The sequence below is a fragment of the Amborella trichopoda genome, chromosome 3, assembly GCF_054954075.1.
Source record: "Amborella trichopoda isolate Santa Cruz 75 chromosome 3, AtrichopodaSantaCruz75HAP2 v2.0, whole genome shotgun sequence".
Classification (NCBI taxonomy): Eukaryota; Viridiplantae; Streptophyta; class Magnoliopsida; order Amborellales; family Amborellaceae; genus Amborella; species Amborella trichopoda.
In genome coordinates this window covers 18,743,401-18,815,489 of record NC_142338.1, presented here as the reverse complement: position 1 = coordinate 18,815,489, position 72,089 = coordinate 18,743,401, and the positions used below count along the sequence as shown (strand labels likewise).

Here is a 72,089-nt window from a genome sequence, read left to right as displayed (position 1 = left end):
AAAGAAGGGAGTTCGCAGGTGGTGGCTAAGGGCTGTCTGAAGGAGGAGGAGGTTGAGTGGTCGTCGCTAAAGGAGTCCTCCTATCTCGGGCTCTACCCCGGGGGCTGGCGCTTGCTTGCATGAAAGGAGGGGTTAAGAGGATGGTGCTCGAAGGGAACTTCTTTGAGTACCACGTAGCGAGCGGCTTTAAAAAAGTCGGGAGGATGGCAGATGCCTGTTTCCCATTCATGTCGACAACATCCCTGGACCTGCATGTGTGTGCATGATCCATAGTGGTGTTTGGGTCGGTTCTAGGTCCGACCCCTCGTGAATGCGGGGCCTGAGTTATGGCAATACCCTCCCGTTTAGTTTAGGAGGCCTAAGGGCCTCTAGTATGCAGGTCTATTTGTTCGTGAGACTTTCAATTGTCTCGAAAGTGTGTGCTCATTTGGTCGCAGCCTTTAGGCTGTCCAGAGCTACAGAGATAACATGTATGAGATGGGTGGTCTTAGGACCACATGTGTTGTGTCTGGGTCGGAAGAAACCCGAAGTAGTTGAGAAGAGCGAGGTGGGCTTTTACTTGCCCCCGACTCGTCACAGTGACGGTTATATCATCAGCGATAACGTATGTGTAGGTATGCACGGCGATTGGCGGACCGCACGGTTGGCGTAGAAACTGCCAGAGTGTGGTGTGTGCAGGGACGTGCCAGCCCTAGCGACGTCCTTGTGCGATGCAGGTGGGGTTACTTTTTGGTTACCCGCATAGCCGATGGCCTTGTTATGACCCATCGAGTGAAGAGGAGTAGTGGCGCAAGGGCCATGTTGAAGTTTGTGACTGACGGGATTCCCACCAAGGACATGGTGCTTATGCAAATGGCTGGCGGAAGCGCCATGCATGCAATTGACATCAAGGGATTTCCCTTTGATGTCGAAGGAGGAGGGGCGAGGGGCTTGAGTGCCTGTACCCCGATCTTTCCTAAGTAGGGCTAAGAAAGCAGGGCCAGCCAGGCAGCTTGAATAGGGTGTGGGGGAGGTACCATCAGATGATCCGCCCGCCACAGGTAAAGTCACAAATATAGGGATGTAGAAATCCTCAATCTAGACAAAGGAGGGATAACAGGATCCCATTGATATTTTAGAGAGAAAAGGAGAGGAGGTTGGTACCTGAAAACAGTTCGAGCCAACGATAGGGTGACGTGTCCCCAATGGAGTCGTTAGTTGGTCAGGGCCTGTTCTTCACACCAATCCTCGCGCGGGTGGGTGTGGCATGCCCGGAGGGTGGAAGACCCTCTCTCAAACAACCGCGGGGATCCAGGCATGCTGGGAACTTGTGGGTGCATGGGCGCGCGGGCTCTCTTGTGCGCAGATAAGAACCAACAATAAGTGAGATTTTTACAGCGGGTGAAGTGCGTTTGTGCCCTTGCTTCACCACTTAGGGTTTGTGGGACACGCCCGAGCGATTCACCCTCATAGAACAATCACGAAGCCCTCCGGCTATCTGCCAGCGCGATTTAGACGAGGACTCTCTTAAGATCAAAAGGTCTCTCCTCTCTCTCTCTCCCTCTCTCTCTCTCTCTCTCTAATGTAACTGCAATGGGGCTCGATTATCTCCCTCTTGGAGGGGGATTGGTTGGCTGGCTTAGGACGGTGCAAGAGAAACCAAGGATTGAAACTCGCGGGCGTGCTCGTGACGTCGCATCCCTGGCAGGCGCAGGTTGCTACCTGGGGCAGATGATGCGTAGAAGAGAAGAGAGAGAGAGCGGGCATAGGATGTGACTCGACTTGAGAGAGAAAGAGAATGTGTCTGCACGGGCGGAGATGTTTTCTCGCTCTGGTAAGGATGGGACCACGCACTCAAAGGTATTTTCTCTCTTTGGAAAATTATTCTCTCTCCTCTTGGCGGGATTAAGGGTTCAGAAACAAAAGATGAGTGAAAACAAGCGTTATGCCTTTGTTTTTTGCAATGAAGAATGCTCAATAATCTGCCCTTTTACAAGTGACTTAAGCTTGCTTATATAGAGGATTCACCAAACAGAGGTGAACGCTCAAACACAAAGGTTAATTATAATTAAAGGAGTTAAAATAAAATCCCAAAATTAGGTGCAATGACCAAAATGCCCCTAAGACCTTTTATGCTAATGATGAAACCATTCCTGCATGAGGGTCCTCCCGCCATTGCTAGATCTTAAAATCTTTTTCGTGGACTTGTAGCAATGGTTCAGCTGGTTTGTTGTTGTTATCCCCAGTGTTGTTCGATTCTAAGCATTTTGATGCCTTTTAGTCGTGCTGAGGCAGCCTTTTCCCACATGGTGGAAGTCCGACCAAATTTGTGAACTTTGGTCGCTAATACCCTTTGACCTATAATACTCTAAGTCTTCGTTTTTCTTGCATGTGAAAGAGGAGACTGTCACAGTCGTTTTGCAACAAGTTTGGTCTGTTTTGGTCTTCATTTGCAGCATTTCCTAATTTGGGAGGTCACCGGGAAAAGGGATTATAGCGACCGAACGGGTTTGCTTTTCCAGCAAGCTGGAGATTTGTACTTATCGGGCCTTGGCTCAGGTACAATAGTTATACCAATTTGCAACTCTTCGCGAGGTTGTTGCATTGAACTCGTCCTCGCGATGATCCCATGCGTGGATTTCCAGCTATGCTTCACGAGTTTTGAGATCTCTTCTTCTTGATTTTTTCGGTTTTGTGGTTACCTTCTTTCTAGAAGGGTGTAAGGCGTGATCTAGAACATGTCAAAGTCTGAACTTTTTATGGGTCTAGGTGAAGGTATTGTTGGTTCTTTGAAATCCATCTCGAGATTCGATGTTGCAGTCTCCGTGTTTGGGGACTGGTTCAATGAAGCACACCACGATAGTATAAAACCTACCAGTTTTGAGGTTGTATGGGCATAGATCCCTCTGGAGTGGTTCGATTGAGCCCAAATTTGGTCCTTGAGGGCTTTTCAACATTCTAAGAGCGATGACAGTGGTCTAGTATTGTTTTGAAGCCACTGGCATAGGGCTATAGTTGTAACATCTCTCTTTGGCAGGATAGCATTCCTCCTAGGTTGCTTGGTCCGAGACTTATTTGTGGCACAACTTTGGTCTGTCAGTATTTTGAGTACCAGCAGGAGCAAGTTGTTACCAGCTCTCTCCTAATTCGTGTGGGAGATGTAAGTACGTCACAAATGATGTATAATAGAGAGGTGTGATGCCATCTACATGGGGTGTGACATCACGCATATGGAGTACATTAGTGATGTCACACCCTATGTGGATAACATCACACCACCTAATGACCAAAAATATCATTGCTTAAAAGATGCTCCATACACAAAACAAGGATATATAAGTCTCTAAAATTTGTTAGGACAATTATAAATACTTTATAGTGTGAGCACCCTAACATAACCCATATATATATATATATATATATATATATATATATATATATATATATATAATCCTTGAGTTAGGAGAGAAAAACCTTTACACATAGGAGAGATACCCCACTCCCATACTCTCTACATGACACCAACCTTACTCTCTACTCCCTACTCCACACTCCCTACTTCCTACTTCATATTCCCTACTCCCTACTCTCTACCCCATACTCCTTACTCCCCGATCCCCATACCTCTAGTCGCTGCTTTCTCCCTACACCCTAGCTGTCCCTCTCTCCTTACATCCTAACAGCTCCTCTCTCTCATTCTCTAACCTAGCCGTGCCTCTCTCACCTTATAGCCTAGTAGCCCCTCTCTCACCCTAGATGCCCCTCTCTCATTGCCACCCCTCTCTCACCATATCCTAGATGCCACTCTCTCATAGCCGCCCCTCTCTCCTAGGCATCCCACTCTCACACTTAGTGTCTCATACCCCTATCTATTCCTACGTAGCCCCCACTCTACAAGGAGACTTGCTCTTGGGTTAAATGTCAGGGTAAGATCCGATGATCACCCCTGACTCACCTTCGAGGTACTTAGGCGTAGTGCCTAATACCTTTTTCCAGTCTCTGATATCGCCTTCTAGGGGAGGTGACGCCGAAAGGCTCGTGGATTTTATTGAGTGGTTCCATCAAACCTTGACCATCTCACCTAAACCCATCCCTAGCTTTCAACCAAGTCTAACGTACTAAAGCTTGACTCACCATGTCTAGCCCATCATTTCAAACCCTCAACCCAACCTAGACTCATTCAAACCCTCAACCCAATCTAGACTCACCCTCAACCCAACCTAACTCATTCAAACCCTCAACTAGACCCTTTTTAACCCTCAACCAAGCTTAGCTCATTAAACCTTGATCCACTAAGCCTAACTTATCAAACCTTGACCCACTAATCTAGGCTCATCCCTAAACCAACCAAGCCTCTCATACAAGCACTCACTTTTCTCAAGCCTAAAAGACAAACTTAAAGAACCATCCAAGTGCGCACATCAAGCGTCCGTGAAGGTTGACTCCAAACCTACCTTTCTGCAGACGCTCTAAGGCACCGGGATCTATGGACAAGCTTTTCCGAGTGTATCCGACCTACCACCATGAGGTAAGCCTTACCTCGAATCATTCTTTTGTTGGTTCAAACTGCATACACCGCATTGCCCAACCCTTATCCTGGTGCGGCACATGCATACACACTCTAAAGGGGGCACGATACATGTTTTCTTCTCTCTTTCTAAATGCACAAGAAAAGGAAGAATATGTGGTTTTAAGAAAGTGGTTTTATCTCATTTTCCAAAAAGACCGAGGGCCGACCATTCACATTGCTTTGTCTTTCTGCATATTTTTATCCTATTTGTTTTTATGCAACACATAAAAGTGAAGTGTGGAAAAAGGCCATTGATGAAGAGATTGAAGCAATTGAGTGGAATGCAACATGAAGCTTACATCACTCCCAAAGGGCCACAAAGCCATTTGTGTGAAATGGATCTACAAGATAGAGAAATACTAATGAGGATATCAAAATGTGTCAAGCAAGGTTAGTTGCTAAAGGGTACAAGAAAAGACTCATAATTGACTATGATGAGGTATTTGCCCCCATCGTCTATTTGAAAACCATTAGATTAATTATTTCTCTTGTAGCCTAAAATAAATACAAAATTTTTTAAATGGATGCAAAAATTGGCATTCTTAAATGGTGTTCTTGAAGTAGATGTGTATGTGGAACAACCAAGTTGTTATGTACAAAAAAGACAAGAAACTAAAGTTTGCAAATTGAAAAAGGGTTTGAACTGATTAAAGCAAGCATCTAGGGCTTAGAATAGTGGGATTGATAAATATTTTCTTTAAAGTAAATTTTCTAGGTGCCCATATAAACATGCCTTGTACCTAAAAAAATATGAAAATAAAGATATTTTGCTTGTTTGTTTCTATATTGATAACTTGATCTATACCGGATCCAAGCATGTTTAAAGAATTAAAAGAATTCATAATTAAGAAGTTTGAGAAGACCAACATTGGATTCATGTCTTATTTACTTGGCATCAAAGTTAAACAAATTGATAATGGAATTTTTGTGTCACAAAAAATCTTGTGCAAAAGTCATTCTCAAGAACTTTTAAATGGAGTATTATAATATGGTAATTACGCATGTGGGGTGTGGTCCAAAATTAAGGAAAGAAAGTGCTGGAGAAAGGGTTGAACCTACTTTTCCCAAACGTATCATGGAAGCATATGTTACCAAACATGTACAACACCGGATATTCTCTATGGATTTGGTTTGGTTAGCTGGAACATAGACACTCCAAATACCTCTCACTTGAGAGTGACAAAAGGATTTCTACTGTATATCAAAGGAACATTTGATCATGGTTTGTTTTATTCATTTTTTAATATTTTTTATCTTGTCAGTTTTGTTGATAGTGACTCAGCCAGAGACTTGATAGTGATTGGGCCAGACACTTGGACGATAGAAAAAGCACTTCTGGGTACATCTTCCAGATGAGAAGTATAGCATTCACATGGTCATCAAAGAAGCAACCAATTGTGGTACTATCAACTTATGAGGTAGAGTACGTAACTGCCACATCAAGTACTTGTCATGCATTATGGCTACAAAATCTTCTTAAAGAGATTCTAAAACTTCAAGAGACTCTCACCAAAATCCATGTAGATAATTAGTCGATGATCACATTGGCAAAGAACATGGTGTTTCATAAAAGTAGCAAATATATTGACACACGGTTCCATTTCATTCGAGACCAAGTTAAAGAGAGAGGTTGAAATTGTTTACACAAAGACACAAGATCAACTTGCTGATTTTTTTACAAAATCCCTCGAACATGAAATGTTTGAAAAATTGAAATTTATATTAGGGATGACCAAGTTGGAAAATCAAGAAGGGAGGATTTTAGGAATAAGCTTGATTTTGGTTAAGGTTATTTTGGGCATTTAAATACAATCTAAGGAAGGGCAATTTTAGAATTATGTACTAAAATTTCTGCGGTGATCCAAGCTCACAATTCCAAGATTGAGAGAGAGGAGTCCAAAGCATGTATGGCATGCAAATCTATGCAAATCTGGATTTGGAATGCGTGAAGTCCAAAATTTTCTTGTGTTTTCTTGTAAATTCGTTGAAATGCATGAGTTATATGATTAGAGAGGGAAAACTTCACTAGAAAGGTCTAAAAAGTGTCTAGAAAGTCCTCAAAGGTTTATATATCCATGTACTATGTATTTGTACTTAAAGAGTGAAGAAATTGTGTCAATTTGGTCGCTTTTGTGTACGTAAGTACAATTTCACAAGAAAGCCTTCTTCCTCCCTACTTCCAATAATATAGCCATGCTTCTCCTCTCAAGCCATTCTCTTCTAACATCATTTTCTTCCTCGCATTGAGCATGTTTGGGCAAACCAGTACGCAGTGTGTGTCAAGGTCTAGTACCCGTGCTGCACCAAATAACACAGTATGCTTCCCACCAAACTTTTGACCCTTCTCTGGATATAACTCTGATTACACCCTGGTACATCTTCATCAAATTCATAAAGGGAGGACGAGAAATATCAAATGAAAATGCATTGACAAGCCCTTGAGCGTGTGAGATGCCTCATCATTCTCTATTAGTGTTCGGTTTTTGGTTTTCAAGCCTACAAATTGCAGGAAATTTGGACGACAATTGTTTGAGATTATCTAGCTTGATAGAAGTTTGAGTCTTAAAGATAGGACACAAGAAGTTTCGAATACAAACATATAAACTTATGGACTGAGGATTTCTTTTAAATACAAGAAATATGCCTAGAACACTTTATAATAAAGACAAGGACATAGATATAGATGGATTTCATTCTTAAATTGCACCTTGAAATCAGTTTCAAGAGTTTCCTTCCTTGGTAGTGCTCTTTAATCATGTCTTTGTTTCCCAACTGATTTGGTGGTATAAGATACTATTTTTTGGCTCCCCGGGCTTCTTCAATGTGAGATAGTTTGGTTAGTTTTCCTCACTAAAAATCCCTTCCCTTAGCATGTGCAATCTCTTTTTTTAGAGATTCCACAATTTCAGTAAATTGTTGGAATTCCATTTCCTTATCTTGCATCCGTTTGAACTCTTCCCAGGAATTCTTGGCAAGCTCCTGATCTCCAAGAATACTGTGGATGGCAGCCTAAGGTAAGACTAGCATTAGTCTCTTGATGTAAACAACTTGCAAAGTTAACAACTACGATTGCTTGGAAATAACGAAGAATCAGCCTAGTTCAGCTAGAGAGTGAAACAGTTGAAAGAAGAAATATCATTACATTAAGAAGAAAAGGAGAAGGATCACATTATGAAAAAGAAACGGAAAAATTATCAAAATGCAATTCAAGGTTTGAATTATTAGCATATTTAACATCTTGCCCATATTTGTTTATCTAATTTGGAACCACCTATCAGGAGTTTTGCATCAAGTTTCAAATTGCCTGCCAAATGACACATCAAAATGGCTTTGAAACTTATCAAAACACGTGTAAAATGTTAAATAGTTAGCTTCTACATGCAATTTGAATTACGAAGAAATAAATCTTTGTGAAATTAATGTGTGTGTTTTTGGGTTTACAGAACTCTTAAAAATAACTGTGCCTTTTCACAAAGATAACTGTGCCAACAATTGAAAGCATTATTGGCCACCCTAAATTGATAAATCAGGGGGTTCTCTTGTTGTCCAAAGAAACAAGCAAGTGGAATATGTTCATGTTTGAAGGATTAAAGACAAAAAAAAGTAAAACGACAAAAAGGAGTTGCTCAAAATTTCTAAGCAACAGAATAGTTGTTATGCTAGCACGCTCAGATTCAAGGGTAATCTAAGAAATTACCTTGTACAGTGGACGGCGGGGATCTGATATCATCTCGCCGTTAAGGCAGTCGTGGGCTAATGCTTCTTTGTATCTTCCCTTCAAAATAAATGTTATTGGAGATAATTCAAATCCAGTGCAAAATTGTAATTCTTATTAGGACCATTGATTTTAGTTTGCCTATGTCACAATCATTTTTGGCCCTTACAGTTGAGTTTGATCAGTTAGGTCCAAATAAAATTTCGAATCAAACAACATAAGGTTTCAGGTTTCACATAGGACGGCCAAGGAAAATAAAAATTTATTCTACCTTAAGAGCGTGTCCCTTGGCGTATAAATCTATATAGAGTATTGCCAACATGGGGGAGTAGTTCTATTTTTTGGGATCGAAATCAAACTTGAAATGCAGTGTCTCCAACATCCCTTGCTAACCGGTTAAATCCAACCAAAATTCCTTGGGGGGACTAGTTCTTTTTGAAAATAAATGGTTACTTTGTCTTCCGATTTTCGAAATATGTTCATACATCACTTGCTAACCGGTTAAATCCAACCAAAATTCCTTGGGGGGACTAGGTCCTTTTGAAAATAAATGGTTACTTAGTCTTCCGATTTTCGAAATATGTTCATTGGAATGGGGTGAGAAACATACTTGGTAAATAAGTAACTCAACTAAGAGCATTTCCAATTGGTAGGCCTCCTCATCTTTGCGCTCTTTGTGTAACCTTTCCCATGCTGCTTTTAGCATGCGTGATCCGTCCTCTTCTTCCCCAATCATTTCCAATCTCAACGCTTCCCTCTTGAGAGATGCAACAAACTAGAAATTAGCTTCATTATACGGAATAACTTAACCAAAACTACTAAATCATAGTGTGATATGCAATATAAAGAAAAGGGGGTAGATTAAGGACAATTTTAGTTCATGCGATGGACAGTTTATTTACTGATAGAGTTATTTTTACTTAAAGGAGTATTTTTTCAAAATAACCTACAAAACTAGTCCAGGGATTGAATGTATAAGAAAATAGAAACAAAGTTAATGAAGTGAATGAAAAGTATTGAGGGGCCTATGTATATCAAATTTCATACAGGGGTTATGTAATTTGCCATTTTGATAATGTCTAAGTAATAGTCACAACCAGTAAACAACTTGTTTTGAAGAGTAAGTCATCTTAACATGCGACTGTCATAGAGCACGGAGTATGAATTATTAAGCATAGAGAGAGAGAGAGAGAGCCTTCCATCTCGCCATGGATGGATTTCAAATTTTCATGTTTGAAAGCATTTCTAATGAAAGTTCGGGACACAACTCGAACCAAGGTTCCCCTAGGGTACTACTCCAGAATAAGAAACCGGTCAGGAGTTGATTAGTTCATTAGTTACCATATCTCTTCTGTCGTGATTTCACAATAACTACTGTCGTTTAGGGTGGACTCATTGCAGTTTGGAATGATCCTTTCTTACAAATTGCTAAAAGCTATTTCCCCAAATATGGTTCTGATTAGTGTTATTTGGTCCTTAGTGTAGTTTTAGGGATTCTCCACCCTTAGTCAGTAAGCCCTTAACATCATATAAAGAAGCGCCATCATATGCTCAAAGGCTATAACAGGGGTTTAAAAAGTGGGAGTGGGTCCTGGATTGCAATATGAAATATTAAAGGGTTCATAAATTTGGACTGGGAAGTTCAAGTCGGATGCTAGCATCGATACAATATTAAAATAAATCAAATAATGACACCGGGGAATGGGGCAAGTCTGTGGCTCCCTGGAACTGGATGGGTCACCCCATTACCCGTCCCAATCCAAACAATTATAGGATCAAATTGGGTTGTTCCAATCCATGCCTTTTCTTGTAAACACTGGTTGTACCTATTGAATGCCATTGTAGTTTTAATAATAGATAGTCATTGGTGTTGGTGACCGTGAGTGTCCCATTACTGCAAAAACATGAAAAAGACATTCTACTATGGATGTGACATACCTTTTTCAGATCTAATCTACCCTTTTAAATGCATCCGTTTGTGCATCGGAGTTCAAAGATACCTCCTCAGATTGCCTCTTTTGATCATAAGAACCATGAAGATGATTACACAGCATTGATCCCGTGCCTCAATGGAGAGCTTGAGAGTTCTCACCTCACCCCACCCCATTCTGGAAGTTCACATCTCATTATAATGCAGGTCCTGTGATCTAGGGAGATGTCATGTAGATCATATTGATTCCCATCTATGGAATCTCATCCCTCAATGTCCTTGACATTGAAGGCAATTAATGTTGTGTAAGTAGCGAACCAATCCTGCCGACATTTTATCTTTCAAACACCATATTTCGTAGCACACAAGTGTAAATGTACATCCAAATTATGTGTATATACATTATCAATTTATCATTTATTTATTCAATCAGTCAGATACCGCAGAAAACCAATTAGGGACTCTTAGGTCCTTAGCAAAAGTTTTAAACGATGACTTCATGAAAACAGTTTTAAAGAGCGACTTTTTAAAAAGGTCAGGAAAAAATCGCATAGTTTTCATAAAAACGTTTAAAACATGTTTTTTTCATAATACGATATAAATCTGGCAAAAAAATAGCATCTTTTTTAACTTATAATTGTTTTTTTTTTTTCCTGTTTTGTGTATTGCAGCAATTGCTACTTTCATGCTTTTGAAAAAAAAATATTATTTCAAATATAAAAAACCTAAAATAGAAATTTCCATCCCCACTATGTTCTTCAAAGCCACAGTTGCAGATTGAATGTATGAATTTTTTTTCCTTTTTTTTTTTAAACTTAAACAAATAGATGCAGATTTCAGTATTAATATGGAAAATCATTGAGTAAATGAAATACTGTTTATAGCAAATCATTTTGTATAGTAAATCATTGTGTAAAGAAAATCATATACATGTAGATTTATGTGATTATTTGTGATAATTGTTTTTATGAAAATACTGTTTATGGCACAAATTAGAGCTTAAAACATAGTCTTTTACTGATGAATGAGAAGCAGAGAGTGTGACTACAGGACCAAATAATCAATATTTTGCTTTTGACGATGTGATAACCAAGATAAACAATACAGTGTAAATTGTAAACTTACAAGAGCAAGCAATTCTACATATCGAATTAGTTCCCCATACCTAATCCTTCAGCTCTGCTTGGTGTTTCCCCAACAAAATAGAAAACGCACTTCCTTTTCTCTCTCTAAAAATCAGTTAAAGCCTCTTGACAAATCAGTATAGTTAGGGCTTTCTCTCAAACAATATCCCAAATCAGAGAGGAAAGCCCTCTTCAAACTATCCCAAATCAGCATCCTATCTTCCTTTTCTCTATCTAAAAATCAGTTTGGGCCTCTTCTTAAGGCTTGTGAAGCCCATGACGTCTTCTTTCTTCCTTCTTCTCTCTCAATAAACCCTGGCTATGAGCCCAGCCCTATTTTCTTCTATTCTTTCTTCCTCCTCTCTCTAAACCGTAATCTTCTTCCCTCTCTTCCTTCTTCCTCCTCTCCCTAAACCGTAAACAGGGACATGTGAAACCCAAAATTCTACGAGCCTCTTTTCAATTAGAGAAATTTATAAAACTGTAACCATATTTATAGAGTGATCATAGTCACCTAGTTAAATCCTTGTAATCAGAAAACAATTTTTGTTTTTTTTACCAGTCAAGGTTTGTTGTTTAAGTATTTAATGAATAAATTTATATAGTACATTTGTTATCATACTATAGTAAAAGTACTTAATAAATAAATTTATATAGTATATTTCTTTTTGGTATGTAATAAGTAGGTGTGATGTTTCTTAAAGTATTTAATGGGTAGATTTATATATGGTACAATTTTTTGGTATATACTTGTTAATTATGAATTTAATATTGAATGATTGCATGAGAGTCACGGGGCATCTAAATTAGTGGAATTAATTATATTAGTCTAGTAAAGTTCTTATAGGTGAATTAGCTATTGATGGCTTTGACATAATTTTTATTTTATAGAATTTCAAAATTTGTAATATTATAAATTTATCATATTTTTTACTCCGATATTTTGAGCTTAATTCAATATATTAATGATATCTTTATATGAAGTATTTTGAGGATCCGTATTTTTTATCCAATTTTTTCATCCGACTTTTTAAAATAAAAACAATTTGTTTCCGATTTTATGATGAGCCGATTTATTGACAATCCCTGACTTGCTAACTATGGTCCTAATTAAGCTCAGTTATGGGGTTTGCCACCATTCTATTAGTGGGATATTATGACAAGATTGCCTCTTCCTCTCAATGACACCTCACACATAGTGGCGTCAAATCTCTACATGCTATGTGTTATTGTAATCATAGTTAGCAAGTTGGGGAATAATAAAATATTGACATACCAAAACATCGGTAATAAATCAGTTTCATATAAAAAAGTCAGAGGAAAAAATTGGGTAAAAAATACGGATGGCTAAACAATAAGGTAAGTTATAGAATCATAAATATTTTGGTTTTGGTTAAAAAAAATGCAGTGCAAAAAAGTCTATGCCGCTTAGTGAGTTTAATACTTATGAGCATATTTTTGTCATGAAGCTTTTCTTGCTAATGTGGTTATGCATCTCATAACATAAAAAAATTATCCACAGTCATGTCATGGGGTTTCTCACTCTAATGTGGCTTTTCCTCTCATGACTAAGATATCAAAGAAAAAATATCCCATTTGGGAGTTCCTAACTTAGATATTTTTTAGTCCCATCAAATCTACATACTTTGATAATATTCATGAACTCAATTCCTTTGTTAATGGGTCTACAATTATATCTAAAGATGGCAAATAACTTACAGTCATTTCATTCTTTCCAATAATATGATAAATATAATGATAATCAATTTCAATGTGTTTACCCTTAGAACTATAAGCTCTATTTCTAATTGAAGAAATAGTAGCCTGATTATCATAAAAAATTTTAACAGGTATGTCGGCTATATCCATCTACAAATCATTTATGAAACATTTCATCGACACGGTATAAGTTGTAGCAATGCTACAAGCAATATACTCTGCTTCCATAGTATACCGAGCTACACAACTTTGTTTCTTGCTAGACTAAAAAACACATCTACCTCCAAAGAGAAATACAAATCCTGAGATTGATTTTCAATTAGTTGGGTCTCTTGCAAAGTCTGCATCAGAGTACCCAGTAACCTTTACGTTGTAAGCAGGGAAGCACAACTTGTTATTTTTAGTTTTCTGAATATATCAGAGTATCCTTTTTACGACTTTGCCAATAAGTCATCCCATGATTACTCTGAATCTACTTACAAGATCATATGCATGACTCAAATCAGGTCTTGTACACAACATGACATAATTTATGCATCTTACAGCTTGAGCATATGGAATTCTTTCCATTTCAGTTTTGTCACTATCATTTAATGGATACATTTTTCTTTAACAATTTCAAGCCTTTACAAACGGGTGTATCTATGGACTTTCAATTTTTATTTTACATCTCTTCAAAATACTTTCTAAATAATTTTCTTGAGATAAACATAGAAGTCTCGAATTTCTATCTCTTGTTATCTTAATGCCCAATACATATGAGGCTTATCACATATCTTTCATCTTAGAATGGGAACTTAGCCATGATTTGGTATGGTTAATCATATCAATATCATTACTAGCTATCAAAATATTATCTATATGCAGTGACAATATAACAGAATTGCATCTACTATTATAAACATATACACATTGTTTAACCTATTGGCTACATAACCAAATTCAGTGATTGCCTAGAAGACTATTTTAGACCATATAAAGATTTCTTAAATTTGTATACTTTGTCTTCTTGGCTTTTAATTATATATCCTTTTGGTTATATATATATATATATATATATATATATATATATATATATATATATATATATATATATTCTTTTAATTCTCCATTTAAGAAAATTGTTTTGACATCCATCTCGAATCTATATCATAATAAGCAACTAATGCTAAGATGATCTTAATAGATGAAAATTTTGACACTGAAGAATAAGTCTCTACATAATCTGCACCTTCCCTTTGGGTGAATCCTTTTGCTACCAAAACAGCTTTATATTAATTAATAGATCCATTTGCATTAAGTTTTTTCTTTAGGATCCATTTGTAGCCAATGTCTTTTCTATCTTTAAAGAGGTCAACCAACTCCCAAACTTGATTTCTTTTAATAAAATCAAGTTCATCAACCATGGCTTGAGTAAGTCATGTGAGTTAATAGCTTCTTCGTAGCTTTGAGACTCACCTATTGAATTCTCACTCATTGAAGAATAATTATCTCCATGCATAAATACATAAAAAAATTTTAATAACAATTGTACATGGGTCTCAGAAGCGGTCTCATACTTTTAAGATAGGGCACCCATCATACTTAAGTTGTAGTGTGATCCTAAAAGACTCTAATTAAATCAACTTCCATAACATAGTAGTCCTAGCTGCTTTGTCATCGACTAACTATTTGTCAAGTCGTCTTGGCTTGACCATTGGCACTAGGCTCTAAAATTTGGTAGCTTTGTATCTAGAACATAGTCCACCCTATATTGGAATACAATCCCCTCATGTAACCCGCATATTTTATGTGAATTTTCTCTTAGAAATAACTCAAATGCCTCACTAATATAAGTCTCTCTCTTTATTTTCTCTAGCTAAGGGGGGGGGAGGGGGGGGGGGGGGGGAGGGGTGGGGGCTCTCACAAAAATTATCTTTTCTCCCCATATATTAAATTTGAAGAGGTGAAACATGTTTCTCACATATCTTGATATATAGGCGTTCTAACCTAGAACCAAGTCCAAGTTTAATGCAAGCTTTCATTTCCCTTTTGCCAAGTGGAAACTGAAATGGTGTCGACAATCTATACTCATCCACAGACACTGGGAGATGAGTTGTTCTCTTCTTTCTATGCCACCTTTTTCTTAACTGGAACAATTACACATCGTGAACAACCGGGTTAATATAGATGATGGATATTGAAAATGAGTACAAAAATACTAAAGAGAAAACAATATCTATAGTTTTCTTTTCTTTTCTTTTTTAATGCATAAATCATGCTCCCATGGGAGAAAACTTACATTTCTCTCTCAGGCTAATGACCTGCTTAAGAGAAATTGTTCATTTAGATTTTCTGTAGAATCACTAAGTTGAGTATTTTCAGAAAATACCTCAACAAAAAACAATTGGACAATTTGTGCACAATACTAGGGTGTAATTCTTTCATACAGTTCAAGGATGCATATTGAAGTTCTTGTTCAGGTGGTCCCTTAGAGAGTAGGTCACAACATCATATTTTGGGCTCCTAAAAATACTCTTAGCTAGGGTATACCCAAGGTAGTAAATACATCCTTTGCTACCACATGAGCATATGTTCTTTTGAGTTTTTTATTTATTTATTGAAGTGTACAATACATATCTTGTGTCTCGAAAATGGCGAAAATACGATGTTATTGTGTTGACATGACACCTAACAAACGTCCATTTCTCTTTGTATAAATTTCCATCATTCACCTACCAAGTAATCAAAATCGTAACCCTCTAGAAAAAAATGCAGAAATTAAAGTAGAACTTTCTTGGAGTGTACCTCAGCTTGAAAGACATCCAAAGCGAATCCATTGAGGTAGCTGATGATTGCTTGCTGAATGTCGAGCCCAAGACCGTCAAGCGCTCTCATTGTAGAGAGGACAAGGCTTGGTCTCCTAGCACAAAACATGTGTATGTTCACTGCTCTCCCCATTGACACCTACACCTCCTACTCTTCTCCATGTCGTGTAAAGGATGAACTTTGTTCAAGTTCACTGCCTAGTCCTAATAGCCAACCTGGTGGCGGTGATAGTAAGCAATGGGTGGATGTTTACAATCCTAATAGCCAACCTGGTGGAGGTGTAGTAAGCAATGGGTGGAAGTTTGCAGTAGAAGGCGGTGAAGAACCAGAAGGCATTGATTGGAGTTCATTATGAAGGTCAATGATCCTTTGTAGAAGCTCCTTCAAGTAGTCTATCGCATCTATCGCATTTCCCAGAATGGAGGCTCTATCCATCTTGCTGATCTTGGGGACAACGGACCGGAGCATATAAAGCCGATCATTGAGCTTCTTCCTACGCCTCCTCTCAACCATGAGATTTTCTTCTCTTTCCCTTTTGATCTCCAACCCCAACAACTCCATTACCATTACTATTATTATTGACACCACTACCCCCCTTTTGTAAAAAGTTCACAATTCTTGTCGATCTTAACATCAGTTGGCTCATCAGAATCATACTGTAAGCCAGACCCATTAAAACTGTTAAGATTTTTGAGAGCATATATACACAAACATTGAATGGGGAGAGAAGAAGAGAAAACACAATATTTATGTGATTCAAGCCAAAGTCTTACGTCTACGGATCCAAAGTTCCAACGGGCTACATCTTCATTGATTTTTGGATGACTGTTTACATTAATAAATACCTCTATATATAAAGGACAATCACACAATTATAGGAGACAAACATGGTATGATTCTTGAAGATAGAGGCAAATGGTAAGAGGCTTTATCACCAAACTAACTTGATGACGAAGTATCTTTGACTTTGTCTCTTCTTATCTTCAAGACTCCTCCTCAAGTTGGTGCACGAACATTTAAAGCGAAGTGCCTACTTGCCAAACTGAAACTGGAACTAGAATCTTGAAACCAAAAAAATTGTCAAAAAACTTGCACTGCTCTCACGTGCTTGAATAGTCTACAAGAGCGAAGAGATGTGATCCTGATAGTCTGCAAGAGTGAAGAGATGTGATCTAGGTAGTTTGCAAGTGTAAAGAGATGTGATCCGGGACACGTATCACCAAACTTGGTCTAAAGACCACTAAAAGTGCTACAAAGGCAGGAAACGAATACTGAAGATCGGTGAAAACTTCTCCTTGAAAAATCCACTAATCATGAATGTGCTCCCCCTGACGATGTCACTACAATAATGGTATGATGAAGTCCTCTGTTACATGGCGAGACGCTAGGAGCAAAAAACGCATGAGACAATTGAAAAATACACGAATACCGGCAAGAACTGATGTTCTTGTCCATGTAGCGATTACATTAGAGATGTTGACTTCATCTCTACTCATCTCATCTCCATATCTCCTTTACTCACCCCCTCAAGTTGGGTGTGGATACGAAAAAACACCCAACTTGCAAAATACATTTTTTTTTTTGAGTGTAATGATATAAGAAAAAAATGTCAATGAAATTGGGCTTCTAGATTTTTTTTCTTTTACACTTCTAGATTTTTTTTTTTTTAAAGAGAATCCGAATTTTTAGAGATAGAGAGAGAGAGATATATATATATATAGTCAGGGTATAAACGATGATTGAGAAGGGAAAGGAACACTGCAGAAGAGGGATGATTAAAATAATGGTGAATGCGTAAACACGGTGTAAGAGAGTGAAAAAAAAGTAGAGAGAGAAACTGAGCAGGAAAAAGGTAGGCGGTGGAGTGATGGTGCCAAGTGCGAATGATAGAAACTAGAGAGAGAAACCACTGCGTGAGTCATAATGATTTTGGGATTTCTTTTTCTTTTTCTCTTTAGGGTTGCAGGCTTCACTGGAATAATCCACGTGCATCAACTGCTCCAAAACTTGCTACACCATTGAAAAGTTACGATGCTGATGTTGAAGATTTGGAATAGGGACTTTCACATGTTGTTGACAGTTTTGTTCAGAACAACACCTCCTTTGATGGCATTGGTGGTGCCACATCATCTGTGGAGTCTCATTCCCATATCGTTAAGCTTGCCTCACTTGATTCTTTTGATTCTCAATGGCAACAACGTCTGGATCTAGGAGAGTTTATGATTATGATATCAATGGTGGAGGAAAACATCACAAAAGGACGATATGTAAGCTGCAACAGAGATCAGATCTTTCTTGCTCTGATATCATGTTAAGATTTGTATGAGTATACATGCATAGACATTGAATGGGGATAGAAAAAGAGATAACACAATATTTTACGTGGTTCAGACCAAAGCTCTACGTCCAAGGATCCAAAGCCCCAACGGGCTACATCTTCACTGATTTTTGGATGAATGTTTACATTAATAAGAACTTCTACATATAAAGGACAATCACACAATTATAGGAGACAAATATGGTATGAATCTTGAAGATAGAGGTAAATAGTACGAGGCCTTATCACCAAACTAACTTGATGACTAAGTAACTTTGACTTGGTCTCTTCTTATCTTCAAAAATCACTACCCTCCTCTATCTTCTCCTCATCAGTCTTCTTTCTCTCTAACTCCTCTAAATACCCATTTGGCGAACTTCTCTTTCTCTCTCTAAAAATGGCTCTCTTTCTCTCTCTAAATATGGTTCTCTTTCTTCTCTGCTGAAAGAGTTTTGTTAGAGAAGCCCATTGGGAACTCAAGCTAAAGAGAAGAGAGACACCAGTGGGTTTTCATTTGGGTTTTCCTCTCTTCTCTTTGAAACCCTTGTATAAAAGAGCAAAGAGAACATGGACTTGTTGTCTACTAGACAGAGAGAGACGTAGAGGAATTTTGAGTGAAGACAAGACCTTTTGAGTGAAGACAAGACCTTCAGGCGTTGAACAAAGAGAAAGCGGGTGTGAAACAAAGCAACAATTAATCAAGAAATTTAGACTCAATTACAATCAATAAGCAAGACCCAAGTAAATGATCAACAAGATTCTCAGAAAAAACAAAAACAAAAATTCAAAGAAGAATACTACTGGACTAGATTGAGATAAATATGAGAAAACCAATTTCATCCATTTAACTCTTTATTATTTTAACATACCTAAGTTTTTATCAACTCAGACACCAAAATTTGATAATAAAGAGAGGAGGCAGAGTTGGGAATACGAATGGGGATTTCAATGGAGCGTAGATGTGAGTGTATAAGGGTGCTGGTGTCAACGGAACATGAAAGAGAAAAGGAGAATGGAGTTAAAAAATTTCTGACTGCTAAATTTGAGGTTAGAAAATTTTTACAACAAGATATACGGGAATGGCAAAGCACAATATCAATGTTATTGTAAATTAAACTCAGGAAAAATAAGATATAAACACTAATAAAAAAATGTAAGATAAAACCTGCTCAGATACCAATGTTAGACTATTGATGAGCAGATGATGAAAATAATACCAAGCTCCCAGGATTAATGGCAATGTCGTAAGACTGTCGATCCCAGATGTCAGGTATGCTAGAACAATTAGAACTCTATATTTTGTTGTGTACTTCTTCTCCATAGCCATTACAACCTTTCTTAAAGAGGAATGGGATGAGGCTGTTCTCCAACGTTCGGCTTTCTTTTGGAATCTCTGAGAAACGTGACCCTCTAATCATAGGACCCGTTGGATAATGGCATCTTCTCTCTTTAAGAGCACTCATTTTTGTTAATAAAGATAAAATGTACGATGAAGATAAAGAGAGTGAAAAATATGACACGTTTAATGCCTCATGGCCACCCACACGTACCAACACAATGTTCCTAACTTGGATTGCTTTGGTAGCAACTTGATAAGTCTTACAAAACATCCTATTGTACCCACATCATGGTATACATAAGACTATCCATTGTCATGGTATACAGGATTATTCACTCTAAACCAGGTGGAGTGATTTTTGGTAAATAAAGTACAAAAAAAATAGAACCAATAACAATCAAGAAAAATAAAGTAGGAAAAAAATGACAGAAAAAGAACACCCAAATTTACTTGGTTCGTCACAGATGTGACTACGACCATGGACGAAGATGATTGATGTTTTTTCACTAGAGAGAAAAAAACTCATACCTAAGAGAAGAAATCTAATCTCTCGCATGCCTCTTTCTGTACAATTTTCTCTATCTACAAAAATCCAAAAGCTTCCCCTTATTTTCCTTGCACACAACATAGAAGATCGATGCTTCCCCTACCATCCAGCCATCCAATTTTGCTCAAGGGAGCCACTCACCGTTTGATCATAAATCCAATGTCTCAAAGTATTTTGTTTTTTGTTTCTTTTATAAAAATTGTATGAATATGAAATGAGCCATCTTAGAGAGAGATTTCACCAAAATGAGCCCTCATTTAAACTTTCAAGAATATTTTGGTCATTTGATTTTGTTGAAAATATTTGTTTTATATTTTTTGCTATTGCGAGCTTAATAGAAGATTGGATGTCCAAATTTCGGTGTCAAAATAGTTTATAGAAAAAATATTAGAAATAAAATAGTATAGAGATGTGACATTGCGATTGGGGCAATCTTAGCCCTCCATTCAGAATGGAGGGCTGGATAAGGGGAAATATATAAGTTTTATGTTGTAGGAGAAGGATAGAAAGATTGCCCTTCTACTTTTAGGGAATCTTGACTTTTATCTTTTTGTATAGACCCACATGTCCATGGTAACCCAACTAGGACTAACCTAAACGATAGTCATTCTAAATAATAGGAACTATCCCAAAAAAAAATGGAAACCCAAAGTGAAAGGACAACCAATCCTATAAAATAGGGATAGGTGTCGTCTCTATAAGGTTGTAGCCTTAAACAATCCAATTAAGAAGCACCTCCAAATTTTATCATAACTTGTAATTTGGTGTAAAACATTCCTAGGATTATGTGAAAATCTATTTTCTTATCTAATTATAAAATTTTAAACTCAAAAAATGGTTAAAATGAAGTTGATCTATAAAAATATGAAAATCTTAAAAATGGACGGTCTAGATACTGTGTTTCAAGATGCAATATTTCTAGGACTCAAAATTTGTATTTTTTTTCATATTCATACATCTCGGTGTCTAGAGGGTTTTTCAACAGTAAAACAACATTCTCCGGTGGATTTTTGAGGTGCATCTATAATTTTACACTTTAAGGTTGCAACCTTATATAAACTTTTTCCACTAGGGATTCAACGCAATTATCAACATTTTCATGGCAATTCTGACTAAGAATAGATAAAGATCATAAACGGTTATTAAAATCTTAAACATGAAGGGGATACAGACCTGCAACTGCTCAAAGTTTGGGAGGTCATCCTCTAACAACTTTCCGAATTGATATTTGGCATTGGTAAGGATATCTGGCTCCACAAGTGCTTGTTGGGCGATGATGAAACATTGCAAAGCAGGTTTTCCTCCTCGCAGTGTAGCCATTGAGAGACTCCTTTGGAACTTTACGTTCTCTTCGGCTTTCTCTTGATTTTTCTTTCCATTTCTTATTTTGAACATTACTGTTGTAAAAGTTGCTACCATTGCGATCATGACTAGAGCAACGATTTTCGGGTCGGGACCTCGATACCCTAGTCTTAGAACTTGCAGAGGCAATGAATACCAAGCAAAGGAATTTGGTTGGTAGAGAGCTTGTATGGTTTGGTTGAGAGCCTGGATGATTTTTATGCAGGGAATGTTAGTCATGGCAAAGCTTTGCAATTTTTTTAGGTGTGCAAGTAGGATACATTTATTGGCAAATGAGACCTCTTTTGGAAAACAGAGAAGGATATTTTGGGTTCATATGGTGTCATCCATGTTGTCATAGTAATATCATGACCATGAGTTCATCACCATCCTCTCAATGGGTTGGATGGTGAATGAGGAGTTGGGTCTAGGAACCAAAGATGTCATTATTTGAATTTCATCCCCCCATTCTACATCAATCACTCCAGCCTATTGACTTGAAGCATATGTTATTTGTTGTTATCACGACCATATGGATCTTAATATGTATTCCACTTTATATAAAGGAGTACGACAAATTTTTCTATAGAAACATGTGAAATCTCCCCTCGCCAACAGTTGGAGTGATATTGCCATGGATCCATCATCGATATCCGATTATGACCACTTGTAGAATGCAGTTCTGCCTGCCCCATGGAAATGTTAATTTCCGTTATTTATGTATTGTTATTATTTACCCATTTGGGAGCACCTACATATATTTCTTTTTATATTTTTGTTAGTTTCGGGTTTGCGGAGGTGGTATATCTTTTGGATTATTTTGTTTTGGGATTCGTATTATGATGTATGCCTCTTAACAACATAATATAGAAGGCCCCTACTTTTGGTAGGAATTAAGCCTGCCCTCGGTAGGAATTGAGCCTAGGACGTAACATTACAAATCGTCAAGCGCTAATCAATTAAGACCACGCTCATTTCCTGCCATTTCCACTCAATCGACAATGGAGAGATGCTGTGCTTCAGCTTCAGCGGAGAATGGCAGTGTTGATCAGTTTACAAAAGATCTACTCATCTCCTTAGTACATTGTTGAGTATAGATGGTTGGAATGACATGTAACATTCTGGTTTTACGACATTTGTATGGTGCAAAATCGTTTCCCAACTGCCTTTGTTCCAGGCACGGTTGATATGCGGCTCGTACACTAAAAGTTCATCAAAATATTTGACAAGACTTTTGAGTAGTTGGGCCTATCAATTTTTTATGTCAGGCAGTTGAGAAGAATTTAACATCTTGCTAGCATATAGAATTCTACCAAAGTTATTGCTAATGCCAAAAGATGACATTTTGTAAGCGGAATTTATTGGTGGTTATTTTTTCCCCTGGGTAAAATATGCTCATTTTCATTATGAGCACAGAAAATTTTCCAGATTTAATTTGTAGGTTTTTGGTTTCTTCTAGAAAAGATCATATCAGAGGAAATGATATAGAGGGAAATGCTAGAATTTAGGGAGGAAAGAAAAGATACAGAGTAATAGAAAAACAAGATAAGGGGAGGGCATGAATTAGTGCGCTAGATTTTAAAGAGGGTATTAACTTAATATACCATCCATTGCAAACCACCCACTTGAATTTGAAGGCAGGGGAAAGAAAACTGCTCTCTTCACGTCACGAACTGGTGTACAGATGCATAAATTGTGCAAATGAGTGAGTGCGTGCAAGCTCGCGCTCACGCGTGTGTCATAGAAAGAGAGAGGCGCCTACCCCAATTTTTTCCAAGTCCACAGATTTCAGAGACTGCGACTTGTCATCTTCAGAAAAAACCACTCGAAGAGTCTCTAAGATTTTCATCCCATCTGATGATTCTTGAAGACTAGGTTTCTTGTCAGCTATATCATCTGTCTTAGGATTCGGTGACTTGGATCCTGAGCTGATGTTCTTAATATTGCAACATATTATCTTGATCTTGGGCCTAAGCCACAGCGGTGAGTTCTTCCTTCGATAATATTGATTTGTTTTTGTGAAGCATGTGGGAGCTATGGCTGGACTAGCACAAAATAAAGGCAGTTGGAGACCTAGGATAGTTGCTGCTGTTTCCATACCTATCGAGCTATAGACAACAAGTTCCTGTTATGATCTGTGAGCATATAAGAATAAGGCCTGCACCTAAATGCTAATGCCCCATTTGATAAGAGCCAAATAAAACACAATGAGGACCATCTCTCCCCGAAATATTGCTTTCAATATGTTAAATGGAGGGTGGGTTGTTATGTTGAGGCATCTGACCCCCTAACCACCGATGTCTCGCCAGTTAAGTCAATGGCATCGTAGGGCCGTCCAAGCGGGGCTCAAGGTTACGTGTCTTTCACTAACAACTAAACTCAGTGCTGTAGATTACTAATTTATGAACATCACAAATTTAATAGGATATTTTCCTTTTAATGTTAAAAAAAAAAAAAAGTGAGTAGAAAAGATATTCAAAGGTGTAAATTTTGAAATTATGGGCTAAAATGAAATGCTTGTAGAAAAGCTTGTGAAGAAGGTAAAGAATCGTGGGGAAATAATTTCATTCTGAAGTTTTGCCTGTGACACACCTTTTGCAAATAGAGGACATATTATTTCCCTCAGAAAGAAGCAAAGGTTTTAAGGATGGTGAGGAATTTTCTTCTCTTTTGTTCGTGGAGAGAAAAGATGATTCCTCTCCATCAAGCTTCTTAACTACATTTTGAGATTTTATTACAAGGTCGATTGACATCTTTGCTTGAAAGGTGGAGGAGTCACCTATTACTCTTGGTATCTAAGACCAATTATGTGTCATTTTGTAGAACAATTTGACCTAAATTTTAGAGAGCAACGGCAATTTTTCATATATATTATTCGCATGCGCAGGTTCGGACACACGCACATATAAGTAAGAGAGAAAATATCAATACAAGTGCTAAATTATTACAAGTTCCAGCTTAGTCAACCTCTTATTTAAAATTCAACTTGCGCTATGCACGTTATATTAAATATTAACCATTGAAATAAATTTGCAATTCTGAAACAACATTATTAAAAATATTATAAAAAATGCGTATACGATTATAGGGCCCGTTTGGATAGAAAGAAACTAGAAATCTTGGACATTGGAAATCCAAAGAAATATTAAATGGATAATTTGTCTCTCTCTCTTTAGAATTCTCTAATCACCGCTTTACTCTCTCTCTAGATTCTTCTGTGTAGGTTGGTGATCTCTAGAAATCTCTAATCACTGCCTCTCTTTCTAGATTCTTCCTTAAGCTAAGGCGGTGGTAAAAACCGCTAGAAACTTATAGAAGGGCGGTTCACAAGCCTATAAATAGTGCAGGGGTACCTTATTTTGGGTGGTCAAAAAATCATGGATAAAAAACCTGACTAGCGTGGTCCTTCAATACATGTTATTTTGTTGTATCCATGTTATTTTATGAAATAGTGAAATATCCTTAGATAAATATTGCTTCCTCTTCACCCCTATCTTCGTTCTTTGCTATTTTCCAATTAAATTACCATATCAACGCAATATACCCCTGCTATTTTCCAATTAAATTCCCAATATTTGGCATCAAAGCGATACCCCTGTGCTTCTTTAAAAAAAAAAAAAAAAAACTATTCCCTATGGCCTCCACTTTAGGTATGAATTATACCCAAAACCTAATTCATATTTTAGATGGAGAAGACTATGAGTCATGGAGTCTCCAAATGAAGACTATTTTTATCTCACAAGATTTGTGGGGGCATTGTAGAAGAAGGCTATTTAGTGCCAGAAAATGTAGCAGCGTTGGAATCATGGTCGCAGGCCACGCAGAACGACTACAAGGAAAATAAGAGGAGAGATGCACAAGCCTTGCTCTTCATCCAACAAGCGGCAAGTAAAGCCATATTTCTTCAAATAAAAATAGCTTCAAAATCAAAAGAAGCATGAAAAATTTTGAAAAATGAATTTCACGGATCTGAAAAAATATTTTTTATCAAACTCCAAAATTTATGGAAAGATTTTGATAATTTGATGATGAAAGATTGTGAAACAATTCATAATTTCTTCACTAGAGCTGCAGGAATAATAAATCAGATCAGATGTTATGGGGAAGATATTTCTGATAAAAAAATAGTTCAAAATTTTTTAAGAAGTCTACCTGCAAAATTTGACCATGTTGTGACTGCGATAAAAGAATCAAAATATTTATCTAAACTATCTTTGCAAAAATTAAGTGGGTCTATGAAAGTACATAAAGAAATGATAAATAGATTTTCAAATTAGAATATGGAACAAGCTTTTCAGTCAAATGTTACAATTCCATAAAAGAAAAATTTTGAAGAAAAACGAGATAGTGGGACATTTCAAAATTATCAAAGAGTTCATGGAAGACAAAATTTCTCAAGAGACCAAGAAAGAGGAAGAGGCAGAAATATGAATAGCTAGAGAAAGATAAAAAAAATAGATCTGAATCTTATTGTATTATTTGTAAAAAATCAAGGCATGAATAAAAAATTGCGGATATAAATGTCAAAAAAGCAGAATCCCAAATCACTCTCAAAGGAATTGCTGGTTTCAAAAGAAAAATCAAATTCAAAAAAATGAAGCAAATTTATTTGAAGATAATAATACAAGTCATATGTTTTATTTAGGTATGAACGCCCAACAAAATTCACAAGATGTTTGGTACCTGGATAGTGGCTATAACAATCATATGATAGGAAATAAGAGTAGTTTTGTTGAAACAAATGAAAAAGTCATTTCACAGGTCAACCTAGGAGATGGAAAACTTCAAAATGTTGAAGAAAAGGGAATAATTGCCATAAAACCTAGGGGCCTGTGCATGGATTTTAAAGCATGGATTCTTAATATCTTAGATATTGTAAAATCCACCATTTGGATTGTTTAAAATCAGGAAAATGAAAATCATGGAAATAAGACCTTTTTTTCCATGATTTTATTTCCACACCAAAACCTGTTTTTTTGCATTCAAGGCCCAAGGATTTCACTCATTGGCTCCCTCAACTTGAAACATAGGGACCATTTGGTAGGTACGAAAATTTTAGAGAGAGAACCTATCTAAATTTTTTAAAGAAAGAAACTATCTCAAAAATTTTAGAGAGAAAAACTATCTCAAATTTTAACTTTTAGAGAGAGAAAGTATGTTAAAATTTTAGAAAGAGAAAGTACCAAATTTTGTAAAGAGAAGAACTATCTCAAAATTTTAGAGAGAAATTATCTCAAATTTTAACTTTTAGAGAGAGAAAGTGTTAAAATTTTAGAGAGAGAAAGTGCATGCAAATTTTTAGAGAGAGAAACAATCTCAATTTTTAGAAAGAGGAAATACTTCAAAATTTTTAGAGAGAGAAACAATCTCATATTTTAATTTTTTGGGAGAGAAACTCTATCAAATTTTAGATAGAGTACCTAAAAAGTTTTAGAAATAGAACCTATCTCAAAAAAATTTAGAGAGAGAAACTATATCAAATTTTAAGTTTTAGAAAGAGAAATTATTCTTCAAATTGTATAGAGAGAAATTATTCTTAAATTTTTAGAGATTAACTATTATAAATTTTAGAAAGAGAAATTCCAAAATAAAAGTCTAGAGAGAGAATATCTCGAATTTTGAGTTTTAGAGAGAAATTATTTCGAATTTTGAATTTTAGAGAGAGAAAATATATTAAAATTTTAAAATAGAAATTATATCAAATTTTGCAGAGAGAAACTACCTAAAAACTTTTAGAGATAGAAACTATATCAAAATTTTTTGATAGAGAAACTATCACAAAATTTATATTTTAGAGAGAGAATGTATATTAAAATTTTAGAGAGATAAACTACAACAAATTTTAAATAGAGCAAGTACATGAAACTTTTAGAGTGAGAAACTATCTCAAAAAATTTTAGAGAGAGAGAAACTATCTCAAAATTTAAATCTTAGAGAGAGAAAGTATCTCAAATTTTAAACTTTAGAGAGAGAAAGTATATCAAAGTTTAGAGAAACATTATATCAAATTTTAAAGAGAAACTATTTCAAAATTTTAAAGAGAGAAACTATCTCAAACGTGAAGTTTTAGAGAGAGAAAGCTTCTTAAAATTTAAGAGAGAAACTATATCAAATTTTAGAGAGAGAAAATAAATATTTTTTTTAGAAAAAGAAATTATCGTAAAATTTTTAAAGAGAAATTATCTCAAATGTTAACTTTTAGAAAGAGAAAGTATCTTAAACTTTGAGAGAAAAACTATATCATATTTTAGGGACAGAAACTACTTAAAAATGTTTGAATAGATAAACTATCTCAAAATTATTGAAGAGGGGAGCTATCTCAAGTTTTGAGTTCTAGAAAAAGAGTATCTTAAAATTTTAGAAAGAGAAACTATATTAAATTTTAGAGAGAGCAAAGCACCTTAAAATTTTAGAGAGAGAAATTAACTCAAAATTTTTAGATAGACAATTTCAAATTTTAAATTTAGATAAAAGTATTTTAAATTTTAGAGAGACAAACCTATCTCAAAAATTTTATAGATACATTATCCCAAATTTTGAGTTTTAGAGAGAGAAAGTACATAAAAATTTTAAAGAGAGAAATTGTATCAAGTTTTGTTACCAAACAATGGACATGGAAGTGCTTGCAAGGAATCTATGAATTTTGTATAGTTTATCCAAACAAGAGATTTAAGGAATCCATGACAAAAATCCTTGATATTGAAAATCCATAGATTTCTTTGGATTTCAAATATCTAGGATTCCTAATTTGCTCTTATCCAAACAAGCCATAAAGGAGGTTGCCCTAAATTTATTCATGATGATCTTTATGTTCCTGGCTTGAGACAAAATATTTTAAGTGTTGGGCAATTGATGAAAAATAGGTATTCAATCAATTTCAATAGAGATGAATGTATAATTTTTTATAACAAAATTCGACAGACCATAGCCAAAGTAAAAATGACCACAAATAAGGTATTTCCTATGGTCATGCCAACATGTGAAAATTATGCCCTGAGCTTTGAAAATATTGATAAATCCTACCTATGGCATCTTATATTTGAGCACTTAAATTTTCAAAGTCTAAGATTGAAGGGCCAGAAAAGTATGGTAACCGTATTATCAGCAATAAATAAAGAAAATAAAATATGAATATTGTATTTATGGAAAATTATATAGATTAGCATATCAGAATCATCTTGGAGAGCTAGAGCTCCATTGGAATTGGTTCATGTTGATATTTGTGGACCAACTCAAATAGAAACCTTTAATAATAAAAGGTATTTTCTCTTAATTGTTGATGATTACAGTATGATGATGTGGGTATATGATGCAGCCGTGCCCCTTTGTGATTGGGCCAAAGAAGGGTGGCAGAACCCAAGAGGGAAAGAAATGGCAATGACGTAATAAGGAGAAATTATTAGGGTTATTTATTAGGATTATTTTAATTATTCTTTTGTTTAGGGAGTGCATAGGGATAATTAGCAGGGCGACTTTAGAGTTTATATTGTGTTTATCTTGTATCGATTGAGTTAGTTTGAGGGATATAATTAGGATAACGGTAAATTTAGAAGAGAGTTTATCTTTATCAACAATAACCAACTTGGGAGGTCTTTTTGAATAAAACATGAGAGAGAAAACGTGGCTATCTAGAAGCTCATGGATATGAGAGAGAGAGAAAATATAGATAAATGTAGAGAGAGCTTTTTATTAGTTATCTTATTTTAGTCTATTTAAAGGGACATCTCCTTTCATTGTAAATCAGTCTATGAATTGAATAAAAATTGGTCTCTTGAAAGATATTGTTTTGGGGGTGGATTTCCTTACAGACCTTTGAGAGAGGGTATTTTTCTCTTAACCTTCATTCTTTTTATTGTCAATTTTTTGGTTTTGTTATCTCCCTGTATCAATTGGTATCAAAGACAGGTTCCGATGGCTTCACAAGAGACACCCCTCGATGCATTAAAGGTATTGACTAGATTAGTTCAAGCCCTAGCAGAGAGAGTAGACCAATTCATGCTTGTAGCTGCGAAAGTCGATGAGCTTACGCAAAGGTTCACTCAGCTTCAAGATGGAAAGAATCCGGAGACCGACGTTGGAACTCAAGGCAACAGAGATGAAAGAGGTATGCATCTTGTTCGTAACCAACCTCGGGTGGCCCCTGCTAATAACGAATTCAATGAACGAATTCTTTGGTTGTTGGAAAGAGAAAGAGAACCTGGAATAAAAATTGATATTCCTGAGTTCCATAGTCAATTGCATGTAGATGATTTTCTTGATTGGCTAAGTAAAGTAGAGAAAGTGTTTGAGTACAAAGATATTGCAGATCACAAAAAAGTAAAATTAGTAGCCACAAAATTTTCTAGCTATGCATTGGTTTTGTGGGATGATTTGCAACATGATCGTCTATAGGGCGTGGAAACCAAACTTCTCAAAATTTTCCAACTGGGCTAAATTTTAATATGGGGAGAGGTGGTATTGGGAGATGGTTGAGAGCATCTAAAACACTTCGTGATAACACACAAATAGTGTGTTTCAAGTGCCAACAGCCTGGACATATGACATTCAATTGCCCCTCACGGCAACCCATGGTCAAAGTTAATTTAGCTGAAGAAAATTATGAAGAAAAAGTTGATGAGGGATACACCTATGAAGGCCAATGTGATATTGGGACGAGTCAGTCTTATGAAGGGACTAGGCCTTTCAAAGGTGAAGTTGAGGATTTGTATGGAGATGAAGAGGATGAAGTCTTAGTTGTCCAGCGAACAATGTTATCAACCCCAATACCTAACGACGATGAGAAGTGGCTGCCACATAATATTTTTCGAACAATTTGCACATCAGGAAACAAGTTATGCACAGTACCAATTGATGGTGGGAGCAGTGAAAACATTGTTCTAAAGAGATGGTGGCTAAATTTCAATTGGAGGAACATTAGCACCCACGCCCATACCACATCTAGTGGTTCAAGAAAGGAGGTGAGGTACCAATTTTTACTCGTTGTTTAATCTCTTTTTCCATTGGAGCTAATTATAAAGATAAAGTGTGGAGTAATGTAGCACCTATGGATGCATGCCACATATTACTTGGTAGACCATGGCTTTATGATCACGATATGGTGCATAAAACTAGGCCAAACACTTATTCTTTTGTTAAGGATGGTATTAATATAATACTCCACCTTATGAAGCAACTTCCTGCACCCAAATCCACTAAAGAAGAGGGTTCAAAGTTGCTTAATGTTCAAAAATTAAAAGGGACAACAAGGATACAAATGTGGTTTATGTATTGGTTGCAAAAGAAAATTCTGCATCGACTGCAATTCTTAGGTCTCTTGAATCTCTACTTGATTAGTATAAAGATTTGATGCTTGAAGAATTTTCTGATGGTCTTCCTCCAATGAGAAATATAGAACATTACATTGACTTGGTGCCCGGATTTAGCCTACCAAATTTGGCACATTATCGAATAAGCCCCATGGAACATGAGGAGTTGCACAGACAAGTTATTGCATTGCTTAAGAAGGGATTGCTTCGAGAAAGCATGTCACCATGTGTCGTCCCTGTATTAAGATGATCATGTAGGTTAGCGCTAAAAACCAAGATATCATCAAAATAAACCACAACAAATTTACCAATAAAAGGACGAAGTACTTCAGTCATTAGGCTCATGAATATACTTGGTGTATTAGAAAGGCCGAATGACATCACAAGCCACTCATATAGTCCATCTTGAGTTTTGCATGAGTTTTTCTATTCATCTTCAGGTCAAGTCCGAATTTGATGGTACCCAGTCCTTAAATCAATCTTTGAGAAAACCTTGGCTCCATTAAGCATATCTAACATATCATCGAGCCTATGTATGAGAAATCGGTACTTGATTGTAATTTTGTTGATTGCCCAACTGTCCACGCACATCCTCCATGACCCATTTTCTTTTGAACAAGTTTTTGATGTGTTAAGGAAGGAATCACTTATTGTGAATTTCAAAAAATGCTCATTTATGATAAACAATGTCATCTTTCTGGGGTATGTTGTTTTATCCGAGGGAATTAGGGTGGATCAAGAAAAAGTAAAAGCCATAATTGAGTGGCCGGTGCCAAAGTCACTCACTGAGGTGCGTCCATTTCATGGCCTAGCGACCTTTTATCGTCGATTTATCAGAAAGTTCAGCAATCAAATAGCACTAGTGACTAATTGTATGAGGGCTGGAAAGTTTTCATGGATCCCGCTGCCGAAAGATTGTCACTCTAATTAAACAAAAGATGATGCAAGCACAAGTACTCGCCTTACCAGCTTTTTCTAAGGTGTTTGAGATTGAAACTGATGAATCAAATGTTGGCATAGGGGCAATTTTAAGTTAAGAGGGACGACCATTGGCCTTCTTTAGTGAGAAATTAAATGATGCACGTAAGAAGTATCAGTTTATGACCTCGAGTTTTATGCAGTGGTGCAAGCCTTATTTATAACCTCGAGTTTTATGCAGTGGTGCAAGCCTTACGCTACTGGAGGCACTACCTGATTCATAGAGAGTTTGTTTTATACTTAGATCATGAAGCACTCCGGTATTTGAGTTCTCAGAAAACGTTGAATGCGTGACATGCTCAGTGGATGGCCTTCCTTCAAGAATACGCCTTCTTATTAAAGCACAAGGCTGGAACCCAAAATAAGGTAGCTGATGCTTTAAGTAGAAACGTAGTGATGCTTAGAACTTTGTCTATGGAAGTGTTGGTGTTTCAAGTGATAAACGATCAATATAAAGTTCATCCAATTTTCAGCAAGGTCCTTGAAAGGTGTGTTGATGGGCGAAACCCTATGGGTGAGTATCTCGTACATGATGGTTATTTATTAAAAGGTGTGCAGTTATGTATACCTGATTGCTCCCTAAGGAAGAAGATAATCATGGAGCTTCATGGTGGGGGCTTGGGTGGACACTTTGGGAATGACAAAACTATGGCTATGGTTGGGGAAAAATATTTTTGGCCACGTATGCGACGAGATGTTGATTGATTAGTGACCCGATGTCGAACTTGTCAAGTATCTAAAGGTCACACATAAAATACAAGTCTTTATACTCTTTTTCCTGTTCCAGATGCCCCATGGGTTGATATTTCTATGGATTTTGTACTTGGACTTCCACGTACCACAGGAGGTATGGACTCTATTTTTGTTGTTGTTGATCGATTTTCCAAAATGACACATTTCATCCCTTGTAGAAGAACTATGGATGCTACACATATCGCAAATCTCTTTTTCAAAGATATTGTAAAGCTGCATGGTGTTCCTAAGTCTAGTACATTTGATTGGGATACAAAGTCTTTAAGTCATTTTTTACGCACTTTATGGAAGTACATGGGAACCAAACTTCAATTTTCTAGTGCCTATCATCCTCAAACAAATGAGCAGACCGAAGTAGTGAATAAGAGCCTTGGTAACCTCTTGAGAAGTATTGTTGGTGATAACATATCTCAGTGGGACCTCGCTTTTCCTCAGGCTGAGTTTGCTTACAACAGTTCAATAAATCGATCTATAAAAAAATCACCATTTGAGATTGTTAATAGGCGGACGCCTAATCGTGTGTTGGACCTAGTGCCATTAGTCATGCCAAACAAGATAAGTGATGATGCCAATGCTATTGCTGAGCCTATTCGAGATTTGCAAGCCCAAATCAAGAAGAAAAGTGAGGAGAGCAATGCAAAGTATCAAAAAGCCTCAAATGAGCATAAAGAGAGAAGATTTTCAAGGAGGATGACTTAGTGATGGTGTATTTGTGAAAGAAAAAGTTTTTGTTGGGAACCTATGATAAACTCAAGCCCAAGAAAATCCTTGCCGCATGGGAACAATGCATATAAGTAGAATTACCAAAGGCATTGGATATCTCCCTGATATTTAATGTTGCTGACTTATTTGAGTTTCACGAAGACCCTCTAGAAGTCGCAGAAGATGTAATTCATGTGATGAAAAAATTACCAAGGAAGAAAGATGATGAAATTGAGCAAGTTTTGAAGACTAAAAGCTTTCAAACTCGAAAGAGTTCCTATTGCCAATTTCTAACCAAATGGAAGGGCAGGTCATACTCTGATAGCACGTGGATTTATGAGCCAGAGTTCAAAAGAGTGGATCCAGACTTATATCGCATATATACTGAAGCCAACTCGTCGGAATCGAGTTCCTTTCAACTGTGGGGGAATAATGTAGCCATGCCCCTTCGTGACTGGGCCGAAGAAGGGTCACAGAGCCCAAGAGGGAAAGAAAGGGTAATGACATAATAAGGGGAAATTATTAGGGTTATTTATTAAGATTATTTTAATTATTCTTTTGTTTAGAGAGTGCGCAGGGATAATTTGCAAGGCGACTTTAGAGTTTATATTGTGTTTATCTTGTATCAATTGGGTTAGTTTGATAGATATAATTAGGATAAGGATAAATTTAGAAGAGAGTTTATCTTTATCAACAATAACCAGCTTGGGAGGTCTTTTTGGGATAAAACTTGAGAGGGAAAACGTGGCTATCTAGAAGCCCGTGGATATAAGAGAGATAAAATAGGGATAGGTGTAGAGAGAAGCTTTTTATTAGTTATCTTATTTTAGTCTATTTAAAGGGACATCTCCTTTCATTGTAAATCAGTCTATAAATTGATTAAAAATTGGGCTCTTGAAAGAGATTGTTTTGGAGGTGGATTCCCTTGCAGACTTTTGAGAGAGGGTATTTTTCTCTTAACCTTCCTTCTTTTTATTGTCAATTCTTTGGTTTTATTCTCTCCCTGTATCAGTATATTTCTTAGCCTAAAAATAAGAAGCATTTTCAGTTTTTACTTAGTTTAAAACTGACGTAGAAAAACAAAGTGGTTTTCCATTAAAAGCCTTGAGGACAGATTGAGGAGGAGAATTCACATCAACAGAATTTTGCAATGAATTTTCGCAAAAAGAATTGAATTAAAAGAGAGTTAACAGCAATATATACGTCAGAATAGAATGGAGTAGTATAAAGAAGAAATAGGACAACTGTTGAAATGGCCAGAAATATGTTAAAAGGTAAGCATCTTTCCAATAAATTTTGGGTTGAAGTTGTTTATATTGCTATCTATATCCTTAATAAGTTTCCTACTAAATCTCTTCAAAATAAAACACCTTTTGAGGCCTGATACAAAAGAAAACCAAACGTAAATTATTTCAAGGTTTTTGGTTGTATTCCTTATGAAAAAAGAACTTCCCAAAATATAGAAAAATTTGATGAAAAAGGCGAAAAGTATATCTTTATTGGTTATAGTGAAGTTTCAAAAGCATATCATCTTTTTAATCCAAAAACAAACAAATTAGTAATTTCTTGAGATTTTGTATTTGATGAGAAAAGTGAATGGAAATGGGAAGAAATATCTGGCCAAGAACCAATAGAAATAATAAAAGAACAAGAAAATACTCCACAAGAAAGGGCAAGCTCTCAACTACCAAGCTCGATATCAAGCCCAAGAACACCATCTCCAAGAGAACCAAGTCAAGAGTCATTCGACTCAGAGACACCACTAGGAAAGGTACGTTCACTAAGAGCAATTTACGAATCATGTGATATTTCCTTTTTGGCCACTGAGCCAGAAAAATTTGAAGAAGCTATAAGAAAAGAATAATGGATAAAAGCCATGCATGAAGATATTGCAATAATAGAGAAAAATCAAACATGGGAGCTAATGGACTGAACCGAGAACAAAGAAGTCATAGAATTAGAATGGGTCTACAAGACAAAATATAATGAAAGATGGCTCAATTAAAAGACACAAGGCCCGGTTGGTGGCAAAAAGCTATGCTCAACAACTAGGAATTGACTATACTGAAACTTTTGCCCCAGTTGCATACATAGAAACTATTAGAACTGTCTTGGCATTAGTTGCGCAAATGAGGTTGCTAGTATTTCAGTTATATGTATATAACAAAATAATTATGCAAATGACCTTGTGAGACCCTCTCACACCGATGTGTGTAGGACCTCAAAGGATCACAATTAAATTTGGTACGGATCTCTAGAAAAATCAAAGTCCCACACCCATGTGATAACCTTTCTAAAGATTTGTGCCAAATTTAATGGTCATCATTTGGGGTCCTACACACAAGGGTGTGGGAGGGTCTCAAAGGATCATTACTCTTACCCAAATTTTTTATAGGTAGAGCTATAAAGATAACCCTTCCAAAATTTTCTTTACATGCGTAGAACTTTTTGTCATTTTTTTTCTTCTTAATTTCCAATTACTTCAAAACATCAATATCCAAAGTCACAAAGTGATTTTCTGACCTTAGTCTTGAAGATCCAAATTCAAGCTCACATAACCCTTTTCACCTTGATCCCTTTATTTCTTCTTCCCCCCTCATTTTGTCACTACTTTGGATCTTCAATTTTCAAAGTCCCTTATGACTTCAGATCTCGAAAATGTGAAGTCATATGGGATACGACATTGTATCTTGAAGATTCAAAGTAGTATATATGGGACATAAATTCGGATCTTCAATATCCAAAGCCATAACTTTAGCTTTTCAAAATCCAAAGTGACTTCAAATTTATGGACAAATGGGCCATGACTTCTATTCAAAATCTAAAGACAAAAAATGATCTAGTTACTTAAGATCTTGAAAATCTAAAGTAGTGACAATCTGGGGAAAAATATGACAAAAGTTAACCTTGTAAAAAAAATAGTATCAGACAGTACTTTTTAGTAAAAATAATTATGGGGGATATTAGTGTTAATTAATCTTTTTTCCAATAGCATATGAACCCCAAACTTCCCTAGCCCTAGAAATATTGGGACTAGGTAGTTTTGCTTCCTGTAGGACCAAAATCATCGGTTTATACATAAAAACTAAGAAAAGAATATCCCTTTTCCTAATCGGGTCACCTAAGCCCTTGACATTCCAAGATAACAAATTCACTTAAAAACTACAAGGGGGAGGGTTAGAGGAGGATCCTGGTCCATAGGGCCCAGTGCAAAAATACATCTCCTCCAACAATAAGGCCTCATTGAGCTAGTCATCACTAGAAGACGAAGTTGACGAAGATGAGTCCAGATCCACCACCATTGAATCACAAAGTGAAATAGCTGTAGTAGATGAACCACCTTTTGGGATGCCAAGGGCCTCTTGTCTAGCAGATGAATAGACACCTCTTTGAAACATCTTGTTCTTTTTGGCAGAAGAAGCACCTTTGACAAGAGTCTTGGAAGCTGCAACAATATGCTTGACTGGGTTTTTGCCAAACTCTCGAACAATCTCTTCCCCCTTGTCAGCAGCAATCCTAGCCATTATGTGCTTCTTTATGTCCTTCATCACCACACTTAGAGGAACATCATCCATCCCCATGTCATCCATCTTCTTCGCCACCATAGGAGACTAATTCACCGGTATCTCCTTAGCGCAGGGCCCCAAGATGGGCAGAGGAAGAGCCTTCAATTGAGGTGAGACGTTCAAAGGCAGAGCCACAGAAGACTCAGTCAAAGCCATATCCTTGTATTTTCCTCTATCCAAATTGTAACATTTACCTATTTTTCTTTATCTAATAGCCCCATCATGTAATTAGAAATTAAAATGTCTCTTTTGGCCTATTTGTGAGGTTCACATGATGAGAAAGAGATAAGAGGGTTGAAGGATGTTGATAGAGAGAGAGAGACAGAGAGAGGAAGAAGTTTACAGGTGAGCATGAGAAAAAGAAAGGGGGAGCTTTTTTAGAGTTTGTATGAAGGGTTACTAGAAAAAGTAAAATGGATGAACACTAAAATTTTAACAATAAAAAGAGTGCAAAGCGGATTAAACATTCTTTTCTTTTAACTTGGAGGGGTCCATAGGTTTTCGGTCGACTGAGGGGGCTATCTAGGATTTGATTTTAGGCAAGGGGGTATGCATCTTTTTATCTTTTTCATATCCTATTAGAATCATGTTAGAATCAAAAGAGAGTATTTTTATAAAATAGAAAGGAAAAAACAATTGATGACTTTATAAACTCCTAGTTTTGATCATCCAAACAGATTCGACAGTTCTTGTTCAAACTTGGGAAATTTTTACGATACTATATAGGTTGTACATGACATTTGAATTGTTTTTTTTCTTCTTTACTCTAGATTGAGGAGGTCAAATCTTTAATAATTGAGTTCCTAAGGTATTAATAGACAGGGTTACAGATGGAAGTGAATGTATGACATGATGTTTCTCAAGAAAAAAGACAAGAAAAAAAAGAATGTATGAAATGACAATTCCCATTATGCAACTAATCACAGGTTCAACACTCGGAAGGGATTGCCTTAAGAGGGTAGGACATTGCCATTTGAACCCATCACTTGGTATCCTTCTCATTCCATGCAAGTTTAATCTCTTCATTGAGCGCGTCTACAATTTCTTTCAACTTCTCAAAATCAAATGCGATATCATTCATTTCTTCACTTGCAAAAAATTCTGATGGTCCTCGTACATGCCTTCGGATCTCTTTAAACTCCTCCCACAATTCTTTTGCACTATCATATTTCCCAAGAATAATATCTATCACAGCCTGATGAGTAAGCCATTTCGTTGTGAATATTTGAAGTTAATGATACACAAATTCAAAATATAAGAGATGGCTCAAGAAAGAGGAATATGGGGCCATGGATCAATTTAAACAAAAGGTATACAAAGAGACCAGTTACTTTTCATACAAAATCACAATTACTCTTGTCTCTCGGAGTATTATTGACTAGGCTAAAAGTTCAAAAAAAAAACTCTCGGAACTTTGTGACACACCCCAAGCATTCTAATTTGATATCTAGTGACTACGAATAATTGTGACCTCCCTGTCATAAAGATAGATGGTCTCATTGTATACAATCAATAATTTAAATTATGAGAGAGTTTTTGGAAAAATAGGTGGTCAATACTTGACGTTCAAATGGTTTCTAGCAGTTGACACTTATTAGATTTTGTCAACGTGATAGGCGAACATTTATCAGTATATTGTCGTTATATTGGGTTTCAAATTAAAACAAATATTACAATGTTCGATGAAGTTATGCAAGATATTGCAATAAAATATTACATGAAAATATTTATTATAGTTTTGTTATTTTATTAAAACACGAAGAAATACTTCTCCAATACCCTTCGGTTATTTCGTTGTATCATACAAATTTTAAAAGTACATTCACTATAATTAATTTTTTAAAATAACAGTATTAGCTGCATTAAGGCCTGTACGTACGTAATATTGTGTGACATCTGTATTATTGAATTACGTTAGATAGTGCAATTTATAGGGCCCCACCATATTTGGTGTGTCGGGCCCAACCAAAACTTATTCCTTTTCAAAAAGGTAATAATTTGGTTATATTGTCTAGCATTACTATATTATATTCCACAACGGCTCATACATGAGATAGATACTTGTACATTTTTTCTGGAGCCTTGCTCTCCACTAAATTATTTCTTCGATGTCTCACGGGCATCATGTTTGTTTCATCACCATTTATTGCATCTATATACGTGGTGACTTTTTCTTTTCTTTTTTTGAAATGATGATAAAAGAACTTTATGAGAAATTTATCAAAATACACCAAAGGTATAAACTATTCAATAATTTATCTTTTTTTTTCATTTGAATACAAATGCTCATAAAATAAATATGAGCTGAGAAGGGTTAAAGTATTAAATAGTTGAAAAGTGAAGTGCATAATGGTGAATATTTGATGTAACACTGAAAAGCTTTGCAAAAGCAGAATCTGTTAATGTTCGACCTATCTATCCAGACCATAGTTTGAAAAATTGCCCGATCTAACCGGTAACCGCCCGGTTAGATTGGAACCGGCCCTTTGCTGGTTTCGATTTTGGGCAGTTTTGGTGATTAGCCTGTATTTTAAAAATAAAAATTCAAAAAAATTATGTAAAATCTCAAAAATAAGGAATTTGATTTGTAATACATTTTTTAATATTTTTTACATTATGGTAAATATTAAAAATTGTTTTGGTCATTAATACTAACTTTTAAAATCCATTTTTCATTAATTTTCAACTCCATTTGAATGTTTTTTGTTTTAATCATTCTTTATATGTTTTTCATATTTTAGTAGATTTTTCTTTACATCTTTTTTATTTTTTTCAATAATTTTTTGGCCGTCCGGGACTTTGAACGGTTGAATCGGCCGATTTATCGGTTAGACTGGTTAAACCACTTCTAGCCCATGTTAACCGTTCTAGTTCGATTTTGCGAACACTGATTGAGACACCCTCCTAACCATGCTATTCACTACCCTATTCTTCTACCTATAATTATGGCAATAATTAATTTCTAAATCTCATATTGTGTTATCAACGTCGTCCATGATTGGCCGGATATTCCATGTGATTCGTTGCACTTGTGTCACTCTTCATGTCATTTGTTGCAGTTATGTTACTCTCTGAAGATCAATAACTAATGGGGAAACATTCTATGTGACCCAACGACATATAAGTTATATACAACCCAACTTCTTAACCATTCGATCTGAGTCGACAGCTACGATTGTTCATGCCACACAATATGACCCCAAATATTGTTTTATTTTTTATTTTTTCTACAAAACTGTTTTGGATGAAATTTTGGGCATCCATCATAAAATTAGGGTGAACCTAAAAATAATAATAAAACAATATTTTTCATAAAAATAAATGACTGAACTATCCTTGAAATTTTCAAGGGATTCGGGTATTTTTTCATTGCCAAAAGATTATTATTATAATTATTATCATGTGTGTCCCTGTCAGATCTATACATTCCTCAAATTTTGCTCCAAAATGATTTATAGAATAATAATTAAAAAAAAAGACTCTAACCCATCGGATCAAGATCTGACGGTTAAGAGCTACTTTGTGACATTATGACTCAAGCCATCTCAACCATTTACTCAGATTTAACGGCTGAAATCAAGAGTCACATATACTATATATGTAGGTGGGGACACATAGAAACATTTCACCCTAAATTTTATGTTTTCGATGCTCGTGCCTCCCTGAGCGAATTTTGCTTGGGTAGGGCTCATTGAGTAGACCACCCTGCAATAAAGGGTAGTGATCTCATGCAACGGTTGTATCCTAGTATAATGCAATAATCTTCAAAAACCATGTTAAGACCATTTGTTTGATCCAATTTTTAAATATACACTCTTTTCATTCTAATGAACAATCACAAAAAAGAAAAATTTGAAAACACAACCTAGAAAATATTTTTTTAGCCCATTTAATATAGGTCATCCATTTTGATAAGATACTTAGATCTAGGCCTTAAAAGGATTTTTTATTTGCTAATTTTTTTAGATGGCTTTATTATCATTAGATGAATAGTATTAATGAAGAAAAAGATAATTTTGAGTTTGTAAAGGCTAAGATATTGAAATTCACCAAATGAGTGGTCTAGATTCGTTGTTGGAGGGGGACTCATTTTGACCATATCTAAGGTCCAAATCGATTTTTTTTTTTTTTAGATTCATTATTGAGATGAAGAGAGTGTGTGTGTAAAATTTTGGATCATACATATACCACAAACATAACTTTTAAGAAGTGTAGTTGCATTATATTATGATATAACTGTTGCACGAAATCGTTGCTCTGTTTCGTGAATCGATTATAAGATAAAAATTTCTATGATAGTAGGAACCATTTAGAGTTTACCACCCTTCCTTCTGTCGCGAATTATGCTCGTAGGAGGGAAGAGAGCCTTCACACATTTGGCCTGGCGCAAAACGACAAAGCACAAAAATACGACTAACCGACCCATATCCGAATTTTCCGTTCAATCAATTTGGTTAAATCCAAACTTCAGGAGTTTTATGTTCCAAAGATTTGGTAAAATAATGTACTTAACCTAGTAACTTCCAAAAAAAAAATAAAAAATAAAAAACCTCAATCCACTTGAGAAAATAGTCCAATTTTTTTGATGCTACGATCTAAGTCTTGGATAACTTAAAATCCAAATTTCATTTTCAAAATACTCGATTCTCAAGTGTTGTCCGGGGGGAGTATGCCATACACGCTCAAAATGATATGCTTGGAATAAAGCGCGAGTGAAAGCATTTACCATGTAGAGCGGTCGCCGAGCATCGGTTATTTCTTTGTCACCCAAGCACTTGCATTTTAATGCGTCATCAAATTTTCCCTAAAAATCAAAAAATTTACTTAATAAATTTAGATGCCAAAATATTACTGCATATAAACCAAAATCAAAATCTTCCATTTGAAAAGATGTGTTTGACAGAGAGATCATTACTTTCTCTATTACTAATAAGACTTCCTTTCAATTTCTTAATGTAAAGGTGAGTTTAGATAGACCAAATAGGTGCCTTCCTTTAAATTCCTTGATGTGAAGGTGAGTTTTATAGGCACCGATTTTGAAGTATGTTAGTTTTTCAAGATTTCTTGAACCCTAGGGATCACAACAACTTATTAGACTCTAGTGCCCCATATAAAAACATGCAGGCCCTCAATCCAATTATTTTTCCTATTTCTTTCTTCCATACTTCTCATTATCCAACCATCCATTCTGAATGGAGGGTTAAGATTGCCCCAATCACAATGTCATATCTCTACACTATTTTATTTTTAATATTTTTCTATAAACTATTTTGACACCAAAAATTGTACTTCAAACCCTCTATTAAACTCGCACTACAGAAAAATATAAAAACAATATTTCCAATAAAATAAAATGACCAAACTACCCATAAAAATTTTCAAGGGTATTTTGATCATTATATTTTATCGAAAACTTATTTTTAATATTTTTTATAGGTGCACCCCAATGAGAAGATGGCACGTACCAAATTTCATATCCATAAAATTTGTCTAAAAAACTAAAAATAAAATACTTTGAGACGTCAGATTTAAGATCAAATGGTTAGTTGCTCTCTTGATCAAAATTGGACAGCTGGATGGTAGGAAAAGCATAGATCTTCTATGCTGTAGGGGAAGTATAGAAACCTTTCCCATCAATAAATTACCTTCTTGTCTATTTCTCTTGGAGGCACCAATTTTTATCACGTTTCATACAGTATAGTCGGCAGCTTATTAATACAACGTGAACCATATTGGTTGATTAGAACTGCATAGACCTACCCATACCTAAAGCTAGAAAAAAAATGTTACTTTCCCCTATATCATCATCATAATTATCATCAAAGCCTTTTCCATGATGATGATTTTTCCATGATGATGATGATAATATTGGTTGATTGGAACTTCTCTCAATATGCAAAACAACAATTCATCACATATAACCATGCTGTAGTGTTTTGAGAACTGGAATACATATGTTCAATCTTGCGCAAATAAGGGTGGCAACGGGCTGAGCTTGGAATGGGCCAACCTTGGTCCTTATCCCCTATAGACCTGGCCCAAGCCTGGCAAGGACGGGGAAAAAATAAATGAACAAAAACGAAATAAAAACCAAGAAAAAAAGGCAGCCGGGCCAGTTCTAGCCCTACCCCAATCTTTAGGCCAAGCCAACCTTGGTCCTTATCCCCTATAGACCTGGCCCAAGCCTGGCAAGGATAGGGAAAAAATAAATGAACAAAAATAAAATAAAAACCAAGAAAAACAAGGCAGCCGGGCCAGTTCTAGCCCTAGCCCAGTCTTTAGGCCATAGTTTGTGACCCAGACCCTATTTTTTAGGGCTTGGACCCAGACCCTATTTCTTAGGGCTTGAACCCAGACCTTATATTTAAGGGCTGGGCCGCCCGGCCCATTGCCAGCCCTATCCGCGAATAACACTGCCTACAAAATCAAGTGGCAAAAGGTCGAGGTGTGGTATTAGATAGAGATGATGAGATAGGGGAAAGAGTGAGTGATTAGTACCTGATAAATAAGCATCTCAACAAGCAGCATTTCCAATTCATGAGCCTCATGTGGTTGATGCCGTTCCTCTGCCTTTCTAATTGCTGCTTGTAGCATATCTATTGCTTCCTCTTCATGTCCACTTATTTCCAATATTGAAGCTTCCCTCTAACGAAAGGCCACATGAATGAATAAGGGTGAGGTTTGTATAAGGTGTCAACCTTATCCTATTGAAGTAAGTTGCGCCTCAAAACTATGTCGAAAATGTACTTTCGATGCCACAAAGCCTTGCAATGATATGAAAATCTATTGCTGTCCCCAATTATGAAATTTAAAGTTCTAGAAATTGTGACAATCAAGCAGATCTATAAACACTTGAAAATCTTGAAAAGTCGATGGTCCGTATAATATGTTAAAAGATGAACTATTTATACGACTATAAATCCCCTACCTTTTTGATGTTTATGAATCTCAAGATGATCGAATTGATAATTTTCCAACATAGGAACAACTATCACCAGTGGTTTTTTTAGGTGCACCTTACCTGTACAGTATAAGGTTGAAACCTTATATAAACTTTTTCCCTAAATAAATAGCATAACAACATCATATTGTCGGTAATAATGGTGACAAATGTGTCAAGACTTGCTTCAGCGAGGGGACTTGTCCCCCTTGCCTAAGCAGGGTTCCTTGGCCAAGGCCGAGTCTAGCACAAGGCTTTCTGGTCCTTAAAAGACTAAAAAAGTATTAAAAATAAGGGAAAGTTTATAGAAGGTTGCGACCTTAAAATGTAGAATTACATATGCACCTCAAAAATCTATTGGAAAGGTTGTTTTAATGTTGAAAAACCTTCTAATTGATCATCTTGATATTAAGATGTATGAATATGAAAAAAAAAAAGTTTTTTAGTCTAAAAAATAGTGCATTTTGCAACACATTACCTAGACCGTCTATTTTCTAAGAATTTTTTACGACAAAATTACATATTATGATAAAATTTGGAGGTGCGCCTTAATTGGATTGTTTAAGGTTGCAACCTCAGACCTAAAACAACTTTAAAAACTTGAAACAAGTTTAAAATGTAGCAAAGAAATTGGAACTAAAAAAATTGACGTACAAATATAAATTTGCAAAAAAAAAAAAAAAAAGGAGACTACACAAATTATGATTATTGCAAAAAAAAACTCTCAACCATCTTTGTCAAATACATCCAAATCATAAATTTTTAAAATTTATTTTGTATCTCATTGTACATCCAATTTAGAGAAACCCTGCCTCGCCCATAAGGTAAGGCTGAGTTACTCACCTGAGTTCGAGCCTAAGTTGGAGTGGAATTGGGTGAGGCTGGTAAATAAGATAAACGTCCTTGATGCATTTGATGTGCATTACTCTCCTACTCATCTCTCACAGGATGTTGGCTTCGACAACCCAGTGGTTATTTTCTTAGAAAATTGTGCACTCTATAGTATACGCCATTTTTGGTTCATTGGAAATTTCTCAACGGATCCAGAGTTTTCCGTTGGGAGAGCACAATCACATGGCGAAGTGCTTCTGTACCAAAAAAAGGTATGAAACTGATTTCTTATCAAAGTATACAGGCGGCTTGCTTTTGGCTTGTTGCAGTGTTTTCCATGCTATAGTGTCCAACGCTTTTCATTAAAACAATCATGAGAAAGCTATGGTCTGGCTGAAAAGTTCTCTCCTTAGAGAACTTTCCGGCGAAACACCTAAGAGCTTCTCTAATCGAAAGTAACTCCTAATCAGATCAATGGCAATTTACTCTGGATTTTCATCTAGCACAAGAATTCATCTCCATGGTCCATGTTAATTGGGGCCAGTAGAAACATTGGGGTGTATATATGCTACACGCATTATGAACTAACAACTAGAATGATCTATCTGGGATTAGGGATGCGATATAAATTTTTTTTTTTCTAAAAATTTAATCTTTTGTACAAAGATATCACCATTATCTCTACCAATCAAATGTGCAATTGGGCCTTTTTGTAAATGCGCAAAGAGTTGCCCAACTTTATATCTAATAGATATCTTAGTGTCCACGAAAGGTAGCAATTTCATTGCCTGAAAGAAATCTTGTGCAAAAAGAAAAAAGAAAAAAGAAAAAAAGAAAGAAAACCCCAAAATGCCCATAAGGACAACTTGTGATGACAATATAAAACCACAATTCCTCATGCGTATGAATTGATTGGAAATGGACTGTATAATATGATACATATTGTGATGAAAAGATCAAGGTTATCACCCTCCATGTTTGGGTTGACAATGATAACGGAGTGGGTCTCACCAAATAAAAAATTGTGGGTATGACTGATTCTCAGTTCATCACTATGCAACCCATTGATTTGATGATGATAATCTATAGAAACCTATGTAATGAGACATGTTGCTTTTGATATAAAGTTGTCAAAATCATTGTAGATTGATAGATTTGAAATTGAGGGGTTAAGAATGTGTCATTTTTTGGGGCGCAAAGTTCAAAATAAAACTTTTCGAGTACTGTAAGCACTTTCATCTAATGATTTCACATCCAACAGCTAAAGGTGATTGTGATCCCTGTAAATAAAAATAAAGGGTGAGGTTTGTATAGAGCTTAGGCTCTAAACAATCAAATTAGAGCCTACCTTCAAATAGTATCCAGAAATGTGGTTTCATTATTGAAAATCTTTGTGATAGCCTTAAAATATATTTTCATATTTATTTATAAAGTTCAAAGCTTAAAAAATAGTGTAGATCGATAGATCATTTGAAAATCTTAAAAATTGATGGTCTAAAAATGCGTTACAAAATACACTATTTCCAAAACTTGAAATCTATTTTTTTCTCATGTCCATGCATCTTGACGCCAAGATGATCAATTTGAAGATATTTGGGTATCAAAACAACCTCTTCTAGTGAACTTTTTGAGGAAGGCTCAAATTTGATTGTTTAGAGCCTCGGCTCTATATAAACTTTTCCCAAAAATAAATAATTTCACAATATATAATCCCTAATCTATATGGTCATCAGATTATAAGTTTCTTTTTTCTAGGACCTGCAACTCCGCAATTTTCGGTGGGTCTTCGGCTATGAGCTCTCGGAACCTATGCTCGGCACTTGCTAGTTGGCAAGGATCTACCCGTGCTCTCTGAGCATCAACCATCCTGAGCAGAGCCACATTGCCACCTCTCAATGATGCCAAGGAAAGACTCCTCTGGAACTTGATTTGATAACTTCCTTTCTTCACCTTTGGCTTCTTGGCCCTATTTGTAAGCTTGAGAAACAGCAGAATACCAGCCAATGTGATGACAAAAAGATCAATAGCTTTTCGACTGAAGCCAAGGCTCATACTGCTCCTTGCTGTATCAGAAGCCCATGAAAACCAGCTCAAAGAAGTTGAAGAGGAATGAGCCTGGCTCATAATGGATGAAGGATTGTGGGACATGATAAATTCTTTGGGGAGCACTTCTGTGTAATTAGAATGCAAGTGATTGTTGTTGTGAGGAACTTGTATAGGTAAGAGCCATTTCTTTGTGTGGAAGGATCGAATATCACTTTTGTTTTTCCAATTTGACGAGGCTGCATAGGTTAAGGGGAGAGGCACCAACTTTTGTAAAAGAGATGGGACTTGCCTCTCGATTGCGGTAGGCATAATTCTTCCCTCTTCTATTCTTTTATCTCCTTTTTTTTATTATTTATGTTTTTTCTATTTTTTTTAATTTAATCCGGAAGTTTGAAAGTTGAGCAAGTTTAAATTATTGAAATATCAGGAACTCATTAGGTGGTCAAATAATGCAAAGTTGCATTATAGGGTTATTTCATATAATCCTTTACACCTCAAAAATATTTTTTAAAAGTGCTAAAATAGCTCATATTCAATGATGGGAATGCTAATATTGATACCCATAGTTGCTCACTTTTAGAAAACCAGAAATAGGATTCCCATAGAAAAAAACGACACTCCGAGTAGCTATTACTAAACTAGCTATTACTAAACAAGCCAAGATTGTCTTTATGTCATTTTGCCTAAGTGACTTAAGTACAACAAAATTACTGAAGTATCCCTTCTTATTCTAGAGTTTGCTGATAGTTGGACAATGTGATCAAGCACGATATATATAAATTAAATTTTTTCTTATCTCTTATTCTTACACCTGCAACACCACTCACAATGTCTAATTACAAATAAATAGCTCTTGAAACAAATAAATAATAACAACAAGGAAAAACGATTATTCACTTGCTACCACTATTTAATACAACTTTTTAAATCAAAACCTTAACACATTGCTTTATGGGAATAGAAGAGCTTCATACAAAGTAAAATTTAAAGAAATAAAATTGCCAGAGATTACTTCAACCTGGCTTAGTACACCCCACGTCGAGTCTCTTCCTTTCGATGGTACTCGTGATCTATGATCGGTCTTTTGATTCTCCTACTTATGGTAAAACCTTCTCAACGGTATATGGATCTCGATCTAGAATCAACTACCTAAAGCCTCAATACCTTAGTTTTACTCAAACCTCCTTTGCTTAATCTTTAAGGAGATGAGAGATGAAAATCAAAGAGATAGGAAGAGATTTATTAGCTAGGGATCCTCCCTTTTACTACTCAATATCAAAACCACCACCCTAGTGCCAACAAGAAAGCAAAAGAGAGAGAGAGAGAGAGAGAGAGAGAGAGAGAGAGAGAGAGAGAGAGAGAGAGAGAGAGAGAGAGAGAGAGAGGTTGCTAGTTGGGACATGCCCTTTTTTGTTAACCCGAGAGAGTGGTGGTTGGGGCGTGCCCCTCTTAAAACTTGGAAAGAGAGAATGAGAGAGATTGAACCCCTAGGTGGGGTGTGCCACCTATAGAGAAATATTGGAGGGGAGAGAGAGTGAGAGATCTCTTAGAAAGAGAAGAGAAAAAAGTAGGTGTAAAGCTTTTATGAGGTGGGAGAGCCTCATTTTATAGAGTTTTTTAGACCTTAGGGTTCCCTCAATTCTAAAGGTCAAATTTTGATAGTCAATCTAAGGAGACTTGTGGGGTGAGATATGTGAGTCATTCATCTTTTTGATCCACCATCAAAATTCAAAGGGATGTGCAAGATCATTATCCTCCATTTCCTAAATATATTCCTATCAACATTTTAAACAAGGAAAATATATATCTTACTTTCTATTTTAATACATTTAATCCTTATTTTTTGAATCACTAAATCTTGATTCACAAGATTTACTAAATATTTCAAACATTTAAATTTATCATGCAAATTAGCTCTATCCAAAACGAAAAAGCCAATCAACATGGAATAACCATCACCTTACTTGGTGATTAAGTCAATCCCTATGGGTGTTGTGCTACCCTTTGGTGGCCACAGGTGGGCCCTACCTAATTCTCACATGTGAGCAATTGGGTCCCCATATTTATGAAGGGTCTCACATAATTTTAGAAAATATTTTATTTTGATTTAAAAATTTTAAATCTCATAATTTATTTAAAATATTGAAAAATTAATTTATCTTAATTTATAAATCCAAATGAAAAAAAAAATATCAAAAGATTCACAAAGCTCGAATAAACATTTTAAAAATCATATAACATAAAATTAATTAAAACTAATAAATTTTTATGAGAATTAGATATGTTAGATACAATAATTTATCAATGTACGAGAGCACTCCACCTTAACCTATAGACCACGATCCACCTAGCTTTTCAAATAGACCTAGTAGTTCCCATGACCTGCAGTCCACTACAGGGGCTCATCATTAGACCACCAAGTCAGCCAATAGACTAGGGGATGCAATATCAGTTTATGGATTTCAGGTTCTCCCCTAGAGAAAAAAGAAATCATGGTCCTCCAGACCATGATGCAACTATGATTATATGATGCATAGGGGTAATCTCTTGCACATGTACACGCTTCACCCTTCATGGTGAATTTCAATATGACTATTTATGTACATGTCGTATGATGATATAACGATGATGTTTTTTGACCTATCTCTAGAGGCTATTCATCACATCCAAGAACCACATAGTCCCTCAGCTCTCATCTGGGCATACTCCGACTTCATCAAGGGGTAACCCACTAAACCCTTCTCAGCAAATCCCTATGCCCAGAAATCTTTTTCCAAAACTCAGTTTATTACCATGTCGAGCTTAGTCCGAGAATCTGCAAATCACATTTGCCTGGTACTGTCCACACGAGGACCACACTCCCACCGAGTTTATGTTTTACTATATAAAATTCCCATACATGCTCTCATAAGGCCTTGAAAGACCACATAAACCCAACATCTCCCATTTGACCTTTGGAGGCCTTACAATTTCTCTTCTTCACATTCTCATTCCCCAAATTGCAATTTATTTCTCAAGTATTTTTCACTTATTTTCTCTTATTACATTAATCATGGTTTTTTCCATCAATCCTTTCACAAAGGATTTATGGTGGCAACACCTCTTTTTCTTTGCTGCTTGAATATCATATTGAACATGGTTGTAGTCCATCTTTTATATCGCATCATGAATTATAGACATATTGTCATAGAAGATCGTCACGTACCTTCATCTCATGGGGTCGTATCTTCAGGGCTTAAAGAAGTTCTTCAATCAAACTACTTTCTTTTGTAGCCATATAACTAGCACCACGCATCCGAGTTCCTTGGGTGAACAACAGTATGTTGTTCTAACTGGCCCATCAAACACAAGCAGGTGCTCCCACTGGATTATTGAATTTATCTAGCTGTTCATAGCATGATACTTATATATCTGAATATCCAAGTAGCTAAACAATAATAGTGGGACCGTTAACATCTCCCACTGAAAACATAACAGATGAAAAATATTATCTCAGCAATCTCATGCTTGTGTCATGAGGGTAGTATAGTAATCTTATGCAAACATAAATAAATCAATGCCAATTTGGTTTCGCAATATGCAAAACCTTCCTGAACCACAAAGGTTCAAGTACACTAGCCTTCTGAGTAGTATACCGATACAAGTCACGTTATCTAATAGACACAACACAGGTCAAGGAGAGCTAGCAAGATGGCCATCCTATGACATACCTATCGTTCATGGTCTTAGGTAATCAAGGATTCTAAAGAACTCAAAACCAGGTTACATAATCGATACTACGAAAACATGAGTAAAGATAAGTGGATATTTGAAAACAGTGCATACATTAATGAGATCTTTTCACATGTGCAAAAATGCTTTCAAGACCCAATGTTTTTCCTTATATAAAAAACTCTTGACTTGGTATACCTTTCACAAATAGCTAAAAACTAGCATACTGGTTTAAAACAATTTTTCTTAAATACTAGTGGATCTAGCAAGACTATGGGGTTTTCTGAAAATCATATCCATAAATTGTAGGTCTTTCACAAATGATCCAATCTAATTTTAAAATATGTGCTTAGTCTTCATAAATCATTTTTACCGCATTCACCAGTAATTACTTACCAAATCATGTTTACAGGTACAAAAAAAATCATAAAGTCTATTTTATAAATTTATCAAAAATAAAGCATGACTATATAAATGATTATCAAATCCAAATAAAAACACTTCTTATTGGCAAATATGGATACTTTGTCATGAGATCATTATCACGTGCAACACATCATGTTGCTGAACATTATTGGGAGGATGGTCACTAAGACCGGGTTTCATCGGAACACTCCCTTCGTGCTAACATATTTGAATAGGCCATATCCACCTCTCATGTTTCATACTTAGGCTCATAGTCCTTGATCAAAGAACATCTCTATGTGTATCACTTCCTTAAGTAGTTTATACTCAAGTACAAGGTGGCACAAATGATACAGGGTATTAAAAACTGACTCATTTAAATTTGTTAACACCTCTCACTTAATGTCCTTACACTCCATACATATTCATAAACAAATAGCCAAAATGTAATCATAAAATAAAATTTTATTGAATCATCTTTCCTTATAGGACCTTATCATATAATGTGAGATATATTTCATACCTCAAAACCATGTAGTGTGGTACCAAGGCTTCCTTGATTCTTTGCTTTTACTGGCGGATGAACTTTTGTGATATTGGAAAAACACACAATTGATGAAGAAACACTTGGTCATCATCTTTTACACATTGATGAAATATTCATCCCTTCGGCCTTTGGATTCTCCTTTACATATATAAAAGAATACTCTTCTTCATCCTATCATTTCAAATATCACAAATTTAATTCTTCTACTGATCTTTAGAGTTTCTTTGCTGCCACCAAGTCTCTCTACATATCTGATTGCTCTAAAATGTGGATGTGTTAAGAAATGGAATGTTTAGACAAACATTAGACTCCAAATAGAAAACTAGATGAAATCACATTCGAGGCCAAATTCATCCAAGCACTTCTTATAAAAAACACATCTTTTATATTTATATTAGGCACTGAGCAATTTCAGAGGTTTAATCCTGCAACAATTTACAATGACTTAAGAAAAGAAAATAAGCCCAAAACTTTTGATTATGGCTTTGAAACTTATACATTTGTTTACAAAGAAGAAAATATAGACATGTTAAATGGAAAAGATAACATCGACGGCTTATCAGCCCCTATACCTATAGATATATGCAGAAATGTGTTATCCTTCGAGTCTAGTCTTCCTAAGAGAATGGGTCTCAAATGAGTCATAAGAGATAAAATGAGTCATAAGAGATAAAATGAGTCGTAAGAGACGATTATCTCTCTCTCTTCGTGTCTTGAATATCACTATCTTTTCTACTCTAGGTTCTTACCGATGTAAAACCTTTGAAGAACACTTTCTCTCTACTAGACTGTGTCTATTAGAAAGTACGACCACTCTTTAATCGAGAGGTCCCCTTTTATAGTGCTAAATTATGGTCTATTAGAAAGTACGACCACTCTTTAATCGAGAGGTCCCCTTTTATAGTGCTAAATTATGGTGTTCAAGGGATAACCACGTATTTCCCATCTTCAAATCTTCACTCTCCATCTTCATCCTGAGTTTATCCACTCATTTGAATCACAGATCTTGTAGGGTGTGATTCTTATCTTCGTACTGCAGTTTACCTCTTGTGTTTCTCTTTTCACATTATTGATCTCATTGCTGGATTGTTCTCGTAGATACAATCGTTGGTGCTTATCTTTCAAATTCAAACTTTCGAACCTCATGATCTCACGGGAACAAAATTAGGGATTCATTGGTATAGTCAGTCGATTGCAACCACTTTTGTTATTCAACTCAATCCATACACCTTTTAGAGTGATAAAGCAAGGAGCAAAGAGTTCAACAATACTGATTTTATGAAAGAATTCCTTGCTCCGAAGAAACAATTCCCCTTTTGCGGTAAATGATTTTCCATACGCGGTAAATGATTTTCCATACGGTCTGTAAAGCTTTTAAGGCTTCAACTGCCGGACAATGGTGCTGACGATGGGTTATTCCATCTCTGGGTGGTAAAAGACTTTTGTTGAATGAGATGAGTTAAGCCATCTCCACGTAGCTTGAGATTGCTGTAGAGACTGAGATGGGTTAAGCCATCTCTAGGCACCTTGAGATTGCCGTTGAGATTGAAATGGGTTAAGCCATCTTTTGAAAAGCATGAGACTGCCGTTGAGGCTGAGATGGGTTAAGCCATCTCTAGGGAGCTTGAGATTTTCTGTTGAGGCAGAGATGGGTGAAGCCATCTCTGGCCAGCTTTGAGACTACTGTTGAGGTTGAGATGGGTTAAGGCATCTCTAGGCTGCTTTGAGATTGCTGTTGAGGCTGAGATGGGTTAAGCCATCTCTACGTAGCTTGAGACTGCCATTGAGACTAAGTGAGATAAGCTATCTTTGGTTGGCTTGAGACTGATGTTAGGGCTAAGATGTGTTAAGCCATCTCTAGGCATCTTGTGAGTATTGAGGCTGAGAAAGGTTAAGCCATCTCTAGGCAACTTGAGATTGCCATTGATGTTGAGATGGGTTAAGCCATCTCTGGGCAGCTTTGAGAATGCCATTGAGGCTGAGATGAGTTAAGCCATCTTTGAGCAGCTTGAGATTGCCTTCAAGAATCTTAGTCTAATTCCAAAATTTGTAGTCTAAACCACACACGAAGTATAGCAAAATAGGGTACACTTGAACAATTAAGAACCACATGTATTCTTGATCCTTCATGATCATCCATCGTATGTTCGTTGTGTCTTAAGTGGTCATTCTTAGTCATGCATTGGGACTACATAACTATACTCTTCAAGGGCAAAGTATGGGCTATTATCAACTTGATCTTTGTTAAGTATTGATCAGAATGTATCTGGTCTTATTTAAGATAAAAGTACACCCAACAATATCCCATTCATTGCAAAGAAATCAAGATGCTTTTATAGGTATTGTGTTTCTTCTTCTTTATACAATTCTTAGTTTGAACAATCTTCACCTGGAGTGTCATATTTCGCCAACCTTGTATTACCTTTCTCTGAAGTTTTACTGTTATAATTCATACTCATAGCACGTTATGAAACCTTTGAATGAGTCCTAAAAAGCTTCCATTATGATGAATACAAAGATGTGTCTAACATGTCACATCTTTCAATTTATTAAAAATAGAATACGATCATCCCAAGATAAAAATATAATATCTCCCAATTCATGATGAGTTTATCTTTGAAACTTATTGAATATTGAAATAAACTCAAAAATACAAAATAGTACTTAGTTCCATCCATAAATGACACCATTTAGTGAGTCTTCGATTTAGTGACATTTACATCACAATACAATTTTCACAGCAGAAAATTAAGTTGCAGACCTCTCAATAAACTTATTGTTCCTCTCAATCCACAAAGGATTCCTTCTTGAAACGTTTCTATTGAAAACTAGATTCAAAATCATAGCATAGCATCATGTGTGAATCCAAAATAAACTTTTTTCTTCAGAGAAATATATCATATTGCAGAATTCTATGATGAACACTCTCTAGTAAAATTGTTTTTCCACTCCATCCTCATGAAGTTTCCCTTTCAAACCTATTTTGTTTGGAAGTAGACCTAGAATGGTAACACATATGTTTCTACACATCCCACATTACTATGTTAATTGGGCTTGATAAATATAGTTATTCACATCTCAATGAAGACACACCAAACTGCAGAAAATTCAGGATGACCTCTTTGCAATCCAAAATTTTTATTCCTTATTTACTATGGACATATCTATCTCAAATAATTTTTATTAGAAACTAGACTCAAAATAAAATTACAAAAACTTAGTGTGGGCTTTAAAACATTCTGTTAGGAATACAAATAAAAGCATGAGTTCCAAGTCATTGAGACAATTCTTGTTGTAGAAAATAGCACTTTACGAACTTTTCAATAAAATGACCATATCTTTCAAACCACAAGGGTTTCCTTCATGAAACTATTTTTGTTTGAAAGTAGACTCAATTTTATGAGATTTAAGCAAATTTCAGCTGAAATTAAAATCATATAATTGGTAGAAAAATTCATGGAACTCAATGGATAGTTCCTGAAATTTGTAGGGTCCGAACTATCACCCTTCATTGAAGAGTCCATAACTTTCAATTCCCTCAGGATCTCTTATTAAAATTTTGCAGGTAGATCCTACTTTGAAAAATACATAATATTATTGAGGCATCTAAATGATAAATAACCTCATTATCTGCTTCATATCATTGCTGCAATATAGTACAAAATACCCCATTTTGTAGAGTATCTTTACGGTGTTTGCACATGTCAATAATTCTTCTAGATGTGTATCACTTGACCAGAAAGGTCATGGGCTCTCTTTTATCTAATTTCCAATTCATCAAGAAAAGCGAAACAAATAAAATAGAGCAGAAGTTAGATCTAGCTCTGATACCAATGACAGTTGGACTATATGATCAAGCACGATGTCTATAATTTAAAAGTTTTCTTATATCTCGTAATCTTACACTGGCAAGATCACTCACAATGTCTAATTACAAATAAATAACTCTTGAAATGAATAAATAAAAACAATAAAGAAACACCGTTCTTTACTAGCTACCACTATTGAATACAACTCATTAAATCAAAACGTACACTCATTGCTTTATAGGAATAGAAGAGCTAAACACAAAGTAAAATTTAAAGAAGAAAAATTGCTGGAGATTACCTCAACCGGGCTTAGTACACCTCATATCGAGTATCCTCGTTTTAATGGTGCTGGGGATATTTGATCGTATTTGATCGGTTTCTTGATTCTCCTATTTATGGCAAAACCCTCTCAACAACAAATGAATCTTGATCTAAAAATAATTACCTAAGGCCTTAATGTCAGTCTTGCTCAAGCCCTCTTTGCTTGACCTTTAGAGAGATGAGAGATAGAAATCAAAGAGAGAGGGAGGGATCTATTAGCTAGGGATCCTCCCATTTGCTACCCAATCTCAAAACCACCACCTTAGCCTTAGGTGTGCTAACAAGAAGAAAAAGAGAGCGAGGTTGCTGGCTGGGGCATGCTTCTCTTAAAATTTGGAGAGAGAGATATTCAGCCCCTAGGTGAGGCATGCCACCAGTAGAGAAATCTTAGGAGAGAGATCTCTTAGAGAGAGAAAAATAGGACTAGAGCTTTTATAAAGTGGGAGAGCCTCATTTTACAATTTTTTTATACCTTAGGGTTTCCCTCAATTCATAAGGTCAAAACTTGACCATCGATCTAGGGAGATTTGTGGGGTGAGAGATGTGATTCATTCATCCCTGTGATCCACCATCAAGATCCTAAAGGATGTGCAAGAGCCTTATCCTCCCTCTTAAATATATTCTTATCAAATATTTAAATAAGGTAACTATATATATTACTTTTTATTTTAATATATCCATTCGTTATTTATTGAATCAATCAATCTTGATTTACAAGATTTGTTGAATATTTCAAATATTTGAATTTATCATGCAAGTTGCCTATATCCAAAAAGAAAAAGCCAATCAACATGGGATAACCATCACCTTGGTGATCAGGTCAATCCCTATGGGTAGGGCGTGCCACCTTTTGGTGGCCACTCGTGGGCCCCACCCAATCCCCACATGTGACAAATTGGGCCACATATTAATGGGGGGTCCCACATAATTTTTGAAAATATTTTATTTTGACTTTAGATTTTTTAAATCTCATATTTTATTTAAAACATTAGAAAATTAATTTTTCTTAATGTATAAAATAAAATGTCAGAAGATTCACAAAAGTTCAAAAAAAATTCTAAAAATCATATGATATAAAATAAATTAAAACTAATTAGTTTTGATGGGAATCAGATTCGTTAGATATAAAAATTTATCATTATACGGGAGCACTTAACCTTCAACTGCAGACTACGATCCACCTAGCTTTTAAACTGAATAAGTAGTTCCCATGACCCACATTCTACTGCAGGGGCTCATGATTGGACCATCAAAGTCTGCCAATAGACTAGGGGAAGCAATCTCAGTTTATAGATTTAGGTTCTCCCTTAGAGAGACAAAAAATCATGATCTTCCAGATCATGATTCAACCATGGATCTATGATGTATAGGGATAATCTCTCACACATGTATATGCTTCACTCTCAATGGTGAATCTCAATACAACTATATATGTATACGTAAGGGCTACACAATCCCTCAACTCTCATTTGGGTATATTCTGATGTCATTAAGAGCTAACCCACTAAACCCTTCTCTGTAGATCCTTATACCCAGGTATCTTGGGTTTTTCAAAAACTCAACTTGCCAAGCATGTTGTGCCTAGTCCGAGTATTGGCAAATCGCATTCGTCTGGTATAGTCCACATGAGGACCACACTCGAACTAAGTTTATGTTTTACTATATAAAATGTTCATGTAAGCTCTTACAAGGCCATTAGAGGCCACATAAACCAACATTTACCTATAGTTGTTCTGGGTTAGGAAAAAAAAAATAGCTTTCCCATTGAAAAAATAACTTTCACTAGACAAGCCAAGATATTTATGTCCATCGGCCTATGTGACTTAAGTACAACAAAATTACCGATGCTTAAGTAGCGTTTGATAACTGTGAAACAGAGTGAAAGTACCCCATTTTCAACCAATTGTGTAAATCACCCGTTTGATGACTGTAAGTTAGGATGAAAGTTGGAACCCTCCTTTACCCCCTTCTCTATTCCTCTTAAGGAAAGTGGTTGCGGATGATTTGGAAGTGTGGCAGATTTCACCCCCAGATGGTGAAAATCGAAATACAGAGGCCCCATAAAAAATGCGAGCCATCTTGCCAAGCAAACAAAACAAGCACCAGCACCTCTGTGATCATCACACTCTCTCCCACTGTAAACAGTAGCTAATCTGCAAATGTTTCCTCTCTCTCTCTCTCTCTCAATTTATCTATATGTTCAAGTGACTACTTTCGTGTTACTATTTCAAAAGGGACAAACTTATATTATGTAATTGTTAAATCCCAAGTCTTGTTTCTATAAAGGGCCAATATCTCTTCTTCTATAACTCTTTTCTAATGTTCGGTATCATTACTATTAAGGCCTTCATGAAAAGATGTTGGGTCTTCATTTTGCACAAGTTTCTCTAGTAAGTGCCTATGTGTCAAAGGCACAATTCCATCATGATGGCCATGTGGCTCTTCATCTTGACTTCCTAGTTCTTCATGTTGTTCACAATGATCAATGGGTACATTCTTATAATGCATAATTGTACTTGGTGAAGTATTTTGGGGTTGCCTTCAAATTCTTGGCTCTGTTGCTGCACTTCTTGACAATTATCCTTCATCATCATCATCTTTTGCCAATACCATAGATTCATCACAATGCACATCCCGACTAGTGATTATTTTTCGGGTACTTAGACCCCATGACCGATACCCCTTTACACCCTTGCTATAACCCACAATGACGCACTTCTTTGACCTTGGATCCAATTGGTTCTTTTGGAAACTTGGAATAAGTGCATAAGCATCACAACTAAAATTTTTTAAATCAGAGTACTCACTCGGAGTTCCATACCATACCTCATGAAGAGTTTTGCTTCCCAATACTATTGAAAGTGATCGATTGTTAAGATAACATGCCATTGATATGAATGCGACCCATAATTCTTGTTCTAGACCAGCATTGTATAACATGAACCTTGCAAGCTCCATCTCTTGGAAGACATTTTTCATCATCATGGGTCCCCGATCAATAAATCCTAACAAACAATGGAAATTCCAACAGTCTCAGAATATCTCCAAAACTGGCCAAGATCTTTATAAAGACTCTCAAAAGTCTCTTGCCAAGCTTCGTTTCATTCTGACATGTCTAAGGTAGTGCAGACTGAGAAACAATTTCGGCAGAATCAACCTCTAACACATTGAAACAGAACCTATAACTAGTGCTATATTTTCGGTATCTCAATTTGCTGTGGGACACCACCATTTGATCCGATACTATTGAAAACCTCCAAGGGTCAAATTTCAGCTTGAACGAATATCCGAAGAAGAAGTTATAGGCAAAAGAGCAAAACAAGAAGAGCCGCAGCTATTTCCGTTTGGCCACCTTGCAACTCAACTCGATTAAAGGGGTTGTCACGACCAGTGACTTTCAACGTTCATATCTCACCCTTCTCAAATCAAATTATGCTCAAATTTTGTGAGCATATTTTTCTCGTCAAGACGACTGTTTAGATATGTGGCACGCCTAGCAACGACGCTCGAGCGAGAAGAAAAGCTAGAAAGAATTTGCTGATCCGTGAAGAAAGTGCAGGAAAATCAGCAGCATCATGCCTCGTTCGAGCAGCCAAATCACACCGTTCGTGCACCCGATCGATGTGAAGCCAATTTCATCACGTGTGTAAGGTCTAGGGCTATCTCTAATCCGAACCTCGTACATGATGAACGGTCGGATTCCACATAGGAAGCTGATGAAGTGACTATAAATTCCGTCGATGAAATTCCAGATTCTGACAAAAACTCCAAAGTTGCAAAATCTTCGTCCGAGCATGGAATCAATCTGCGTTTTTTGCCCCACGATCGTGACGGCATGCTCAGTGTGATTCCGTGAAGAAATCATAGAAAAACATCAAGGACAGAGCACACAATTGATCCAAAGTTTCAAGATTCATTCAATTTCAAGTCACATGATCGTGCTCTAAAAACACGATCCATGGCTTGAAGTTGGTATCAAATCTATTGCCATGCTGAGTCCTATAAGAAAACAGCTACCTTTCGATCAAATGGGCATCGGAACCACCTCGGATCTTCCATGAAAAATCATGCACATTCTAGGGCAACACAGGGACTGTCTTGAAATTTCACAACTTATTAAGATGGGGCAAATCTATCATTTTGCACCCTATTTTCTAATATCTTTTAATTCAATTAAATCTTAATTTCTAGCGATTAGGTTTAATTATCAATCCACCCATGTTTGGGCACCATGTATCATCATTGTACGCAAAGGCTTGAAACCCTTCGCCAAAGAGAATTTTTACTTAATAGAATTCCCTTTCCTTCTCATTATTGGGTCATGTTTGGAGAGAGAGAGAGAGAGTAAGGAGAGAGAAACTTCTGGATCGGTACCCTTAGGCTCTAGGTAAATCTTCTCTCTCTGCTTTTTTTCTTCTTCTTCTTCGTTTGAGCCTCCCTCAAAGGCCATGCATGGCAGTGGCAGAGCCGTGCATGCCTCTTTCTTTTCTTTTTCCCTTCCTATGGTTTCACAGGTCGCACATGGAGATGTCAGGGCCATGACCGAGCTCCTTTCATACTTATGTTCGTTTGTCTCAATCTTTCAACAAGGCTTGCAGATGGCGCTTCTCATTGCCATTTGAATGAGATGGCGATACCTATCGCCACCGGTGAGAGGTCGTGCAACACCTATCGCCCTTCACGAACTTCTTTCGTGCGCTCGGTGCCTATCACGGTCCATGAGCTTCGTTCGCGTGCTCGGTGCCTATCGCCATCCGCAAGCCTTCTTCGTGAGCTCGGTGCCTATCGCCGTTCACAAGCCTTCTTCGTGTGCTCGGTGCTTATCGCTATGCGCAAGATCTTCCTGCGTTCCATGCCTTTCACCATGTGTCTTGGCAAGAACTGTCACCACGCGCCTCGCAAATGGCTATCGTCGCGTGCTTCACAAAAGGCTATCGCCGCCTGCCCAAGGGTGTGTTGCCTTCTTGTGTAGCCTCAACAACTATGCTGAGTGCCATCCGTAGTTCACTGCTCGCCCCCTAGCCGTGAGCGGTAGTGTTTAGCACCGTTCAAGGGCCATGACAGTGCTACTCCACGGTTATGGGTGGTGGCACTTAGCACCGTCGGGACCCCATCTCTTCGCTGTCTCGAGCATTTTCTTCATTCTCTTCTCACTTGACCACGAGTGGACTCAATCTAGTGTTGCCATAGCGGTTTGGTAGTCGAGCAGTATTACCGTCGTGCTGGTCTTGAGTACCATGCCCGTCTTTCTGCTACACCAAATTAGGACAATCATGTCGACCTTGGTTTCAAGTAGTATTGCTGTTGCGCCGGTCCAAAGTACCGTGCCCATCTTTCTACCACTCCAAGTCGATCATTGCGCACTAGTGCAGCTATCATACTAGCCTCGTCCCCTTGTCGAGTACTCTCTTCTTTTCTCCTCTCATTCAAACCTTTCACTTCATCATCCTAACTTCTCACATTCTTAGCCATACGAATGTGAATTGGCCTAAGACAAAGATAAGCCTTTCGGCCCACTTTCTTGCAAATTAACCATAGTAGTGTTGTGCAGAAAACAAGGAGACTGTAGGTCAAGGGAGGCGAGTCTAAACCAAGTTTCCGTCGTCATCTAAGAGGACGCCCAGGTTTCCGTCGTCATTCAAGTAAGTCATGGACCCAGGTGAGGTTGGTCCCCACCTCACATCCAAAATTCCTTTCTCACTAATTGGATACATGCTTTTGTTCTTGAACAAGGATCCTGAGAGAGCGGTCTCAGGTCCCAGGTCTTCCGAATCGAGACACATGTCACCCGATCACCTAGATCCAGGGAAGAAAGATCTAGGCACCTAACCAACTTGGTGACTCCACAGGGGAATAATTAACTCTTCGTCGATTCACTCTTGTTTGATGAGTATCTTCTTCCACTTTCTACACTACTTTCTATGACACCTGGGTTACTCAACCCGTTCATTCGAGTCGGGGACTTTCTTATCCCTGCACTCGTGACTGTCCCAGGAAAAAGAACTGCTCAAGCTTCCTTCCCTATACTCCTTTTGAGTCAGGACTCACAGTCTGGCTCCCAGGTTCTTTCTTGGGTTGGTGTGAAAAGGGACTTAAAGGTCCCTGATTCCCTGCTTCCTCGCCTTGGTGGACCCTCCAACAAGGCCCCTTGCATTGATAGCACATCTGCTACCGCACACAGCACACACTCTGTTACTGGCAAGTCCCTTGCCAGTTATATTGCTAGGGGTAAGCCGGAAGGCTTCCATGTCAACTCTCGTGAACGGAAATCAAGTTGTCATCACTTCTGAGTGTCGCCGCAAGGCTACCCCTCGAACTCTTTCATTATCCCGAACCTCTACACATGGAGGCTCGGCATACAAAGGCGGAGATCCTGGGGTCTTCACCCCTTGCACACACCAGAAAGCTCGTGGTCCATCCACTTGAGCCACCCCTTGGGGCAACTTTCATGTTGCCTTGAACTCATGCTCAAGGCTACGCCTTCTCGGGCCAAACCCTGTGCTCGGCATGCATCCACAGCTCGGGGTAGCATCAGTTCTGCACCAGCTAGAGCACATGAGGGTCGACCACTTCGTCCTCCCTCTCACTACACACAACTTCACCCTGCAAGAGATAGGTTCCTACTCGATCCCTCATGGACACAAGCTTGTGGCCCTCGACCTCCTAAGGTCGAACTAGTTGAGCAAGCCCGGGCTGACCCCCAAGTCACGCGGACGACTAACCCTAAAGGTGCACACGCCCCAGCTTTGCAGGTTCCTCCCCGATCCTGACTCAGGAGGAGTCATGACCCAGCTCATTCTTCTGCCGCTCTTTCTATACTAGGCAAGAACCTTGAGACCTGGTACTCAAAGGTTTTTCCTCAGAGTACCATCTTGAGTCAGCCACCTCAAGTCAGACATGCACCAGGGCCTCATAAGGGAATTCGGGGCAATGGCCTGATGTCAGACAGGAGCCTCCAGCCTCCAAGGCAGCGACCCAGGTTGCCCTCTGTCCTTGGACCCTATACTTTGCTCTAGCTAATCGACACGACCCTCGTCTGCTCAATAAATATGAGGCAGTCCAAGCCTCAAGCTCGATTATGGAGTGAGGTCCATAACCGCCTAAAGATCAAGCAGAAGAAAGGTCTGCAGATTTTGACCAAAGAAGCCCCCAAGGCAGTTGAGGTTACCACCTTTGGCGACCTCTTGCCTCGTAATCCCTTGTTCCCTCTGTGGATCTCAAAGCTCAAGCCAGTCCAAGAGTATTACTCGATGATCATTGTCAAGAAACCACGGTCCCAAGACCGTGAAGAACAGGTACTCACATGATCGACGTACAAGGCTCGAGTCCAATAGGGGCATGCAGAGCCCCTGCAGACCGACTTGCCATGCACGACTCGCCAATCCTGACCTTCTAGAAGAAATGGTCAGTGTCATGGTGATCAACATGCCGTACAACACCCAAGAAGTGCAGATGAATAGGTTCGAGGTAATGATGCAGTCCATCCTCGAAAAGATGGAACGCCTAGAAGCCTCAAAGTCCCCTTCTTCTCACCATGAGACCGATTCTCCGTCTGGGGAGGACACAGTTCCTAGGCAAACTCCCCCATCGGTCTCCTAGGACAGCTCTGCTTCCCTTGGGGTTTCCCAAACATACATAGACGTCATGGTGGCCCAGAGCCTGAAGAACAAGGTGTCGAGCATGCAAGAGGCACCGCTTTGCCAAAAGTCGTACCCCTTGTACATCGACCAAGTGCCGTTTCCCCAAACAATCAGAAAGGGAAGCTCCCCCTGTTCAACGGTACTACATCTCTGCACCAGCATACTGCTCACTTCCAAGCGGCCTATTGAGAGACGGTAACTGACGGGCGACTCCTCCTCCATTAGTTTGTCGAGACTCTCGAAGGGCCAGTCTTCTAGTGGTATGCTCGGCTGCCTCAAACTCGGTGCACACATGGCAAGAAATGGAGCATTTGTTTTACCAACGCTTCTATGAAGTTTAGAGGAACGTGGAGAGCATCGAGCTCCTCACTCTGACTCAAGACCCTGGTGAGTCAGTTGACAAGTTTATATTCGAATGGAGAGAGTTGGTAACCTTTCATGCCACTTCCATGACTGAAAAAGAAGCTGTCTATGCCTTGATACGAAATATGCTTTCAGAGATCGCCCAGCATGTTGAGGCCTCCAATCCACCCTCCATGTCAGAGCTCATCTCTAAAGCAGTTCGTATTGAGGGTCTGTCCAACCACCATGGCAGATCTCGTCAACAACCCTCTGGCTCAAACTCCCACTCTAACAATCGGGGCAACCAGCAGAAAGCGGTGATCAGTGCGGCTGTTAGCGTGGCTGATACTAAGAACGCTACCCCTCAAACCCTGGACCTCTCCAAGGCGCAAACGTCTCAGCCCAAGGGCAAGCAGTAGTCCTACAACAGGTCCCGCCTCCTAAAAATATTTATCAAAGCGACTTCTAGATCTAGCACCAGAATAAGGTGTACCCTTTCGACAAGGAGTGCGTTCCTGCACTGCTTCCACTACTACTCGAGAAAAACATGATCCAGATGCCGGAGGTCAGCACTCCAGAACAAGCTGGACAGGAGACACATGAGAGGTATTGTGCCTATCACAGGAAAGTAGGCCACCCCACTGTGGACTGCTATAAGCTCAACAACACTATTGAAGCCCTTATTAACAAGGGTCAAATAAAGCTTGAAGAGTTAAAGAAAGTGTTCGAGGCAACTGAGGCTTCTCACATAGTGACAATACAAGAAGAGATGGGGCACCCGCCATCATTCGTGCACTATTTTCCATAATGCTTGAAGAGGGACACATCACGCCAAAGCCGACAAGGCAGCCCAAGTTCATGCCTCTAGGAATTGAGAACCTATGGTGCTCGTATCATCTGATACGAGGCCATGACATGAGCGAATGCACTGACTTCCACGAACTCTTGGCAAAGAAGAACAAACAATGCTAAGAAGCTCATGGTAACCTAGAAGGATGCCCACAAGTCCCTCTTCCACCAGTGCAAGAAGAACTCTCGACACAAGCCCTCGGGAAGCGTTGAGTTAGACCCTCTCCAAGCCCTCTTCAAGGCGATGCTCCAACAGGGTTTCGTCACTCCCAAGCCCGCCAGGCAGCCTAAATGCCTTACCCAGGGTACAAAAAACCTCTAGTGCGCATATCACCAAGTATTGGGCCACAAGCTGAAAGAATGCTCTGGCTTCGAAGCTATGGTCACTCATAAGGTGCAAGAAGAGTACATCATTTATGTCGTTCTCTTAGAGCGTTTCCAAGTCATCACTCCCATCTAAGAGGAAATCCCACTACAGGTCCCCTATGAGCCTACACTAGGTCTTTTAGTACCCTCGACTTCTCAACCCTGGGAAGTCTACCATGGGCGAAGTAGGCTCAAATCCCTATAGCATGAGGCAGTCCACTAAGCTAGGACTACTCATCAGCCCGATAGGAAACATATACCCAGGTCCGCTCGTCGGAGGTATCGTCTCCCTCAACCACCAGTGGAGGAAGAATTTCTTGGGCCCCTTCCTCCACTGCCAACCTTCTAGGACTTCATCCCAATCGCAGCTCACCTTATCATGTCGTCTAATCATGCAGACATCCCAGAGTCATCAATAGCTCAGGATTCATCCAATATGGGTGACGACGCTAAAAGCACCCCACAACGGTCAAGGCCGAGGCAAAACCTAAAATACCCCCAACACACGTCCAATTCTGGCGACGATGTAAAAAGTTGCCCGAAGCATTCTAACTCTTCTTCTACTCCCTCCTCTTCTATTTCTTCCACAGGTACAGCTCGACAGTGCCCAGATTTTGAAGTTCTAAACAGAGAGCTCGGAGGCACCAGCCTTAGCAGGTCACAGCGGAAGCACCTAAGAAAGATGCTAACCCAGGAAGCTGGATTCTTGACAGTCGTCGATGCCTGTCAACCCAAGTCAAGACCGAGCCATCTTCAAGCTCTTATTCCCACAAGGCCTGTCACATGATTCAAGTTCATGAAGCGCCACCCAGTTCAAGGCAAGTTACCGAGTGAACCCAGTCACAAAGTCATGGACTCCCTATTCGAAGTCGACCCTTTTATTGCTTGGTCTGGCTAGGGACCAGAAATAGTCTCACACTTGGCCCCTCCTAGAAGCAGAAATGTCAGGATAGTGTGTCTCTGCACTCGAGATTGATGAGAAGCTTTTTGAATCCCCAGACAAAGAGTTACAAGAGGCTCTGGAAGAGTAGGAAGAAGGTGGTTAGGCCACAGCTGACGAGCTTGAAGAGATAAACTTAGGGGATGAGGCTGACCTAGGGCCAACTTTCATCTTAGCGAAAATGTCCCAAAGAGAAAGAAAGTTATATTTCCCTCCTTCGAGCAAACCAGGACGTCTTCGTCAGGCATTCGCATGAGATTCTTGGTCTAGACCCTCAAGTCGTTGTCCATCACCTCGGTATTGATCCGACCTTCAAACCCATGAAGCAGAAATCAAGAAGGTTTAAACCTGACCTCGAGATGCATATCGATGCTGAGGTGAAGAAGCTTAGGCATGCTGGATTCATACTTGAAGTCAAATACCCAAGATGATTGGCAAATGTTGTACCACTCAAGAAGAATAATGGCCAAATCAAAGTCTATATTGACTTTCACGACTTGAACGCCGCTTGCCCCAGAGACGACTTCCCCCTGTCGTTCATCTAGATATTTGTTGATTCTATGGCCCATTGCCAAACCTTCTCCTTCATGGATGGATATTCTGGTTATAATCAAATCAGGATGGCACTAGAAGATGAGGAGGCCATTGCGTTCTTGACCCCAAAATGTGTCTTTTGCGACATTGTGATGCCTTTCAAGTTGAAGAACACCGGTGCCACATATCAGTGAGCCATGATGACCATCTTCAAGGATATGATCCACAAGGAGGTCGAGTGCTATGTAGATGATTTGGTGGTGAAATCTGAAACAAAAGACGCTCACGTACAAGACCTTAAAAAGGTATTTGAACTGCTGCAGCGTCACTGACTCAAAATGAACCCCTTAAAATGCTCCTTTGACGTACGCTCAGAAAAATTATTAGGGTTCATCATGAGGTACCATGGGCTTGAGATTGAATCGGTCAATATCAAGGCCATTCAGGATATGCGGCTGAGGTCTCTCCAAGGATAGCTGGCCTTCATTTGAAGGTTCATCTCAAACCTTTCAGGGAGATGCTGACCCTTTTCACACCTGCTGAAGAAGGACACTCCCTTCATATGGAATGAGGCATGCTAGGCTGCACTCGATGAAATCAAGCAGTATTTATTGAATCCCCCAGTGCTCTCTACGCTAGTGTTAGGAAGACCTCTCATCCTAGACATGACCGCCCTTGATGAGTCACTCGGGGCACTCCTAGCACAAAACCATGATAGGGGGAAGGAAACATCGCTCTATTATCTTAGTCGCAAGATGCAAGGAGACGAGAAGAATTACCCTCCCATCAAAAGATGTGCCTAGCCTTGATCTTTGTAGTATAGAAGCTCCGCGATTACTTGCTCAGTCATAAGGTTAAACCAATCTCAAAGGCAGACCCGGTCAAGTTCCTTATGACCCGGCCATGCCTATTAGGACACCTGGCCAAGTGGGCACTATTGTTGATGGAATTTGAAATCATGAACGTACCAGACAAGCCCTAGAAGACTTTCTCACGGCTTACCCAGTCCCTTCGGAATCTCCCCTATCAAGTGATCTCTCGAATGAAGAAGTTTTTTGTGCGGTAATAGCTCGACCGTGGGAGATGTATTTCGACGGAGCATTCCATTCTGAAAGAGGGGGTGTCGGAGTTGTGTTTATGACTCCTGATGGTGGAATGATTCCTCAATCCTTCTCACTTATAGAGGCATTTTTTCATAATGAAGCTGAATATCAAGCCCTCATAATCGGATTGGAGATCTCCCAGAAACTAGACCTGGAACAGCTAAACATCTTCGGTGACTCTGAGCTGGTTATCCGGTAGCTTAAAGGAATTTATGACATCAGAAAAGATACTCTCAAACCTTATCATGACATGACCAAATCTTACATGGCCCAGTTTGATGATTTCTCTCAAAGTCATATCCCTAGGAGGCTGAACTCGGAGGCCAATGCGCTCTCAAAGCTCGGGGCTACCATTCAATTATCTTCATTAAGGCCTACACCTATCTGGGTAACTAAATGGAGATATGTCGACTTGCGAACCGAAGTTGATGCAGATGAAGAGAGAGATGTCTTCCCTAAATGCCCGCCTTACCCAATCGGAGCACTCCTTGTAGCCAAGGATGTCATTAAGGCAGAGCAAGAAATGTCTCGAGGTAAAGAATCTAAGGTTGAGAAGCAAGAGCTTGAATTCTTCGACTCGATGTGTGTAGAGGTAGAACAAGTGGAAGACTGGAGGGTTCTTGTAATGAATTTCATAAAGCATGGAAGGCTGCTTGAGGATCGAGCGGAACGCAACAGTGTACGGCAGATGTCTACCAAGTACACCCTTCTCGATGGGGATGTTCTTTTTCATCGATTATTTGACGGGATTCTTCTCAGATGCGTTGATACACAAGAAGCAAGCAAAGTATTCAAAGAAGTGCATTCAGGTATCTGCGGGTTGCATCACTCTGGCTCTAAGCTCTATGAACGCATACGCAGACTCGGCTACTATTAGCCTTTAATGGTGGTCGACGCCCAAAACTATGCTAAAAGATGCCACGTGTACCAAATGCACTAAAAAATCATTTATCAGCCCCCAGAGCCTCTCCATCCTATAGTGACATCATGGCCCCTTTCCCAGTGGGGTTTGGATATTATAGGACCCATCGACCCTCCTTCTGACTTGACTCATGCCTTCATTTTATCAGCGACATATTACTTTTTCAAGTGGGCTGAAGCAGTTCCTCTCAAGCAAGTTCCAAGGATCATTGTGGCCAACTTCGTGCGCCACCACATCATATACTGGTTCGACCCTCAATTCAGAAGTTGTCACATTGACTGCTTGGCCAACCAGTTCGGTTTTGAGTGGAAATACTCGACCATGTACTACCCTTGAGCCAACGGTTTAGCTGAGGCGCTCAACAAAACCCTGTGCGGGGTGCTCCGGAAGTTAGTTTCGAAATCAAAGAAGAATTGGCATGAGAAGCTGCCTAAAGCTCTGTGGGCCTAACACACCACCACTCTCAATGCTACAAACTCTACCCCTTATTCCCTGGTCTATGGAGGTGAGGCTGTTTTACCCCTCGAAGTTCAGATACCTTCACTCTGTGTCGACTAACTGAAGATGAGAGGGTCAAGTGCCGTTATAAAGAGTTAGATGCCCTTGATGAAAAGAGACTAGAGGCCCAAAAGAAGCGCGAGCTCAATCATGGGAGAATGAAGAGAGGCTTTGACAAATACATCAAGGTTCACTCATTCGCCCATGAAGATCTAGTCTTAGCAATGAAGAGACCGATTGTCATGCATGGGTGTCACATAGGAAAGTACGAACCCAAGTTGGAAGGCACATTCATAATTAAAAAACTCACACCAAATGGGGTCTACATACTGGCAAACTCAGATGGAGGAGAGGCAATGCCCCCTATCAATGGGTGATACTTAAAGAAGTGTTATCCCTGATATGCCCCTAAAATGCGGTGCGTGAAGTAAAAAGGAAGAAATGAGCATGAGGAACAGTAAGCCGACTCAAAGGGAATTCATTTCTTTTATTGCATTAGAAAAAGGCGTAAGCCACAATCAAAATCCCATTATTAAGGAGGTTACAAAGCTCTTGCGTATGAGGATAAGAGGACGATTACAAGCTAAAACCCGCAGCATAAAACTCTTGCATCTGAGGATAGGAGGACAGTTACAGGCCAAAACGAACTCCCTTATCATGAAGAAGAAGCAAAACTACTTGGAAGTCAGCTTCAATTCATCTGCCGGGTGTTCTCAAGAAGGATGGTTACAGACCAAAAGAAGAAGACAACCATTCCAGAGTCAACTTCAATCCATCTGACATACAGAGCAGACTTCTCTGGCAAGGAGCTGGCCCATGATGGATTCCCTTCCTCCAAAAATACATGGACTTCACTGTTGTGCTAGAGGATTTGGCTTTCAACAGACCGTAGTAACCGGGGCTTCTCATTTCCCATCACCCTTGGCCCCCCACAAGGCATCACCATCCATGGTCATCATCGCGCGCAACTCAATACCTCACGTGATCATCATCGTGTGTGACTCAACGCTGCAGGTGGCCACTGTCGTGCGCAGCTCAATGTCGCGTGCTACCATTACCACGGGTAGGTCAACGCCATGTGAGACCATTATCACGAGCGGCATGCTTCAGAGTGTGGCTATCACCGTGCGCAACCCAGAGACGCATGAAGGCAGAGCTGCATGCGACTTAATGACGTGCATGTCCTTGTTGTGCCTCAGGTCCCACCGTCCCCAATTCTTAGGGGACATTAACCCTCATGCTTTTTTGGTTTCCCCAACTGTCGCTCCTCTCCCACGGTCCACCTTCTCACGACCGTTTACCTCTCCTTCAACCCTTCGAGTTTCGTAGGAAACTCCTCTGTCCACCAGGAATTCCCTCTGACCCTGTTCTTTCCCCTTTTCAACAGCCGGGAAAATCGAAAAAAGAAAAACATCGAAATTCCTGTGGAAGCTTCCCTAAGACCCCGTCGATTTCCCTTCTCCTTGTTTTCGCAGTTCAGCTATTCGCTACAAGCTCACCAGAAGTCCACTGAGTTTCCTGTGAGCTCACTGCTGCTCCTCCTTCTTCTAATTACTAGAAGACCGTTAGACTCCCTTACCTTTTCTGCAACCTCCCCTTCAGCCTCAGGACTATCGAAAAAGCACTTGAACTCCGGCAAAGCACCACTGCGACTCTCGCAGCTTCACCACAAAAGTCTCAGTGAAGCCTCGTAAAGCTCCCTCTGCCTTGCTTAGAAGAACCTCAACACTCTCTGAAAACACTCGCTAACATGTTGCAAAGACCTACAACCTGCTCAAGCTCACCAGAAAGCGCATGAAAGCCGGGGTACTACAAATTTTGGCCGGGAGAGCTCTAGCCAGGAAAACTCTTGATGAATGCTCCCGCTCTCTCTCTCTCTCTCTAAAAACTCTTTTCAACTATTTTACCCTTTCCTAAAATAGTAAAATGGGGTTTTCCCCCTTTTATACTTAGCAGTGCCATGAACTGCCCTTCACAAATTTGAAAAGACATTACAGTCCTCATCTTCAGAGGACAATAAGATTAGGTTAGAGTGGGTCATACCCAAGGCCCAAAAAGAGCTATTATCGTGTGCTTCGTCAAGGAACTATCGCCGCACGCTTCATCAAAGGCCATCACTGTGCGCTTCCTCAAGGGCTATTATCGCGCGCTTCGTCAATGGCCATGGTCGTGCGCTTCGTCAAGAGCTATCGCCATGCGCCTTCGTCAAGGGCCATCGCCACACGCTTCGTCAAGGGTTATCGTCGCGCGCTTCATTAAGGATTTAGCGTCGTGCACCTCACCAAGTGGCTAACGCCGCGCGCCCTTCATTAAGGGCCTGACGCCATGAGCGCCATTCAGAACTTAGCAGTGTGCGCATGTCATGGCACTCCCATCTAGACCTTCATCCTGCATCCATAGGAAGTTCATTGCCTACACCTCAGCCTAACTTCTACGGGAGTCGAGTCCCCAATTATGACTCTATTCCCCCTGGAGTCACATTCTGCCCACACTATGGTCCATGTTGTATGACCTTAAACTATATAGCCTTGGTCCTAGCTGCATGACCCTAAACTGCACAGCCATGGTCTAGTTGCGCTACCTTAAACTGCATGGTCCAAACTATATGATCCTAAACTGTAGCGGAGGTCTAGTTATACGACCTTAAACTGCATGGTCACTGCATAGCCCTGGTCTGAGCTACAAGACCTTAAAACTGTAACGCACGTCCCCTGTAGTAAAACGGTAAACGACACCACAAATATTCCGCACGCATAACTTTAAACTGTGAAATAGAAGCACCCCTTCACCATGTGTATTCCATCAACATCCCCAGTGGAGTTAGGTGTATGCAAAGGAAAAAGGGAGTCATGCTTCAATCCCCAGTGGGTATTTTTCACACCAACACCCCAAGAGTCATATCCCATTGCGACCCACTACCCTCAGGGAGGTAGGGACATTCTTATCCTTTCAGCCCCCAGTGGGGTTGCATCTGTAGTCTGGCCTATCATTCTCAGTAGAGTTACATCATACCATTACTCATCATCCCCAGGGAGTCACACTTACCCTCTTAATCCCTAGTGAAGTGTGCTTCCGTTTGCCACTCCTTGTAGGGCCACCATCTTCATCTAAATCTCTCTATTTGTGTATAGCCTCAACTATCTTTATCCTCAAGGAGTCAGATTGCTATCTACAGACCCATTTCCTATGCAGTTTCATTTACATGGCGACCCACACAATGGTCTATGCTGCATGACCTTAAACTGCACAGCCATGGTCCGTGCTGCATGACTTTAAACTGCATAGCCATGGTCCAAACTATATGACCTTAAACTGTAGCGGAGGTCTAGTTGTAAGACCTTAAACTGCCTAGTTCTAGCCACATGACTTTAAACTGCATAGCCATGGTCCGAACTATATGACCATAAACCATAGTCTATGTCCTAACTGCATGACATTAAAAGGCTCAGAATCATGGTCCAAACTATATGACCTTAAACTATAGCAAAGGTCTAGTAGCACGACCTTAAACTGCCTGGTCCTAGTTGTATGACTTTAAAATGTGTAACCATGGTCCAAGCTATATGACCTTAAACCATAGTGCACGTCTTGA

At 38.2% G+C, this 72,089-nt stretch overlaps 3 protein-coding genes and 1 pseudogene across 8 annotated transcripts; 1 reads left to right on the top strand and 3 right to left on the bottom strand.

The window, feature by feature from the left end:
• Positions 1-7,077: 7,077 nt before the first annotated feature.
• LOC18430549 (uncharacterized) lies at positions 7,078-23,768 on the bottom strand. 6 transcript variants are annotated; one of them, XM_020665057.2, is made up of 5 exons: positions 23,152-23,768; positions 21,222-21,596; positions 8,875-9,021; positions 8,247-8,324; positions 7,078-7,558 (listed from the first exon to the last, which is right to left on the bottom strand). In XM_020665057.2, exons 1-5 carry the CDS (start codon positions 23,485-23,487, stop codon positions 7,400-7,402), a joined length of 1,095 nt encoding a protein of 364 aa, XP_020520716.1. In that variant the 5' UTR covers positions 23,488-23,768; the 3' UTR covers positions 7,078-7,399. The 6 variants fall into 6 exon arrangements, with proteins under 6 accessions (XP_020520716.1, XP_020520718.1, XP_088718349.1 ...); XM_020665059.2 differs by having other exon boundaries at positions 8,247-8,319; positions 23,152-23,764; XM_088862223.1 differs by lacking the exons at positions 21,222-21,596; positions 23,152-23,768 and adding exons at positions 10,203-10,517; positions 11,360-11,783.
• On the bottom strand, positions 15,663-16,717 carry LOC148782793 (transcription factor ICE1-like; annotated as a pseudogene).
• Positions 23,769-36,123: 12,355 nt separating the features above from the next.
• On the bottom strand, positions 36,124-46,748 carry LOC18430546 (uncharacterized). Its single transcript, XM_006840697.4, has 4 exons — positions 46,223-46,748; positions 43,192-43,338; positions 41,420-41,497; positions 36,124-37,888 (listed from the first exon to the last, which is right to left on the bottom strand). Exons 1-4 carry the CDS (start codon positions 46,610-46,612, stop codon positions 37,676-37,678), a joined length of 828 nt encoding a protein of 275 aa, XP_006840760.3. The 5' UTR covers positions 46,613-46,748; the 3' UTR covers positions 36,124-37,675.
• Positions 46,749-67,342: 20,594 nt separating this feature from the next.
• LOC148782792 (uncharacterized) lies at positions 67,343-67,954 on the top strand. The gene has a single exon (XM_088860352.1). The coding sequence runs from the start codon at positions 67,343-67,345 to the stop codon at positions 67,952-67,954; it is 612 nt and encodes a 203-aa protein (XP_088716478.1).
• The last annotated feature ends 4,135 nt before the right edge of the window (positions 67,955-72,089 follow it).

Bases quoted from the DNA above. Each gene is read 5' to 3' on its own strand.
- LOC18430549 (XM_020665057.2), bottom strand. From the start codon at position 23,487: ATGGAAACAGCAGCAACTATCCTAGGTCTCCAACTGCCTTTATTTTGT. The intron at 9,022-21,221 runs GTCTGTATCCCC...GCATCTCTCAAG, and splicing joins CAAACTTTGAGCAGTTGCAG to AGGGAAGCGTTGAGATTGGA. The intron at 8,325-8,874 runs GTATGTTTCTCA...TTTATTTTGAAG, and splicing joins TTGAGTTACTTATTTACCAA to GGAAGATACAAAGAAGCATT.
- LOC18430546 (XM_006840697.4), bottom strand. From the start codon at position 46,612: ATGTCCCACAATCCTTCATCCATTATGAGCCAGGCTCATTCCTCTTCA. The intron at 41,498-43,191 runs GTACTAATCACT...TTTGATTTTTAG, and splicing joins TTGAGATGCTTATTTATCAG to GGAAAATTTGATGACGCATT. The intron at 37,889-41,419 runs GTAAATGCTTTC...CTTACTCATCAG, and splicing joins CTCGGCGACCGCTCTACATG to GCTGTGATAGATATTATTCT.
- LOC148782792 (XM_088860352.1), top strand. From the start codon at position 67,343: ATGGCCCAGTTTGATGATTTCTCTCAAAGTCATATCCCTAGGAGGCTG.